Source organism: Telopea speciosissima, chromosome 6, assembly GCF_018873765.1.
Source record: "Telopea speciosissima isolate NSW1024214 ecotype Mountain lineage chromosome 6, Tspe_v1, whole genome shotgun sequence".
NCBI lineage: Eukaryota > Viridiplantae > Streptophyta > Magnoliopsida > Proteales > Proteaceae > Telopea > Telopea speciosissima.
In genome coordinates, this window is record NC_057921.1 from 44,151,539 (window position 1) to 44,208,909 (window position 57,371).

The window sequence follows — 57,371 nt, forward strand, 5'->3', positions numbered from 1 at the left end:
TCAAATTTTTTTTTTATTTTTTATCATAAAGAGTAAATGATCTACACTTCTCAAGAGATTCCCTGAGCTTTTCTAGATCAATAATGTTGGATTTGAAACTAGGAAGCTTGTGCTTGCACTTAGGATCATTAATTAATTTAGTGTTGTCCTTGACCTTTTATTTTTTTTGTTGGAAGTGTTGTCCTTGACTTTTACTATCCTTTGGATCCACCTATCCATTGGGGTGAAGACCTAAGTTCCCATTAAAACAAAGATTAGTTTATGAAAACCGAAGACCCTAAACAAATATTAGTGTGAAAGCAAGAACATAGAGAACACCGAATTAAATGGTGCTCTCAAATCTTTGGATGATCACTTGGTGGTGGTGGTGCCTGAGGACATACTAAATGGGGCTCTCAAATTTAGTTGACGTCATTGCTCATATGTCAAGTTTCAGCTCAAATGGAGTTTGTCATTGGCTTCAAATATCAATTGATACTGTTACTTGACTGATACCGTATAAGCGTAATGGTCCATAATAAAGGCAACACCGTTCAAAAAATGATTTTCTTAAAAATGAAGGTAAACTCATTCGATACAGGCCAATCTATTGACGGAGTCCAATACAGATACCAATATTTAAAACCACACCTGATAAGGTGCATAACAAATTTTAGTTTGAAATCTAACGTGTGATCAATTCAAATCATTCTCTAGATTTAGAATGCTTAACATGACCCTTCCATGTGCAAAAACGAAGATGTGCTTGGAAGACAATTGCTTGGGCAGTAGGTAGCAGGATCTCAAAAGGTCATGGGGGTTGATTCTCCTACTTCACTGGGGAGGGGGTTTAATGTAGGGGTGTTAAAAACTTAACATGCAAGAGGGCCGGTGAAACTGACCCGACCAACCCAAAACTAGCCCGAATTGAACCAAACTTTGGATTGGAGTATTCTGAAATTGAATCCAAATCGAACCAAATATGAAGATCAGATTGAAATCAATCAAATCGATTATAAATTGATAACAGCCCGAAACTCAATAAAAAACTATTTTCTCAATACATATACATCTAAAACTGAATCCAAACCGGATCGAAACTGACCCAATAACAAATCGATAAGATCTTGAAAACCAAATTAAACCGAAACTGACCAAAATTGAACTTATACTTATTGGTTTGGTGTCGATTTCACCATTCCCACATCAAAACTGGACCAAATCGACTGATCGACACCCATTGGTCAATGGGTGAAGATTTAATATAAGGTAAAGGTTGGGCATGTTGGCGCTACGTCCAGCTTAAGTTTCTCTCTCTCTCCCACCCCCTATAGAAATGACCCCAGCCCTCTCCTGCCCTCCCCTTCCCTTCCCTTCCCTTCCCTTCCCTTCCCACAGATCATTATCGGCTCCATTTCCCGGACAGCTCTATTTCCCCAAGTTCCTCAAATAGAGAGGGGGAATGACCACCCTATCCCGCTGACCATACTGTCCGGATGGGGTCCACCCCCTCTATTAGAGGCACTTGGGGAAATGGAGGAGATAATTTTCCCCTTTCCCACCCTCTCCATTGAGCACAATGGCTAGTTTTAGGAAAGTGATACGTACAAGGATTGGTTTTGTTTCCCTATCTTGATTGATAGAGATAAAGTATTAAAAAATGGGAGAAAATGTAGAGAATAATTTTATTTTATATTTAAGACTTGATTTCATGAATTTGAATTGCAGAGATGTGAATTTGAGAGCCAGAACGCCACCCCTATGGCCTTGACAGAAGGATGAGAGTGAGGGTAAGACCACCAATGGCGGAGGATTAAACTAACACCATTATCAGTCCATAAGAGCATTAAATGTTGGTCTCACTGTTCACTCCTACATATCAAAACTAAAACCTTCTTCAAGAGACAGTAGACAAGAACAGAGTTTTAAAAAAAAAAATTCAAACAGATCTGCAACTCGTAATTCAGTGCAATTAAATGATGTTTGAAGTCAAATACCCAAAAAACACTATAAAAACTTCCCACCACTTCCTACTCTCTCTCCCAACTCTCTCTCTCTCTGGGAATCAATTTGATTTCCTTTCATGGCTTCTTCTCTTCAACTCTGTCTCTTCTTCTTTCTCCTCCTCTTACTCAACTCTTCCATTGCCCAGAAAACAAGCTCCACCGCACAACCGCGCACGCTTATCCTTCCGTTGTCTAAAGACAACCAAACCCTCCAATACATAACAACCATCTACCGTGGTACACCTCAAACAGCAGTAAATCTCGCCGTAGACCTTGGTGGCCCCTTCCTCTTCATGTCCTGCAACTACACCTCTTCCACCTTCCACATACCGCACTGCGGCTCTCCGCAGTGTTCCATCGCCAAGGCCTACTGTAATAGCCTCTGTGATTCTTCCTCTCCTCCCGCATTCTGCGGTCCCAACAACACTTGCGATCTCATTCCTCTCAACTCCTTCACCCAAACCAACGACGCAGGGTACGTCGCAGAGGATGCCGTGGCTGTTCGATCCGCAGATGGCCACGCCATCACGGATTCTAATTTCATCTTGTCTTGTGCTTCCAAAGATGTCTTATCCGGTCTAGCCAGTGGCACCCAAGGCATCGCTGGACTCGGTCGGAATCGGATTGCATTGCCGATTCAACTCGCCTCAGCATATAACTTGACTCGGAAATTCGCGGTCTGCTTGCCGGTGGTGACGACAATATCGATTAGTGGATCGTCGGCGGGTGTTATGTTTATTGGCGATGGTCCGTATACGTTCCTTCCAAATGTCGACGTGTCATCGTCTCTGATCTACACGCGGCTTTTGACCAATCAGGTGAGTACAAGTGGCACTCCCTTTAAGAAAGAATCATCGGTGTTGTACTTTGTACCGATGAAGTCTATTAAGATCAACGGTAAGGATTTGTCATTAAATTCATCTTCGTTTATGATCCGTCGAAATGGGTCCGGTGGAGTGAAGATCAGCACAGTGGCAAACTACACTACCATGTCACGCTCCATATATAAGGTCTTTACTAAGGCATTTGTTAAAGAGGCTGAAGCCATGAATATATCCAGAGTAGCAGCAGTGGAGCCTTATAAGGTGTGTTTCAGCTCTAAGAATGTGTTGATTACACGAGTGGGACCGGCTGTACCGACCGTTGATTTGGTATTGGATAATGTGAACTCGACAGGGGTCGTAGATTGGATGATCTTTGGTGCCAATTCAATGGTACAAGTGAATGATAACGTATTGTGTTTGGGTTTCATGAAAGCGAGTGCGGGGTCAACGGTTTCCACAAAACTAAGGGCTGCGATTGTAATCGGAGGGTATCAGTTGGAGAATAATCTATTGGAGTTTGATCTGGCTAAATCAAGGCTAGGGTTTAGCTCTTCGCTCCTGTTCCGCCAAACTACCTGTGCTAACTACAACTTCACATCTACGGCCTAGAGGAGTAGATGACCCTTCAAATTTTGGTGCTTTTGGGAGTATTTGTGTATTTTGAGGACTGAGGTGGTTGCCCAGTGGGCCCACGTATTTTACCATATTTTCTTCAAGTCTTGTATCAGCTCAATTAATCTCTGCCATGTAGCAAATAAATTGCCAAAGTGTCATCACTTTGGCATAGGTTTAGGAATCGGTATCGGCAGGGATTGAGATATTGGAATCGATTTCTGCCAATAACGATCCAGATCGGTCAATTTTACCCCTACATTTATTCAAAATTGAGTTTATTTTTTTACGACAATTTTACTCATGATCCAATACCGATACCCGATCTAGGATCGGCCAGTATCAGCTTCAACTGATCAACAATCCATGGGTATCGGCTCATTCCAAAACCGATATTGACACCGATACGTAGAAGTCATATCGAACATTTTTGCCCTCAAAGATATTAGATATCTACAACAGAGCACATTTTAACCATTTACCATTTGACCCTCTGCATTGTATCACTGATATGGTATCAGCCAGGTATTAGTATCGGTGTTGGCCAATACTGATACTGTTATCGATTCTTAGAACCCTACACTTAGGTTGTGTTTGGTATGCAAAATCGACCTAGAATGCATTCCAAGAATGGATACCCAACACAGTTCCTTTGCAAAACCAGCTGCATGGATAAAATCCATTTGTCAGTAACTAACTGAAACCATTATACTTCAGACTGAACCAAGTCCATCTACTAGGTTTCAGAGAAGAGACAGAAACTATTCTACAATTGCATAAACAGATTACAGCCCTATGTACAGTATAACTATACACGGGTTAAAGTCTGGAAACAGCATCTTTGCGAAAGCAGGGTAGGCTGCGTACATTATGACCCTCCCCAGACCCCGCAATGGCAGGAGCATCGTGCACTGAGTATGCCCTTTTTTGTACAGTATAACTATAAGGCCAGAGGGCAATCTTCTCTCAATCAATAACAGATAAAACATGAGGAAATTCTAGAGGAAATCTGGCTTGTAAAACATATCAGAAGCTCTGGTCACCTGTTGTTGCAGTGCTCTCAGAATCCCCAATAACTAGGTGGTCTTGTTTAGTATGAATTCACATGTTACTGAACCACATGGATTTCAATTTCAAATAACCACATCTGGTTCGGATAAACTGCCTGTAAAATTCACTTTACAGAATTCTGGAAATCTCAACCCAGCCTGCTCACAACCTACCTTTGTAGCATGTGGGCAACACCTCACATCAAGATACTCCAGCATTTTGCAAGACTCTAAAAGTATACCTATCCCCAAAACAGTAATTTTTTGACAGTTACTGATCTTCAAAATCTTCAAAGCTGAGTCCTGGCTGCCACTACGCAACGCCTGAAAAGCAGTATCCGATACCTCCTCGCAGCACCCAATGTCAAGGGCCTCTAGATTTTTACATTTGGATAGTATGCAGCTCAGCGAAGAATCAGAGATATTTAAACACCAATCCATTCGCAAATTCTTTAGACTATTGTGACAGGCAGATGCAAGGCTCTTAATAGACTCATTAGAGATGTTCCTACAGCCCCCAATAACAAGTGTCTCAAGATTCTTGCAGTAGTGAGCCAAGGAAAATATAGAATTATCTCCAACTTTGTAGCAATCCAGTAACTTCAAAGTCCTCAGCGAAGTACAAGCTTTGGATACAGTAGTAACCCCAATATCTCCAATGTTGCTGCATTTATTAACATCTAATACCTTGATACGTTGACAACCATCAGCAAGACTTGTGAGTCCTGAGTCGGTTATGTTGATGCATCCTTCCAGTCCCAACACTTCTAGGTTATGACAATTCTTGGAAAGGACGGTTAATAGTCCATCAGTGATGTATTTACAACCCAAAAGATGCAAGCTTCTCAAGCGGCCACAGTTCTCAGCTATGGCTGTAAGTCCCTTGTCTGTTAACTTTCTGCAGTATGAGACATCCAAGGATTGTAAACAGGTAAGGTCATTTCCAAGTGCTACCATTCCAGCATCTGTAATACCTGTTCAATAGCCAAAAGGAAATAAGCAAACTACAGCAGGGACTGAGAACTTCAATTGAGGTAAAGCATATTGACCATGAAGTTAAGCTCTTGAAAAATGTGTGGGAATAGAGCTAGGTAAAAAGGGTGTATCCAGTGCATGAGGCTCTCGCCACTACAGGGTCTGGGGAGGGTCATAATGTACACAGCCTTACCCCTGCTTCCACAGAGAAGCTGTTTCCAGACTTGAACCCATGACCACTTGGTTACAATGGAGTAATCTTACCGTTGCACCGAGGCCCGCCCTCTTCTCATTGAAAGGAGGAGAAGAAATGAACGAATAAATATGAACAAGAACAAGAACAAGAAAGTGAATGCTTTCTATATCCATACCAAACAGATGGCCGATACAACTCAAAGGTTACTATTCAAATGGTGGACCAATTCTTGGTAAGGTTAATCAGACCATACAAAGACAGTCTAAACAGTTATTCTATTTTATTTATCTAACTTTTTGGCAGAGAGAGAGAGATGGATAACCTCATCCCTGACTGTTAACTAATCTTCAGCTTTAAATCAAACTGTCAAGTTCTGAGTCAAATTTCGTACAATTTTCACCTAGGATGGTTCAAGGCAATTTACCTGGGCATTCGAAGAATAAGTTCTACTTAAGAGTGAAATGTTGTACGTAGAATCATAGATTTGATCTCTGTTCCTAAGCCTCACTGATAGAAAAGACGGAAAATACATGTAAGGATTGATATGTTTCAGGACATCAACCTCAATGCTTCCAGTGGACTTAATGGGATCGACTCATTTCTGTTATCTATAATGACCAATGACAGTAAAAGCACACAAAAAAATTTCAACTAGTATGCTCCCATAATATGCCCTAGTAGCAGGGGAATAAGAATACTTCTTTGTTCCATAAGAAAAAGAAAGGCATAAACACCTACAATCTAGTTCTATAAGGGCCTTCACTACTCAGTGAGAAGTGATGCACCAACAGGAATTTATCAAGTTACACTGAGTGCGATATATTAAAAATTTTCCACCGTTAAATTGGTCTCATATAAATGAATCAACCATAAACCCATTTAGAACTGCTTTTAGTTCACAAAGATCATCAGGGAATTATTAAGCAACAATCATGTCTTCATGGAGGAGAAAAGTACGGTTACAACTTCAGTGAGAAACAGGGGGTTCCATTTTAAACCAAAATAATTACGCAATTTTCCAGCAACCCCATACAGTCAGTAATCAATTCCATTAGAATAAAATTAACAATTCACCAATACAATCCTTAATTCTACCCAACTCGAGCTAAGAAAGCCTTTTATTTTTTAGGTCTAAGTTTAATCAAACTGTCCCCAAAACTATTTCAAACTAGAATTGCCTCTAAATAAGTAGACATAAACAATTGTCAAAAATAATCACTACCATTGCATAATCAAACCAAACAGAATATAATCTTTATCCATATTAAAACTCAAATTTCTCACAGACCCAACCAAAATTTTCACAACATTAACTGAACAAAGACAAAGAAACTACCTTTACAGTTCCGTAGACTGAGAACCTGCAACCAACTAAACCCAGCGGCAATAACGGCAAGATCAATATCGGTGACACCGGGATAGAACGACCGAGAGACAGACTGCGAAAGATCTAACTCGACAAGACGAGTGAATCTCGCCGCCATTTTCTGAAGGATTAAGGGACCCGCCCGAGCACAGAGCTTCCTCCTCTCCGTACTCTGCAAATGAAGCCATCGTTTGCAAACCAATCCAAAACCCTCTTTATCCTTGTTATTCTGTAACTTCAATAAGATTACTCGAAGCTCATCGTCTGTGAGGATTTGGTTTATCCAATCTTTGCTCAATTCATCAGAATTCTCGTGTTTTGCCATTAGAGTTCCGAAACCCAACCTTAATCAGCTCGGTTCGTCTCCCAGTAAGAGAGATTGGAAACACAAAGCTGAGAATGATTAGGGTTCCCCAACTCTAAAACTAATATTTTCGAAGCTCTACACCGTGTGGGTAAGAAGCACAAATCAGAGAGGGAGAGGGAGAGAGAAGTAGAAGTTCGCTTCATTCTCACACCCTGTAACGCAAATATAAATATAAGACGCAGTTGGGGAGAAGGAAGTTAGTTGGGTTGGGTATGAACTTACGTATGTACCACTAAGGTCACTACGTACTCTCTAACGTATTTATAATTCGAAAATTCCAAAATGAATTGCTTACACGTCGGTTTATTTTAACTATGGGGTGAGATGGCTGCCTGGTCCTCTAGAGCCTGCATGTGCATGTGTAACCATTGTTATGGACAGAATTTCTGTTTTCTCATAGGGGTAGCACGGTAATTATTATTGGTGAAGCCTGATTTCGATCTAGAATGTGTGGTTGAGATCTTCGGAGGGCCATTTTGGCCTCGAAACAATCTCGGATTGCCGAAAAATGACATATGTTTTGGGATATATGTCATGCTTTGGTCCAAAATGTGTGGTTGTGTGTTGGGCAAACGGTATATTTTGGGATAAATGTTATGTTTTGGTCTGACCCTATCCGGTTTGACAATTTCTGGGTTCAGGGGTATTTTTGTACTTTCTCAGATTAGGGCTTATCTATATAATGTTCTTATCTCTGAGAGGGCTGTGAAAGAGGATTTGTAACATTTCCAGAGAATAGTGAAATTCGTTCTGTTGCTCGGCTGTGGATGTAGCTTCCATCTTGAGGATGAACCATATAAATACTGTGTGTTTGTTCTTCTTTGTTTTTCGTAACTACTTCTGCAAATCGTCAATTCGGGGCGTTGTTTTCTTAACAGTATTTTCGCACATTTTTATATCTAGGCACATGAGTCACACGGCCAGATAGCAGCATTCTTTTGCGTTGTCGGTCGTGTGGCCCCTAAACCAATGTGGTGCTGTTGCGTCAAGAAATCGTCGGCGGTCTGCGAGTGCCGTCACTGCAAGTGGACCAAAGGGGTCAGCAGAGAGAACAGTGTGGTCCCGACTGAGAGCTCTCCGATGCCAAAGTTAGATCTCTGGTGCAAGCAGGATGAATAGTGATTATTGATTTGAGTTTTGATGTCCCTTGATGGGGTTGCGTACCTTGCCTTTTATAGTAGCATATGGCGGTGTATGGCGTGTGGAGAGTCCCCGTTTGATGGCGATTGTGCCGTTGAGTGGATAGAGGCCCTGGGTACGGGGCTCTATCACGATTAGCCATCTCCGTGGGAGGAGTGTCTGGTGGCATCGGGATCCTTGGTGGATAGATACCGCGTGTGGTGATAACGTCCTTGGTGCTTGAATCCGTCGGATGACGTGACCTCTAGCGGCGGTCTAGAGTCTGGTAGTGACATGAGTCTTAGCGATACGATCGGATCGTTGGTGCCAATGGGATGAGTAATGGTGCCAATGGTGCCAATGAGGATCGTGAGGACCTTGGGTTCAACTTTACATATATAAATGTCCATGCAACATTTTGCCACTTGGCAAATCACTAGATTCTCTTCTATCTAGCAAAATCTCATTTGAGTGCAGTAATCTATTTTCATTTTGCCATGTTGAATGATGATGTGACAATTTTTACCTATATATAGTTAATAGTGTATGGTGGAAACCACGTGTCAAATTTCATAACCTAATTTAATCAAATATTCTCCAACGAATGCATCCCCATATATGTTCACGCACGTTCATGGTGCTCCATGAAGAAAGGTTTATTCCCATCACAGAATAAGAGCCATCATATATTTTTCAATATCTTTCATTGACTTTGATTCCAAAAAAAAATATCATATCTATATAAATAATGATTTATATATATCAAATCCCAACTTGACTTCATGTACCAAATATCTCCATATTGATGCTTCCAATAATTTTTTTTTTTGTTCCGACAATGTGATGGAGATTGGATTGAAACAAGGAACTTTCATTTCCAGACTTTTATTATTTGATATCAATATTGTACTAAAGTTAGGGATAGAGAAAGAAAAAAAAATTAGTAATTTCTTTTTCTGAGTAGAGAAGCTTTCTAGTTTTACAAGTCTAAGGGTTGTCAATTGGTTTGGTTTCAATTAATCAATTAAGTTTTTGGTTATTGAAAAATCAAAATCATAGACATTGAACGAAGCCAATAATATAGATTCTCAAAAAATGGAGGAGCTCAACCTTGGCCAGCCGGCCTGTACTACTAAATTCGTACTTTGCCAACCAAGTTTGTGATAAGGAGGGAAAAGCATCAGCCGGTCAAGAATGAAAATCCTAAGGTACAACCTACAACCTTTATATAAAAAAACAACTCCTCCCCACTTAAGGACAAGTACCTAACAAGTGGTTAACATGAATGAATTTAAAGGTTGTTAGGATGGCATTTAATTCTAATTTTCTGATTGAATTGTTAATTAAATTGTTAGTATTAATGTTGACCCCTAACCAATAGGGTTGTTTTATTGACTTCTAAAAAATTAATCTAATCTGATGTTGCAGCAGTAATGAAACACCCCCCCCCTCCCTTCTTGAATGAAGAATCTTGAACCACAATGATAAGGACTTAGTTCCTTACTTATTCATGAGAATGGAACCAACAACCAGTTGTTACAATCTAACAAATAATTAAGTTTGTTACAATCCATGATCTTTTATCTCATTTGATTACTAATATATTAAGTTGGATCGAGTTTTCCTTCACCGACAGTGAATAGAGAATTTCTTAATCCACGGATTTTGATGATTGGATGGGACTTCTGGGATAGTGTTCGAGCTTGGTACATTAGGGGACAAAGGGCATAATGACGCTTCAATGGCTAGATTCTCTTCACCCATGATAAAGAAAAATCCTCAATTAGGGTCAAATGATAATCTTGTAACTTAAATGTAGGCCCTAAGGAGAGTTGAACTAATTAATGACCTCTAAATTGTATAGTTTTGTTCCTTCACAACTGAGGTAACCCCTTGGGGTCATTGCATCAATGTTAAGTGACTCAAAGCTATTCCATTTTGACAATAAAGAGTAACAACTCTCATGATGGCACTGGTAACTATATCCAACCTCCCTCTTTCCAATGATCTTGGTAAATGGTTGTGTAACCTCTCTGCCTCTGGATGTTTCTCCATTAAACTAGCATCTAAATTCCTTCAAACTAGATGCCTAGTTCTTGAGAATCTACCAACACAATTACCAGCCCAATGGTGGAAATTTCTGTGGAAACTCAAAACTCACCCCAAATTTTCCATGTTTCTATGGAGAATCAGCCATAAAGCCGTCCCAGTCAAACAGCTTTTGGCAAAATGTGGAAGCACAGAACCAATATTCCCTTTATGCAATGCTCAGCAAGAAACTGCTTAGCATGCCTTGTTTGAATGCAGCATCCCTGCAAGGATCTTGGCCACTGGACCAATGAAAATGGTAATGTATTGTCCTTTCTTTATAATGTTAATATCCCTTCCCTAATGCAGCATGTTCTATTTCGTGCAAGACATTGTAATAGGAAATTGAACAAATCAGGATGGGTTTTTGGAGTTTTGATAAATAACGACTTTGCTTTGGTGGATCTAGACAACATCAATACCGCCTAATCACATAGAAACACAAGCTAGGAGACTTTTTGAAGGACTAACATTTACATTCTCTTAGGGATGGACCAACATACAGGTGTGGAACGCATCTCAAGAGTTGCAACATCTGCTCAAGGAATCTTTTCCTTTTCACAAACTCTCATCAGGTGGGTTTCCGTCCCAAATTAGGTAGAAAAAACACTTGTAGAACTACTTCAAAAAAGAAAATTTCATGGTTTTGGTACCAGTTGCAACTATAATAAAAGCTAGACTTGTTGACCCACATCTGAGAAATAAGATCTCATGACCGACTTCTGGAACACTTTCTATATTTTGGAACAATTAAAATCCTTCTCTAAAACAATTGTGTTTTGTAATATTGGGGATATTGGAACAACATCTCTTTTTGATAGGTTTACTATTAAAGCTAACAGCATGTAGGGTAGGATTTCTACTTCGGACTTCCAGTTCTGAAACTGACATATTATCTCTTCTTTAATTGTATTTTTTCCTTTTATTATCAAAAATAAAAAAATTTCTCATGATGGGCACCCTTGTCAAATTAGAACTCATAAAAGCATAAGGTAATATAAAGGAGAAAGTTCTCTGTGCCATAGCGCAGCCTGCGCTCAGGCACATGGGCAGCCTGTGCAGTGGGGCAGGGTGGTCATTGCGTCCACCCCCATGTGCCTGGGCGCAGGCTGCACTGCAGCACAGAGAACAGCGCCCCTATAAAAAAGCTAGGACTCATATCCCCAACATTCAAAGATCTTCAACCTTCTCTTTCTATTCTTAACTTTTAAGCTCTCTTACCTTTGCCTTATGTCTAGGATATGCCTTATAAGACACCACACCATTGGTTACTTCGTGTATAATATGCATATGATGTTACCAATAACCTTGAAATAAAAACAGTATATAAGAATACTAATCTTGATATCTCTTATAAGAAATACATTTTTATCATAGTATGCATGTAGTATATATATAAAAAGGGAAGGGGTTCCTTGAAAAGCAGTAAGGCCCTTGTGCCAGCATGGGGGCCAATGGGAGTGCACGGAAGTATCAATAGGGGTGGAATTTCAACCTTTCATGGGAGCAGACAATCATTTTGCGCCCCTATGTGTCTAGGCACAAGGGCCTCATTGCCTTTTAGGATTTTTTTTTTCCCATATAAATAAACATAAATGGATAAATTTTTTAAGAACACATAGCAAGGCAACCAAAATATCTGTCTTGTTCAGATGGGGGGGGGGGGCAAATTTTGTGAACAATTAATCTTTAAAGGTTCTTTTTGTAAAATTAAAATTTCAACCCAAACAAGTTTGTCGAATGGCAAAATAGAGGTTTGTAAATTCAGGAGCATGGAAGAGTGAACATATGCTCCATTTGCTACAAATCAAAGAAAGTGAAGGGAAGTGAAATAATTTTTGAAAAGAAAAGAAAAGTTTTGTAATCATGATTGTGTAAACATACCTATATCAAATAACAATATTTGGTAAATATACATTTCAATGTAAAATTTATTTTATTTTTCAAATCAAAGGAATTTGATTGCAAAGTTAAGTGAAATTTAATAACCAAATTTAGTATTGTTTTAGATTTAATTACATCATTAGGTGATGTAATGATTACAAAAAAAAATGATTTTATTATTTAGGAAAAAAGAATGCGACCTGGTGGCATGGCCCTGCACCTAGACACAGGTGGGGGCAAAATAACCGTCCTGCCCCCGCGAATGTTTCCAATGAATGCAGCGATAAAAGATCCCCCTTTGACATGGTCGGACATTTCAGCTATTGATCAGGATATCAACACTTTGCGAAGTAAAGTTGTTTGGTTCTTCATCCTTAAGATACTTGATTCAATCAATACTATCCAATTAAGCCTAGCAAGAGCTGCTTGGGTTTTGGAGGAGTTAAATGGGCTTTGTGCTGGTGATTAATTTTGGGTTATGTATTGTATTAGTTTTAATTATAAGCTCATACAGTGGGGTGAGGTCAGTAACGAGAATAGTATCTTAAGCTAAATGTTTGAGTTAAATTAAGATACTGATAACTTTATAAGCTTGATAGAGTTTATTTTGAGTCTTTCTTTTTTATATTATTCGGGGTGTGAGGGTGATTAGAAAATTTTATGAGTCAGTTTAGGAATTTCAAAAGGTCTTTATATTTGTAATACACTCCAACCCCCCCCCCCCCCAACCCCACCCACTCCCGCGCGCATGCACGCATTAGATAAGCATGATTTGAGTTTTTAAAAAAAAATTGACTTTTGGTAGGAGTTTTGGAGCTGTTTGAGCTGTGCATACGGGATTGGCATTCCAAATCTGATCTCCTCCTAGTTCTGTTCATCACTGAGATCAAGTGTGATCTTTCCTTTCTTATTCTCTAATATTTTCATTCATCTCCTCTACTTTTCTTCTACGTTCTTGAGAGTTATATAATTTCTACTACCATTCTTCTATTCTGGTCCTATATTAGTTCTATTGATTCTATATTGATCTTAGACTGTTAACAGTTTTTTGACTCCACATTCTTCCTAGAACCTTGGGTTGCATTATATGATAACAGAGCCAAACTCATACTTCAAAACTTGAAAGTGTGTTTTTCTCAACAAAGGGGAATTGACTGTCCAATTGGGCCTGGGTAGTCCTTATTAAGGGGAATTGACCGTTTCATCTAAAAGCTTAAACTATTAGGGAAGGGCAGCGTAAATGTCAGGAAAATTCTTCTGATGTACTTCTTAGGAGTCGAACACTTGACCTCCCTGCTCGGATGGATACCATGTTTGCAACTGTTTCACCCACAACCTTGAACTATTAGGGAAGGGCAGCGTCAATGTATACATCAATAATGTATTGTATTGAGTTTTAATATAAGCCCATAAAGTGAGGGAAAGGTTAGTGCTGTGTACGAGATTTGCATCTTAAAATAAGTGTTTGATTTAGATTAGGATACTATTGGCCAGATAGAATGGTTTTTTAGTCTTCTTTGTTTTATTCGGTGTGCGAGTGTTAGAAATCCTGTTATGAATAAGTTCAGGAATTTCAAAAAGTCTTTATATATGTAATACACCCCTATCAGTTGAGCATGATTTGAGAGATTTTTTACTTTTCTCAAGAGTTATGGAGTTGGTGAGCTGTGCATACAGGATTCATATTCCAGATCCAATCTCCCTCCTCGTTCTTCTAGTTTTGCTCATCTCTGAGATCGTGTGATTTTTCCTTTCTCTTCTCTATTCTTCTTATTCTCTAACATCTTCTTCTAACTTGTCTAATTTCTTCTCGGATTTCTTCTCAGTCTTCTCTTTGTTCTTGAGAGTTATATAATTTCTCCTACCACTTCTGATCCTATATTAGTTCTACAGATTCTACAAGGATCCTGGACTAACAGTTTTTTGGCTCCATATCCTTCCTAGAACCTTGAACTGCATTAGTATTACAAGTGGACAAAGAACAGGGTAGCATTTGGAGCAAACAGTTCTGTTATTTGCCATGTTTGGTATTCTGATTCTCAAGCCTGCCTTTTAAGACTCCTTGCACAGTACAGATTATAGGACATAGCTTAGCCCGATAGTTCAACAAAGATGTGTTTCAGCTGCATGGCTCAAAGAAGTATGGATTCTTAATCTCTAAATCAGTTCCAAGAGTATTACACAATACAGCTATTTGTTTTGTAGGGGTGAACTTTATAGTTGTGTCTTTTCCCTTTTCAGCTTCAAAAACACAAAATTAGAAGGGAGTTCCAAACAGAAGTCTCCTCTATGCCTCTTCTTCCCACTCCCACATACTCAATCAAGACTCAAAATTTACAATGTTAAAACCAACAAAGTTCTTATTTCTCATTTCTTTCCCTCCACCCCTCTTGATTCAGTGGCACACGATGTTCCATTTTAACTTTTATTGCCTCATCTAACTTTTGGATCCAGATATTAGCTTAATCTAGCCCTGTTATTTTGTAACATGTATTTTGTGCATTTCATAAGTTCTCCTCCTTTTCTTATTCTCCCCCCCCCCCCCCCCAACCCTTGGAGAATTAGAAAGAGCTTGTTTACTTATAACAAATCATGCGTACAGCTATTATGACTCCCTATGATATCTGTACAGAGGCATAACCAGTCAGGGAGCAAAGCAACCCTAAAAAAACATTCTGATCTGAACAAGAAAATCTCCAACATACATGACATGGAACAAGTAATATGTTTTCTTTTAGAATGAGGGAGGGGAGTTCCATCACGCTGGATTCCAGAACTCTTCCTATCACAATCTGAACAGCTGCCAGCAGTTTTTGGGGTCCAAATTTGGTGGAGGTGTCCACATCATCATCATCATAATCCATCAATGGTAAAAAATCGCAGACCCCCAATCTAGTAACATGATGTGTAGTTATAGAGGTTGCAAATATTTTGAAAGTATAAGAACTCAACAAGGACCAATAAAAATTCAAAGGAAAAGAAGGCAATACGTGGGGGAGATTGAGATAAGTCACCAAATTTGACAAGTGGTCTATGAACATGTCCCAGACCTATCCAATGATTATGCCAAATCATTAGTCCATGTGGCTGAAAAGTAAGGGCATGACTGAAAGGGTTCTGGGTCAATGAATGGTGGAAAATTTTTTCCTTTGGAACAAAATTGGTTAACATCGTCACCAAGGAACTTTTTGGTGAGGGCAGTGGCTCAATATATCACTTGTAACATAGAAGATTAATACTGAAAGGGAAACTCTATGAAACTTCAGATTTTTTATGCATTTGAATCATCTAAGGATATTTAAAGCCCCACAAAAAAGCTAATGACCTTTATTTTGGAGGCATCAAACAAATTTGCAGAGACTGGAACTCTATCTAGGGGCAATTTGGCTGAGGGCGTACTTTCTTTGCATTGTTGATCTTTTGGTCCTCCTTGGTCCATTTGTAGCTGTCTGAGTTATTATTGTATACGTTGCAGTGATTGCCCCCCTCATTTTGCTTTCTTTGATAAATTCTCTTGATTATCGCCAAATAAATAAATAAATGTACCAGAAAGAACCATCATCTATTTTTGGCAGAAGATCAAAATAATATAACAAAAGCAAAAAAAAAAAATATGTAAATCATTGTTTCTAAAATTTTCAAAGAAATATGGGGTTCACCCCTGAATATATTACTGCATTGCTCTACAGTTTTGTACAGCAGATATAATGAAAAGCTAGAAACAAGAGTAGAGATCATTCTTCCTTGCATCGGATAACCTCTACAACAAATTTAATGAAGAAATTACAGTTAAGATTGAATGGGTATATCATCTATAGAAAGTATGATCTGGCAGGAAAATGGAAATGCAACTTTTTCTCACTTAAGAAGAATGTTTACAACAAGTGAGCAAACAGTCCTCCAAAAACTTGGTGAGCTGAGACGTATAGAGATTTGGGTCATTTCTGAAATGATCAACATGGGGAGTGGAGACAAAGTTGCAAGCCCTGACCTCACGGCCAGCACTTCGCTGCTCCTCTATGAAGGATTCCACAGATTCAGCTGGAATAACCCTGTCTGCAGAGCTGTAGATATATAACTGTGGACATCTTGGCTGATCTGACGATAACAGACCCAGCACATCAGAAAGCCTCCTGTGTCATTCAATACAGAGTATTAATTAAGGTGAGAAGTTAATGAAGGATTTGAATTCTGGGTTATAGCAAGATAGTTGCACATCATTCAACACAGAGTGTGTTGGTTGAGTTATGATAAATAAGTGAAAACTATCTAAGGATAAAAAGTTTGCCTTATGCACATTCATTCAACACTAAGTGTGTTGGTTGAGTTATGATAGATGAGTGAAAAATGCATGATAAAAGAAAATAAAAACTTTTGTAATCATAATTGTGTACTAAGTTATAATCTTAGTAAGTTGTTTCTTAACTTTTCTATTCAAACCCAAGGAATTTGATTAAAAAGTGAAGCAAAATTTAGTTACAATATCTAGAAAATTTTGAGTTATTTACACAATCATTGTTGGTAACAATTAAAAGAAGTATCCATCTTTTTTTGTTTTAATTTCATTTCCCTTTCCTTCGCTTCACTTCCAACCATACAAAGTCTAAAAAGAGATTTAATGAGGGGGAAATAAGTGGAAAACATAATCAGGAATGGTCAATTTACCTGTTAACTTTAGGAAGATTCAGAACCACCTCAAAGAACTTCTCCAGAACAACCAGCAAAGCTGCTTCGGTTACTGCAGGTTTGGGTTCCTCACTTTTGGCACTACCTCTGACTTCAACACCAGAATCAGCATGAGCCAATCCTTTTGTTGCAATGCTCTGCTTTTTCAAAAATGCAGCTGAAAAACCTGAAGCCCAGACCTGGGAAAATAAAATAAGAAAATATATGCACATTAGCATTATTTAAACAAGCGTTCAAATGAGGAGGGAAGACTTAATGCCCCTCCCTATACTTGTGGTGAAGACACTCAGAGAAAACACGGGCTGCAAAGTCAGTTTTCTCATTTCTGAGAGACTTATAAGTAGAGCAAAGTCAAAAAACTGAATTCCACTTTCCATTTAGCTTGGCAAAGAAATTGGCTAAAGGTCCAAAAAATTAAACATTAGGTGAATGAACCGGCAAAGGGAGCAATACAATCAATAAACTGAATTCCACAAGATTTGATCCATTTCAAATGGTTAATGGAACCACCGTGTAGAGACAGTGCCTCAAAGGAACTGCAATTCGATGTAGATCTACCAGGCAAATAATATACAAGGGGACCATGTAGAGGTGAATGCATGGAATATAATGTAGCCATGGCTTTGAGCATATATAACCAAGGTAGTCTCAGCAAGGACTCAAACTTCCAATGTCCCTTAGAGAACAAATGAAAGAAGCCACAACACCATTTCAACAGGGTAGTGATAAATTTGTTTCACTAATTGTTGAGTATATTCATGCTCACCTACCAACTTGGTAACAAATTTTTTAGAAAGTAAAATCCTTTACCTGTGGGTCTGGAGCTGCAACAGGAGCCGAGTCAACAATGCAACCCCTAATATTACCCATTGAAGTAGGATCCTGGTTCTTAAACTTCTCAAGAATAACACCGTAACTGTTACACAATGTACAATTAAACATACATTTAGAAGGCAGTAATTGAAAGATCAAAGCAGTCACAGAGAGAGAGAGAGACTCACGTCAACCAGCCAGTATTGCTAAAAGTATGAAAAATGAGATTTTTCCCGTGCTCTTCTTCTAACCAACCAGCCAAATGGTTCACAAGCAACTCTATGTCCTCTTCAGCTTTCCCACCAATCTGGTAACTGAGGATCTCAGACATCGGGAAAGTAAAGGTAATGGCATGGAACCCCCTTGATGTATACCAGTCTGCATATCTCTTCAGATGCTTCTGTTTGGCACCCAACCATCCAAGTAAAACCACAACTGTTCTAGACTTTGTAGATGAGCATTCGGAATTATCGGAAGCCCCATAAGCATTTGGGTCAGGTAAATGCCATTTATACAGAACCTCTGAGGATGATGAAGGGGGGCGATTTATGCCCTCAGATGCCTTCGGGGGTTTGGCCAAATCCGCAGACTGATACGACGTTACAAGAACAGGAGGAGAAGCAACAGAAGTCGAAAGCGAATCAAACCATGAACTGGGAACGTTTGAAAAACCAGAATTAGGAACTGGGTATCTAATAGTAGGCACAGGAATCCGAACCCTTGTCGCAAACGACAAGTTTCTGAGATTAGAGACAGAAACTCGAGACACCCATGACCTCGAATCCTCTACCGAACTTTGATGAGAAGAACTCGATGTTTCTGAGGTAATAGACTGTTCAGATGACTTGGTTGTGGGCAATTTATCAGTGAGATTATTAGCAGAGAAAGCAGCTACGGCAACAGCAGCCGCTGCAGTTAGAGGTCTTTGAAGGATTCCAGACATGGAACCCATAGTTGAGAATATTGGATTGTCTCATACCAATATCAAGCAATCTTTATATATGAGTTAACAGGATTTTAATGAACCCAACAACACAGAAGCTTCTTCAATGTGAATCACCTGTATGAACCAAATAAATTTAAAGCGACAGTTAGAGAGGGGAAGGAAAAAAAAAACAGCTTTTTCACATGAACTAAACGCGGCGAAGAAAAGGTCAAAGCCATCAAAAAGTTAAACGGCTCCTGCATAGTTGGACTTGGACTTGGAGGTGAGAACAGAGAATGAGTGTGGGGTGCCTTCTAAGGAAAATGCAAAGGGTATTAATGTCTTTTCAAATTTTGTCTTACCAGTGGATTTTGACTTCTGAGTGCTCTGCTCACGATTGGAAAATGGAAAATTGGGCTGCCAAGATATTCTCCTCTATCCTGACAGCCCTACCCTTTATCTCAATCTATCTTCTTCTCACTGCAAAACCAAAAAATATATATAAGGAGATTGAGAGAAACGAAAGAGGGATCTCAATCTCAAATCCGAAGATACAACACAAAAATCCTTAAACCCTAGAAAACAAAAAGGCTCTTCAAAATCATCATGAGATCGACAATCTTTAAAATCACAAACCGGATATCCACAATCATAGAAGGAGAAAGAAGAAATTATTTCTTTTCCTGTAAATTGTAAAAGAACCTAGAAAGTAGAAAATCATAGTGAAGGAAATCCAGATGAGGAAAGAAGAAGAATGTACATAGAGAAGATATTTGAAAACTCACCTTCAGAGAGTAAAGCAGCAATTAAAAATCTATAAGGATTAAGATTTGAAAGCAGAACGGCCTTTTATGGGTGAGAATGTGAGTGGGGAAGAGATTCTTCCGCAATTCTCTGTGTCTCAACGTTTAAATCTGACCTAACAATATTCATCTTTATTTAATCTGGTTATCCACCCAAAAAAAAAATCTGTTTGTTTCCTATAGTGGCGTGAGTCCATGACCTGCTATTTATTTATGGAAGAGTTCTTCCGTCACCGATAAGGAAGGAGAAACGAGAAACGGAGAATCCCTTTTTCTTCTCTTTTTTTTTTTTTTTTAATTTCCTTTTCCTTCTCTCTTCATGGGCTATTGGTGTTTCCAAGAACAAAGCATATATCCCGCCTTGGAATCAGCAAATTTGTGATGGGCTTCGAATCCGGAAAAGATACATGCAAAAGTCTTCTAATTCTGTTCACATATTTTTGGAGGTAGTGGGTTTGCGTTTGGGTTTTGTTTCAGAATATTCATGATAGAATCATAGAATATCCAAATTATTTAATGGATGTGGTTGGTTGACATGGTATAATTTTATAAAAAAAAAAACAAAGGTTGACATGGTATGAGGAATCGGATCGGTCATATCGGTCGATTCGTATCAATATCGGTGGAGACTGATACTGATTCTTGATCGATCCTATATCGGTGGATCAGTACAAACAGAGGTAAAAATGTAAAAAAAATATATTTTTTTCAAAGGAAATAGGAATATCTATTCGATACGGACCGAGATGGTTTGAGGTATCGATACGGGTGATATGTACCGATTTTGTTTCACCGATACCGTATCAGTAGCATAGTACGAACAAGGGGTAAAAGTATCAAAAAACTCATTTTTAAAGGAGAATCAAAGGCAAAGTTGTCCAATACAGCCGATCTATACCGATACCGTATTGATATCGTATCAATTTTGTAGGTTACCGATACCCGTTCCAATACGGTGCACTAAGACCATGGGACCAATATTGATACCGATTACTAAAACCTTGCTGGTTTATGGAATCTTGTATTTCACCTTCTATATAGTTTCCACGTGCTTCTCAATAAATTTATTTTTATCAAAAAAAATTCATGCACGACTCACTGCATGAAAAAGGGACGAGTGATGAAGTGTCAAATAGGGATGTTTATGTCATTTCAACCCTCTACTGTGAGAAGAGGACAAGACCATGCACGTTGCATGGTTGTGTAGAGAACTTTTTGTCTTATTTTATTTATTTTCTGTAATGTTGGAATTTTTCCAAATAATAGATGTGAGACTTCCCACATCCGTTACGGAAAAATGTTTTCTTTGGTTTATATATGATTGTGAGCTATTATCACATGCTATGTTTGGAAAAGATTGTACGGCACACTTGCAAGCAAGGACGGTGACCGTCCAAGCACGTGCACGTGCGTGAGGCGCAATGTGGCGCTTTGATGGTGCACTATGCACTTCGCTACTATGTCGCCTTAATCTTTTCAAGATCGGCGGTGTCTGATCAAAGGGTGCTTAGGATCCGACCATTGGATAAGTGGTTGATCAAAGGGGGGGTGCAACCCTTGGTTCAACGTTGAGCCCAATGGTTGCAGCTCACACGTACAACCATGAGAGCCCAGCCCAATAGTCATGACCTGTCAGATCAAGCCATATGAGTCAATGGGTGTGACCCATCCGAGCAGGCCTTGTGGGCCTATAAATTGGCCACGAAATCTCTCAATCCAGCACATATACAATTCTCTGATAACTTCAAGTGATTTCTGTCTCTGCAACCAGTAATCAATCCAGCCTGATTTATCTTGGGAGCCAGGTTTGCTGCAACCTTTTGCAGTAATAGGAGAGTGCAAATACTGTCTTAAGGACAGAACGACCTCGTTCAACTCAGGCCATCTTTCTGTCCTCTTCCTTTTGATTCTAGTTAATCTTAACATGCAATTAGTTTATGCTATTTGTCATAAGAACACATTGGGTCATATTATTTCTTCAATATTCCATGCATCTAGTTAAGTTTTAGCATAATTAAACCGGGGAGTGGAGCGTCGTCCAGCGACAGGAGGTGGTTGATGCAGATTGAATGGCCATTAGATCAATCGAGCCAATGGTAACCACGGTGCCATCAGCACCAGAGTCAGCAACACCTGCAAACACACAAATAAAAAGAAAAGAAAAAGCCTCCGGTGGCCCCTCTGTTTTGTCCACATAGATCCCCAATACCGAAACCAGATCTTGGATCACAAAAAAGGGGTTCGTTTGCCTGAAATGGCAAATCCAGACAAAACACAAAGCAGAGAGCTTCATGGGAGGGGAAAACTCAAATAAAAGGAAAATAAAAGATATTACAGGGAGATCGAGAATCCACTATTTTCACAAGGCCATATATCAAATTTCAAACTCAAATTCATATATCCTCTCATGTAATGGCCTGACCTTTCATATATATACTTGCATCCCCTTGTAGTATATTACACCTCTTGGTAGCTATAAATTTTTCAATGATTTATTTTGAACATAATAAATTCTGCGTGGACTGAAAAATGATATATGAGCAAGAGACCTTAGGGTCTATTTATCTATAAATTTTTAGTCTCATCTTATCATGTGGTAAAACTAACTGAGATATTTTCATCTAAAAAACAAAAAACTAGCTGAGATGAATCATAAATTTCACACGAGGTTTCTCTATTTTTTTTAATTGAACCATGAGCCCTTTATTTTTCTTTGAACACCCACTTGCTTCCAATGAAGGATGAAGGTCGTCGGTGGGTGGTTTCAGTTAAGTAGACAGGTAACCCATTAGCAAACTGCCATAATAAAATCCTATCAAAATTTATTATTATATATTGGGAAAGAGATCACTGCGTAGGCATCGATCTATGCAGGATTCCTGTCTTTCCATGGAGAAGCGTAATGCTTTTGTGCGTATTTGTGTCTAGCTGTAGGAGTCCCACGGGTCATTCGACCAGGTAGCGTTTTTTTTCTTTATATATTAGATGTCTAAAAAGTAGGGGTGTCAAACTGTCGATTTGGCCCGATTTCAATCTGGCTGAATTGGTTTTGATCTTAGAATGAGTGAGACCAAAACTAAACCGTTAAAAAACTTTGGTTTTTGGTCTCGATCCGGGTTGTTTTTATGGGGAATTGAACCTCAAAACTTTGGCTTATGTGATCATTGGACTATTAAAGATGGAGGGTTTCACTTCTGTCTCTAGGCGCAGGATCCACATGAACCAAGGTTTGGGTCCTCTGTAGCATGACATAGCGTGTAGCGTACTATCCGACGGTTTGTAGTACATGGGTACGCAGCCCAACACATAGGTGGGTTGTTGGGCTGGGTATCCGTGCCCTACAGACCATCGAATATACGCTACACGCTATATCACACTACAGAAAAGCCCCACGTCATGAACCACGCTACTTGGTAGCGTTCTTTACCTCAAATAATTAATAGACTCTAACAACAAGATAAAGTGGTTGCATCTCATAATTGAATAAAACTTATCTTATTCGAAACTCCAAAGGCTCTCATTCTTCTAAGACCTTCTCTCTTCATTTTCTAGAAAGCATGGCTTTGGGATTTTGGAAGCAAAATCTTTTGTTTTTTTAATTTGATGAAAGAAACCATATAATAAACATTAAAATGAAGAATTTACAAAGTCAATAGACTCAATACAATTCTCATAAACAACTCCTCTAAATTTATCAGATTGAGCTTTTTTTAACTAACCAAACCATAGAAAAAACATATTGTCCACTGTCTCAGATAGGGGTGTCAATACCCAATCCGAATCGATGAAATCGGCCAGAACCACACCGGACTGAACTCTTAATGGTTCAGTTCGGTTTGTGGATCCAGAAAGGCAAACAGTTTGGTTTGATTTGGGCTAGCCTGACAGTGCACCGGTAGCCCGAACCGTTAAGCCCGAATCCAAACCGAACTGACCTAACCCGATAAATGAGTAAATCAGTAAATGCCTAATGCCCCATTGCCCCCTAAATGTGTTGTGATAGTTTCTCACTTTATCTCATATCCTTTGTTAGTGATTATCCAACCAATTGTATCCATAGGCCATAGGACATAGGATACAAAGATGCATTGTATTTGAAATATTTTATGTACTTAAAAGAGAAAGAGAAGAAAAATTAGCACTAACAGGACCTTACTAGTTATATAAAACCGGTACCAAATCGAATCTAAACCGATATCAACCCGTTATCATAAATCGAAACCGACATGAAATCAAATCGCACCAAAATCGAAATTGCACCGAAATCGAATATTTCTTAATGGTTTGGTTTCGATTTCTATAAAAGTCACACCGAAACCGAAAAACCCAAACCAAAACTGGCCCAAACCGACCCGTTGACACCCCTAGTCTCGGACCAAAACACACTCAAGAAATTCTTCAGAAAAATCTTTATATCCAAAAGCATAATGAAATAAATCAACAACCATCGATTGCCTTAAGAGGAAGATGCGAGTTGGATCTCCTAATAATAGATTGAAAGGTATTCTAATAACAGAAGTCATCGCTCACCTGTCACCAAAGCTGACTCTGTCAGCATTGTAACCAACCATTCCCTCTCTCTCTCTCTCTCTTATGTGCATGCTTTCGTTCACTCACCTTCTACAACTCCTGACTCGATTCCCTCCTCTTTCTTTCATTTGTTTTCCCTCCATTAGTCACCTTCTCTCCTCCATTGCTATCCACGCCCACTTATCACCTCCCATTGTTCCTTCACATTTTTTATGCAGAGATGACGCATCACACCTTTCAGTCTCCCTCTCTCTCTTTCTTTGCCCCTATTAATTATGACCTTCCTTGAATTGACTTTCATTATGGCACTCTAAATTTGAGTACACACGTAAAATGAGGTTATTTTATTCTTTATTTCAGAAGAGAGGTGGGTTAGACCTAGTCCCATTATGAAAATCTCATATAACTGAAATTACTTTCCTAACATTCCCTAAGCGGGAAAACAAGATGGTAGCGATTTCTTGAGAGTGTGTAGTTAAGATTAACCAAATTCTTACAAAATGCAAGAAATTCTGAACCATGCATGGTTTTAAAAAAAAATATCGGTCTTGGCAGTACCGATATAGATTGATCCTATCGGGTTGAATCAAACAACTTTGCAATTTTAATAAACAATTATTTTTTAAAAAAAATTATCCCTAAATTAAAACCATTACATCAATATAGGACTGGGCAGGCATTATGCTTCCCATAAGTTAAATACCCATCAATTAATCATATGCAATTAGGCATAACTTTCTGGCCCATACCATAATTACACTATAATAGAGTCTGGTAAACTGTAACAACTCTAACCCAACTACATAAGCACGCACAGGAATGAACAACATGCACAGTTATACATGCTAAAGAAACCTAGAGTGAAGATTCCTTTTTCACGCCTTCTCACAGAATGAGCCATGGATCCACACATACACTTTGTTTTTTTTAGACAAAATGTGGATTTTTACTGGAATGAATCTTCTCCTACCCTCTCATTGGTTCCAACTAACCACTGTTGAGTATTGGGAGTGAGACTTTTGCCCAAAAAGAAAAAAACAAAACCTTTTTACATAAGAAACCAAGGAAACAATGAATAATTCCAACATGTTGCATGTGATACATTAACCTGACCGTATTATATTTAGCATAATGGGAATTTTTGTTGGGACCATGAATTTTGTTCATAAAATTGGTGACGTTATCGACCATCGTCGATATTGATACCAATACCAATACGTATCTATCATATTAGACTGTATTGGACATGTTTCATATTAAAATATTATTTTTTTATTAAATTTTTATTAAAAAATCATACATGTACCATATCAGTATGTTGATCCATATTGATCACAGATCTATCTCGATCACAATCGATACGGTCGATCTGATACCGATTCCTAAAACCGTGGTTTGGGCTAAAACTTGTCACGACTACCTGCATGGATATGTAGTCTTGAAAGATTTGATGCTAAGTGTCATGTGAGAAAAATAATAGGCCCAAATTTCTAACCTATATAAATAGCTCATGGAACGATATCTCTCATACATAACTATGGGAAAATTGTCAAAACACAACCTCACTAAGAGAGGCTTGTCTACATGGTTTGACGTTGTCTCCTTAGCCTCTGCCTAAATTTAGACACTTTAATATAGGGTCGTGAATGTATGGATAACCACCATGCTTGGTTGGGCGAAGTGTTGGCCAGCATTAAAGGCCTCCTTAGCCACTGCCCAAATTTAAACCAGACTCTTAATGCCAATTGTTGAGAACTTCTTCTAATAACAAAAGTCGCCGCCCATCTGTCACAAATGCCGACTCCATCGGGTGTTCACCACCAACAATACTCTCTCTCTCTTTCTCTCTCGCTCTCATATGCAAGCTCTCCTTCATGCACCCTTTTCAACTCCTAACTCATTTCCCTCCTCTTTCTTCCACTTGTTTTCCATTAACTGGTCACATTCTCTCCTTCATCGTTATTCACGTCCATTTATCACCTCTTATTTCTCTTTTACACTTTTGACATAGAGATGCCACATCTCACCTGTCTTTTTAGTGAGACCATGACATATGATTATTAATATATGGATAAGAACCATGCATGGTATGTTATTGGCCAAAATTAAAGATCTCCTAAACCTCTGCCCAAATATAAACACTCTGATATGGGTTTATTAATGTATGGATAGCCACCATGCATGACTGTGCCAAGTGTTGGCCATTCTTAAAGGCCTTCCTTGCCTCTGGTTAAATTTAAACCAGAATTTTGTTGCCGATTGTCGAGAGCTTCCGCTAGGCAAATGGATTTTCTAATAACAAAATTTGCTGCCCTTCTGTCGCAAATGCAGACTCCATCGGGTGTTCGCCACCAACTATTCTTTCTCTCTCTCTCTCTCATATGCATGTTTTACTTCATGCCCTTTCTACAACTCCTAACTCGTTTCCCTCCTCATTCTTCCACTTTTTATCCCTTAATTGGTTACTTTCTCTCCTTCATCGTTATTCTTACCCACTTATCACCTCCCTTTGATCCTTCACACCTTTCATGCAGAGATACTGCATTTCACCTGTCTTTTTCCTGAGAGCATGACATATGGCAATCAATGTATGGATAAGCACCATGCATGGCATGGTATTGGCCATCATTAAAGGTGTCCTTAGCCTCTGCCTAAATTTAAACACTTTGACATAGGGCCACTAATGTATAGATAACCAACATGCATAGTTGGGTTAGGTGTTGAACAGTATTAAAGGCCTCCTTAGCCTCTACTCAAATTTATACCAGACTTTGTTGCCAATTGTCGAGAGCTTCCTCTAGTTAGATGGATTTTTTAATAACAAACGTCTTCGCCCATCTGTCACCAATGCCGACTTCATTAGATGTTCATCGCCAACTATTCTCTCTCTCTCTCTCTCTCTCTCACTCTCTCTCATATGCATGCTTTTCTTCACACACCCTCTACAACTCGTAACTTGTTTACCTCCTCTTTCTTTCACTTGTTTCCCCTTAACTGATCACCTTCTCTCCTCTATCGTTATTCACGCCCACTTATCACCTCTCATTGCTCCTTCACACCTTTTATACAGAGATGTCGCATCTCACTTGTCTTTTTTGTGAGAGCATGATATATTACCATCTATGTATGGATATGCACCATGCATAGTACGGTATTGGCCAGCATTAAAGGTCTCCTTATCCTCTGCCCAAATTTAAATGCTCTGACATAGGGCCATATATGTATGGATAACCACCATGCATGGTTGGGCCAGGTGTTGGCTAGAATTAAAGGCCTCCTTTGCCTTTGCCAAAATTTTAGCCAGATTCTTATCGCCAATTGTCGAGAGCTTCCGCTAGTTAAATTGATTTCCTAAAAAAAAAGTCATCGTTGATCAAGTCATTGATTCTGATTACATTGGGTGTTCGCCACCAGCTATTTTCTCTCTCTCTCTCTCTCTCATATACATACTTTCCTTCATGTACCTCTGCAACTCCTAACTCGTTCCCCTCCTCTTCTTCCACTTGTCTTCCTTTAACTGGTCACCTTCTCTCCTCCATCATTATTCACGCCCACTTTTTCCCTCCCATTGCTCTTTCACACTTTTCATGCAAGATGTCGCATCTCACCTGTCTTTTTCCTGAGAGCATAATATATGGCCATCAATATATTGATAAGCACCATGCATGTAATGATATTGGCCAGTGTAGGTATCGTGGTCCTCAACCTTATGGCGACAAAGATTGACTTCGATGAATAACGGCATATCGTTCGGACATATCATCATGGGGATTGGGATCATACTTCATAAAAAAATGGAGTCGCCACCTAGGATTAGGGCCTAGAACCCAATGGGTGTAGCCCCATCAGGGGTTAGCGGAAAGGGCTACGTGATTTCATATGGTCTGGTCAGAGATTCAGGGTAAGTAGTCAAGTTACGAGAATGGGAAGGTGTTAGGCACCCACCTCGCCCAGATAAATCGATCTTTCTACTAGATGCTTATTTTTGAATATTCTTCCTTAATAATATATCATATACTAACATGCAAGGCTAGGTTATGATGCACTAATTATGACAATGAAGAAATCATTTACTATGTACACTAAAGCGATTTACTTTAATTGTCTACATTATGCCAAAAATAATAAGAAGGAAAGAGACAGATACCTATCAAGAAATACAAGAAATAAATGGAAATACACCAAATATGAAATATGCGATGTCCCACGGCTCAGGTGGAGACGGACGATCGGCTTGCCTCTCTCTTGTCGGACAGAGTAAGGACTATATGAGATGGGTTTTGTCACTCACTTCGGGCAAAGCAACGACTATATAAAGGATTCTCGTTATCTGTATGCAGACAGAATAACAGCTACGAAGGGGATTTTTCGTTATCCGTACACTGACGGGATAACGAAATTGTGGGATAATAACCGCTCTTTACTCGAGTGGGTAATCGAAGGATCTACCCATGCCTTTGGAGTCTTGCTCCAACAGACGCTCAAGAGGGAGAGAATTAGGGGAAAAAAGGATAAAAAATGAGCTGGGAGGGTCTCTCTGCCCAAAAAAACTATGTAAACAAGGGAGGGGGACCCACCTATTTATAGGGGGGAGTGTCCCACAAGCTGGGCCAGATAAGTCCTCCACGGCGCCTTGGAGGACGTCAGCAGGCTGATGTCACACCCCTTTACGACAACGTGGAAAAAGTACAGTGGTGCCGTGGTGGGTCCCCACGGTGCTGTGGGAGTGTCCACGGCGCCGTGGGGGCGCAGTGCCAATTTTCCTTGATTTTGGGCCTTAAATGGGCTCCTCTAGTATTGGGGTTCTGTCTGGGCCTATGGGCTTTCTTTTCCTTTTTGACTATTTAGAAAATTTTCTGTCAGGGGACCCCGCCCTCCTACACCTCCCGCAGGGGGCTGCCTGCTCCCCTAGACCCCCACGGCCCGCTAACCGACTACCGGAACCGCCGTGATTGGGGAAGGTGAGCAGTACCTCCAGCATTTGGTAAAAGGGTCTTATAAGTCATTTTAGGGATGTTAGGGTAATTTGGTTTAGATGTAAGGACAAGAGCCCTTCTTGAGAGAGATACCGATGTCTGTCCGTGTCCTGTTATCATCATCGCCGGGGGGTGACAAAATTCAGTGTTTACAACTAGCATTAAAGGTCTCCTTAGTCTCTGTCCAAATTTAAACACTCTGACATAAGGCCATGAATGTATGAATAACCACCATGCATGGTTGGGGCTGGTGTTGGGTAGCATTAAAGGCTATAATAACAAAAGTCACTGCCTGTCTGTCAGCAATGCTGACTCAGTCGGGTGTTCAACACCAAGTTTTCTCTTCTCTCTCTCTCTCTCTCTCTCTCTCTCTATGGATGCTTCCTTCACTCACCCTCTGCAACTCCTGATTTGTTTCCCTCCTCTTCTTCCACTTGTTTTTCCTTAACTGGTCACCTTCTCTCCTTCATCATTATTCACCCCCACATTCCACCTCCCATTGCTTTTTCACACATTTCATGCAAGATTTTGCATCTCACCTGCCTTTTTCCTGAGAGCATGACATATGGCCATCAATGTATGTATAAGCACTATGCATTGTGTGGTATTGGCCAGCATTAAAGGTCTCCTTAGCCTCTGCCCAAATTTAAACACTCTAACATAGGGCCATGAATGTATGAATAACCACCATGCATGGCTCGGCCAAGTTTTGGCTAGAATTAAAGGCCTTCTTAGCCTCTGTCCAAATTTAAACCAAACTCTGATTGCCAATTGCCGAGAGCTTCCACTAGTTAGATGGGTATTCTAATAACAAAAGTTGTTGCCCATCTCTCATATACATGCTTTCCTTAACACTCCCTCTGCAACTCCTAACTCATTTCCCTCCTCTTCTTCCACTTGTTTTCCCTTAACTGGTCACCTTCTCTTCTCCCTCGTTATTCATGCCCACTTATGACCTCCCATTGCTCCTTCATACCTTTCATGCAGAGATGCAGCATCTCTACTATTTTTTTCCTAAGAGCATGACATATGACCATCAATATATGGATAAGCATCATGCATGGCATGGTATTGGCTACCATTAAAGGTCGACCTCTGTCCTAGGGCCATGTATGTATAGATAACCACCATACATGGCGGGGCCAAGTGTTGGCCAACATTAAAGGCCTCCTTATCCTCTGCCGTAAATTCAACCAGACTCTTATCGCCAATTGTTGAGAGCTTCCTTTAGTCACATGGGTTTTTGACAATAAAAGTCGTCGCAAATCTGTCACCAATGCCGACTCCGTTAGGTATTCGCCAACAACTACTCTCTCTCTCTCTCTCTCTCTCTCACATATGCATGCTTTCATTCATGCACCCTCTAAAACTATTAACTCACCATGTTGCATGTGATAAATTGACCCATCCATATCATGTTTAGCATTACGAATAGTTGTTGAGACCATGGATGTAGTTCATGGTATTGGTGACGGTATCGGTTGTCGTCGATATTGATGCCAGTACGTGTCGACTGTATTATACTATATTGGTCTGATTCTATATCAAAAATTTTATTTTTTATATTAAAAATCATATATGTACCACATTGGTACTTTGATCCATATTGATCATCTGTCTATCTCGATCACCGTCGATTCTGATACAAATAAGCCGATATGACCAATCTGATACCAATTCTTAAAACCGTGGTTTGGGATGAAACTTGTCACGATTGTTGGCATAGATATTAAGTCTCGAAAGATTTGATGTTAACTGAGCATCATGTGAGAAAATAGTAAGTCCAAAGTTCTTGGAGCGATATCTCCCATACATTACAATGGAAAGATTTTCAAAACATAGCCTCACTAAGAGAGTTTTGTCTACATGGTTTGGCCTTTTTTTTAAGCCACGTGGAGGGTTTGTTTGGTCAAATTGACTGTAAGATCGACAAAATACTCCAAGATTAATTACATTTCAAGTTTTGGGTTCTATCCCTATTTTATGGCCTACTATGTTAGGAATTATCCTTTTATTTTCAATAATTGAATTGTCACATGATATACATTAAAATTGTGAAGAGAAGCTTTTCCATGTAGGATTGAGTTTTTTTTTTGTTGTGAAATTCTATTTAATAGTTAGTTTTGTTTGTCCAAAAATACATTTTATTGTTATCTGCCCCATTTCGACGTGTGTTAGTTTTAAATGTTTTTAAAACAAAAGAAGTTTCGAAATACTCCTCTTTAAGTTTTACCTAACTTTGTTTTTCACAAGTGCTGAACTCGAGAATTTCTCTTATCTCTGGGATCTCATTGTGTTATTTTCATATCTGCATGCCATGTCAGGGCACTAATGTGTCTTCTTTTTGTTGGATGTCGGGTGTATCAACTGATTTGATCGGACTTACCAATATCAGATGTGATTTTTTTGACTCATCACCGAGTTGGCAATTGTTTGTTGGATATCGGGCAAAGGGCTTTTGGCATTAGGTTTATCCACATATTTGACAAAATTCTTCTAACATGGAATCCTAACTATCCAACATCTAGACATGATTTTCTAATATCGAATGAGAGTTTTTTTATGCATCACTGATGTTTGCAAAATTGCATTGAACGTTTGACAGATTATGTAGAACGCTCTCTGTCGAATGTCTAGACAGGATTTTTTTACATCAAATGAGAGTTTTTCGACGTGTCACTGACATTCAACGTCAGACAGATTATGTTAGGCGTCGGATGGGTTTGGTCTTTTCAAATAGGTGCATGTGATCAAGAAAAACACAAGAGTTCTTGTTCCTTTTAAGGCTTTGTTTTACCGATTATCCTTTGTAAAAGATTTTGGTTTGAGCACAACTATGAAGTACTTGAAGGGGCACAATAGGCTAGTGCATGATTACTGGTGAATTCAAATTGGTTCTGATCTCAATTGAAGTTAATCCTGAAGTCCTTGCCCCTTGGATCCCCTGCAAAATACCTACTACTATGGCTTCCACCTTGCTTCCTAAAGCACCAAAATTCTTGCCCACAAAAATTATCCGTTTACATTTACAAATAATGGAAGCCATCCCACCACTACATTAGCAATGGTTTATCACAATTATAACAACTTGTTCCCTATCTGAAAACTCAGACATTAGATTAACCAAAGAAAAACTTTTAAAGATGGTAGAAGAAATCGAGGTCGATAAGTCATGGGACTGAGGAGAGATAAGATCATATAGATGCAAATCATTGATCTAGTTAGAAACACTATGAATAATCACCAAAGGATTAAGAGTCATCCCTCGAAAAAAAAAACATGATTTCTGTGGTCCCAAATGAAATAATAGGTAACCAATGCAACACACTAATAAACCATTTGTAGTCCAAATTTGATGAGAAAGTAGCCAAGTGAGAATGAAATAGAGACATAAACAAGGCTACCAACAATTCATTTGACCAATTTTTCGTGCGAACACCTATACCCTTGCAACCCAAATACATTTACTAAAAAGACACGACTAGAATAAATGCCAATCGGATTCAACCTCATTATTGCAAAAAACACACAACGAATCCGGAGACCATTTGAAAAGTTTTACTTCTGGTTGGTGGTTGGTAAACCTTGAAGAAACAACCTCCACCCCAAATTTTAAACGTAGGGGTGAATTCCTAATTTCCAAAAGAAAGACCATCACCTTTGATAATCACAAGAAACCATTCTACTAATAACTTTGATAGCAAAATCCATCTTATTCAAAACTCTAAATACAACCTAACAGTCCTAACCCAACCCGACCCACCCCGGTGCAGTAGAGAACTGTTTTCTATTGGCTTACGTAAGAAGTAACCCAGGTTTTATATTTTGGACCGGGTCCAGTTATGGACCCAACGATTGAACCCGGGAAATTCAACAAGGCTCTTTAGAAAGCACAATTAATTGATGACTAAGCTCATCTAAACAGTTGACACGTGCCCTTCAACAGCTATGATCAACTGAAACATGGTACTACAATTGAATCCAATGAACAAACCCCCATCTGCATGTCTGCCACGTGTATGCCACCAGTAGGGTTATTTTGGTCTAAGAAAATTCCCCTCTCTCTCTCTCTCCCTCCTTCTCTGACATTAGAGGGGAATAGTAGAGATTCAAAAAATTTAAGAGAGAGAATAAATCTAATGGCGCGAGAGAGAAAACGGTCGAAACGTTGCGTATCCCTTCCACCTTCCAAGAGCTCAGAGAGGGACATCCATGTCGATATCTTCTTCTTCTTCTTCTTCTTCTTCTCCTTCTTCTCATCTGCGGTCCTCACAGAACGTTTATAGGATTCTGTCTTCTCTTCAGATTCCTCTCTAAATTTAGCGGAATCACAAACAGCTCTAACTTTAGCAAAATCCACTTTTCTTCTAACTTTAGCAAACTTTCTTTAATGCTATTCATCTTTAGTCTGTCTTTACACACTGTCATACTCGTAACCGTCAGTAACCTCTCTTTCTTCCTCTGTAACTCTTTTTATATCTCTTTCTCTTCAGACTTAGTTTAGGTTGGTTCAGTTTCTGTGAAGCTTCAAGGGTTTCGATGCAGAGTCGTGTTCTGGAAAATGGAACTAGGGCTGCTTCAGCTGGTAATTCTGCCGTTACGTTGGTTTCGGGAAGTTATGAAGATCATTGTGAAGAGAAACCCAAGATTAATGAAGCTGGAAAACGGGTAATTGATGAAGTGATGGATAAGGGAAGCCCTTCAAGATCTTCAATTCCTGTGCCCAGCTTGATTTCTGTTACGGCGTCTACTGTGGAAGCGCTTTCGATGAATTTGGTTCAAGGTTATAGAGTTGGAGGAGCTGGGGAGTTGATCAATGAACAAATCATGAGAGTTAATCAAAATGTCATGGCTCCGGCTGTGGCTTCTGTCCCGGTGTTGCCATCACCAACAGGTTAGTGGGTTTTTTTTTTTTTCCTTCCCCTTGATCTTGGCATGCTTTTCTGGGAATGACTAAGAATTGGTAAGGCTGCGTATGTAACCACGTGAAATGAAATCATCACTTTGACCTTGCATAGCATTTGAAATTACAGGTATATTGAAAGAAAAAATGGTATTTTTTATTTTTATTTTTTTTTATGGTATTGACTGGAATCGTTTTGTTGAACATTGAATCGATGTCATGTCCTATGGAATTATTTTGGGATGTAAACGAATGAACTTATTTCTAAATTTCTCAGCATTCCTGCTATGATTTCATTTTAGATGATGAAGTTATGGGCTTACATAAACACCATGCACGACCCAAATGAAATTACTTCACTTCATGTGGTTTATAAAAACAGCAAGTATTCTCTTTATGAGTGTGGTTGGAAAGATGTTTCTATGAGTGTGACTCAGTGTGGTTAGATTAAGTAGTTCATTTAACATATAAATTCATTTCTTCATGTTGGTTGTACATTTGGCTCTGTGCTTTAATGTATGCATCTCATACATGGATTTGGTCAGTCAAATTGAAAAAGGTTCGGACATAGACATAGGAGATTATAGGGCCACTGCAGAAAAGTTCACTTTAATTGAAAACATTGATGTCCTTAGTAACAGAAAAGCTATTAGCTCTGCCCATGAGTCTCTGTTCTATTAGTCACCATCACTAAAGGAACCTCCTAGATGTCAACAATCTGCCATGCTTTTTATTCCTGAAGCACGAAGGACCATTCTACTTAAAATTTTTTCTTTTCTCTAAAATTCTCAAATCCATCTAGACAAGTAACATGCACCCCCAAGGAAAGCCCCGAAAGCAAGCTCAAGTAGCTTTAGTGAACTTCTCTTGATAAGTAACAGCAAGATTTTAGCAATATATGGAGTAGATAGGCATAAAACTTGAACCCATTGGTCAACAAGAGTACAATAACAAAACTATAAGCAATACCTGTACAAAAAATCTGGTAGGTCTATATGGAGTAGATAGGTATAAAACTTGAATCCATTGGTCAACAAGAGTACAGTAACAAAAACAGCTCCTATAAGCAATGCCTGTACAAAAAATCTGGTAGGTCTCATTTCCAATAAATTCTTTCTCAAGTCGATGCACATTCCCCCAAAGATATCCCAATTGCATATAGTACTAATGAATGACAGTTCTCTCAATGCCTTTGAAATTCTGGGGTTTCATTATGTAGAAAACGAAACCTATAATGATACAGAAAAGAATGGAAATCGCAAACAATAATCACACAAATGTTACTTTTAGTGATATTTGTATTGTGCTGTTAGATGATTCTTGGTTATTGATCATGAAACTGTCATTGATATTGCTACTTACCTTACTGCTGGACTATGGCAATTTTAAAAAATGTACACATGAACATGGCTATCTTGTAATTGTCCCTTTTTAGGTTTTTTGCAACTTGGGACTTCGTTTAGTCATGGAACTTCAGAGGTTAGCTCCATCTTTCCTGGGCTCAATAGTTCATGGTGCTCAGAACCTGTAGGAAATCCATATCATCTGCGCTACTTTCCATACAACAACATGTGTTTCTCAAGTGCTGCAGCACAGAATCTGAAGCGGAAAGTTGAGATTTCTGGGAGCTCTTACAGACCAGCATACATGGAAAGCTTCTTCAGTCATGTGCCAAGTGGTTTTTACATGACGGGTTCTCTGCCCCTGCGGGGATGGAGTGACAGAAGTTTTGAGAATCCAAGAAAAGGTCAAATCTCTTTTCAAGAAAATACTTCTATTTTCCACCCATGGGCTTCCATATACAACAGTGCTGTATGTGTATAGTGATTAGTGAATGTTTACTAATGGGTGTAGTTTGGTGCAATGTGTCACACATCTGGAGTGTGGCTTTGAAGGGTGGTTTCAGCATTACTGGATCTTCTATTCATTTTTAGTTCAGTGTCAGCAAATTTTCTTACTAGATTAACTTATTCTAATCCTATATTATCTAGAATTTCACCAAACTAATTGCTGTGACTTGCAGTCTTTATGCCTGTTCAAGCTGTGTTTCAGAATCGCCTTTCCCCAGCTTCGGTAGGGCACTAACACTGAATAATTCAGTGTCCGCATCCCTCAATCTGAAGCAATTTAAAATCACACACTGAACGTTTTCCAATTTGCAGGGTCCACAGATTTGCAATCCTTCAGGTGGTTGTACCTCGGCTACCATGCACAAGCGGAAGGTAGTTCGTCCAAGTTTCTCTAGCAGCTGGAATATGGCAGCCATTTCAAATGGCACAAAGAAGGATAATTCAGAACCTCCAGATAAACTTAGGCGGACTGTCTGTCGGGAACGTAACTCATTGGGGGTTACTCCAATTGGAAGGGAATCATTTGCTCTTTCTTGTTCTGAGCCTCAGCCTGGATATGTTCCTTTGGCATGTTTGTATAAACCTGAGGATGACAAGGTCTGGACTATCTCCTATTCTATTGAAATTATCCTTAAAAACAAATAGAAGGTCTAGAATATCAATCAAAATGAATTTATCATGGAAAGGTGGCAGAAAATGCACAAATGCAGGTTTCCGTGGCCCTTGTATCTAACATGAGTTATCAGAACCTTTGACATGATTGGAATATGGAAATATCCTGTCCAAGAATAAATTCATGCAATGTTGGTAAACTTGAAAAATGGTTAACAAAATTGACTGAATGTACTTTTTGGCATGGGAGATCTTCTAGGTGGGGGCGGCAATGGGTTGGCTGGCCTGGCATTGGGTGGTCTTCTGCCTGGATTTTGCTACTTGTCACAGCCAGGCCCGGGCTTTATTTAGGTCAACCTGGTGTATATATACAGCATATGACTCTAGTTCAAGATTTTTTTTTCTTGATGAGAAACTCTAGTTCAAGATTATATGTATCCAAAGTTAACTACTGCTTAGCCTAATTACTTAACAGAGTGAGTATAAAAAGAAACATAACACTTAAACATCATATTCTCATTGATATTAAGAACCTGTCAATAGTTATGTCTGAACAGATCATAATGAAATAATAGATTCAAAGCTGTTTTGATGCAGTTAAGGGTGTCCAATCGGGTCAATTGGGCCTTGGAATACTTTATTTTGGCCCATGGTTCGGTTCTATGGGCCTTGAGCTTGTTATTTTTTGGTTTCTTAATTTAATTGGCTTTTTTTATAAGCTCAAAAGTTGGGATTTAAGGGGGTGCACAGGATTAAATATAGGGATGAGGTTTATCCAATACGTGGGGCCCTTTATTTTATTTATTTCGTATTTTTTCTTAACTTTTTTCCTTCCCTCGCTGGGCACTAACATAGAGCTGTTTTGTTATGTCTAATTTATTAATTAGGATGATTCAGTGCTTTGGGATTTCCACCAATATAATGATATCCATTTTCGTTTTTGTTTTACACTTGACATCAGTTGAGGTTTAGTTCTGATTCTGATATTTTCAGGTGATTGAAGGGAAAGGTTGGACAGTACTTGTACAGAAGGAATTACGGAACACTGATGTTGGTAACCTGGGAAGAATCGTGCTTCCAAAAGTATGATGCCCTTAAGTTTGTATTTTATAATCTATGGTTGTTGGAAAAGAACCTAGGGTTTGACTATGGAAATGGGTACTCATATCTTCCTTACAAACACTTCTACACATGCTATACATGCAGGTGGTTTGGACCACATTGACAAGTCCCAGATAGGCAGATATTCTCCAACTTAAACCAGTCCTATCAAATGATGCTAATAATTTTTATCTCCAATAATTGCATTGTATAATATTTTCTCAAACAGAAGGGAAACAGGTGATAATTTGGAAAAATTATTTATTGGAATAGTTAGAGTTTTTTTGTCAGCTGAATTCAACCCTAAAGATCTTCTTGATTTTTTTACCATTTTATCAGCTTGTCTTTTCCTTTTTTTTTTCTGTTGGTATTTGCATGTTAGGGAGATTTGACTGCACATACTTCTGAGAAATCCTCTTGTTTCCTTGATCTGATACAGTGTTGCTTGTGTGGATTAAGTTAGGACCAAAGTTTTTTCTTTTCTTTGCTTTTGTAGAAGGATGCAGAGGCAAATCTTCCTACTCTAACTGTAAAAGATGGATTAGTTCTACAAATGGAAGATATGAACTATTCAGTTATTTGGAAATTCAAGTATAGGTAAGTTGAAATGGTTTTTTATTTTTTATTTTCCGTATCATTTCAGTAGATATTTCAATCTGAAAATATCTCATATGACTATGAAAATATTGCACATTTTTTAAACCTTTGAAAATGTAAAGAAATCATACAGACTATGTTGATATCTTACAAAATGATGAAATAGATTTAGTATCACAATCCAGATATGGTATCAATCCATATGCGCTTCTGCTGGCCAACATATCTTAACCTTCGATGCTATAGCCATTGTCAATTGATTCTTAATAAATAAGTTGAAATAAAAGATTAAGACACTCTTCCTACTGTTTCTGTGCAAAGCCCCCACAAGATAGGTAGTTAGTTTCCTTCATTACATATTGTGTGTTTTAACTTTGGCTCTGTTATGTGACTGAGCAAGAATGCAAGATACTACTAAGTGTAAGGTTAAGACACTCTTCCTACTGTTTCTGTGCAAAGCCCCCACAATATAGGTAGTTAGTTCCCTCAATTACGTATTGTGTGTTTTAACTTTGGCTCTGTTATGTGACTGAGCAAGAATGCAAGATACTACTACGTGTTTGTTGATGTTAGATTACTTATATACTGAGAAATAGAACAAATTTTTTTTAGCATTTTGGTTCCATGTATTATTGAACATACTAACTTATACCTTTTAGTAGCCTTTAACATGTCATAAGTCTAACAAAAAAAATTTTTTACTGATAAAAATTAATGGAGAGGGATAGGCACACCGCCTGTGTGCAGTAAGCTAGCAGGCAGCACCAATGGGGGCATGGGACGGAGCATCATACAGGAGGGGCAAGGGAAGAAGATTTAGAACAATAAAAGCTTTCACCTAGAACCAAGCAACTCCAGAGCACGGTAGCACCAATCCTGAACGGTAAAATATGCTGGGGCCTTGCAATATTTGATTGATCACAATCTTGTATATTCCAACAACAAACTCAGCCTTATCCCAACTTAATGGGGTCGGCTACATGGATCCATTCAAAACAGCGTAGGAAAAACTGAGGTCTAAATAAAAAAGAGGGGAGGGGAAAGAGATGAGAAATACAAAATGGAAATTAAAAATGAAAGAAGGGAAATAAAAAGAAACGGAGAAAAGAAAAAGAAAGATGAAAGATGAAAATAAAAGGAAAGAGGCACAGCCGAGCAAGTCAGGAGAATTTCAGCTAAATGGGGCCTGATACATGGATCCTAGCCCTCCAATAGGCTCTATATGAGGTCATACATGGTACAAGACATAGACTATGCATGTCCTTCCTCACAGCTTCTCCTATGGTTATTTTAGGCCTGCCCCTAGATCTTTTAGCTCCTTCAATCAGGATCATATCGCTCCTCCTTACTAGGGCGTCCCTAGGCCTCCGTTGAACATGACCATACCACCTCAAACGACTCTCTCGGAGCTTATTGCTGGTCAGGGCAACTCCCAAGTCAGCTCTAATATACACAATTCTGTATGTTCCATTTACTATAAATGTTCCAAGGTCATTTGAAAGGAAACACTCCTACCCCAGAAGGGCGCCCTCGCTCTCTTGGCAAAATGCTTCGAAATGAAAGAAGAACGTCTTCGCCAAGGCCACAGCCACCCCCTTTCTTTGCCCGCCGGTTGCCTAGCTCATTCTTCCATTTTGAGATCTGGATAGTCTCGCGTACTATTTAATAATATTTGATAGAGATATGAAATGCATGTAGATCTGTTATAAAATTATGGTCAAACTGTGTGCCTTGGTAGTTGGTACGTCTCTGTAATGCAAGGCCAGATCTACAATAGTTCACTAGACTCAATCTCTCAACAGGATTAAAATATAACAGTCAAATCACTCAAAGTCAACCAAAAGTCAACCTTTTCTGATGAAGGTCAAAATCTTGGATTCAATCACAAACAAGTAGAATAAGTATCCTTCAGAAGATGGGAGAGAATCAGTGGTCAGATTGAGAGTGATCAAAGCAATTCAAATCTGAAATAGAAAACTCAGTAAATAGGAAATCTGAAATTCAACCAAATCCAAGAACTGGATTGAACCCAAACTTGGATCTAGTCTTACTCTAGATAAATTCAAATCTGATGGCTGGATTCAAAATAATTAAACAAACCTCAAATCTGGAATCAAAATTTGCAGAAATCAGGAGATCTTGGTTAGCAACAGATTGGCAAAGCAGATCACGCCAAAACCAAGGTTGAGTTGCCCCCTTGGGTGGCTCTTTAATATCCCAGAGTTTGGTCCTGGTCTGACAAACAGAACAGGTTCAGGTGTCCAAGCAGTTTGGGTTGAAAACTGAGGCAGAACAGAGTAACCACAGGTTGTAACATCAAGTATTTCTGACAGGAATCCAATCAGCACATTTAACCAATGAATAGAAGTTGATTAAAGAGGTTGAAACCTCTTGGTTTAGAGAAGCAAATAGAACACATCAGTAATAATCGACAGAGAATCTCAGAACAGTAACAATTGCAGGAAAACAGAACATAAGGGAAGAAGATAAGTAACCTATCTCAGGTCCTGGGTATCTCACCCACACTGTTTCTCACAGATCTTAGGCCAAAGGGAACTCAGCTTCAGCCTTCATGCGTTAATCAAATCTTGTGGCATTGAGTCTTACAATGTATTTATAGCAACTAAAACAAAGTCCTACTGTGAATAGGAGTCTTCCTTAGCTAAGTAGCTATTACAACGTAAACTAAAATAACAATAAGACTTAAATAGACTTTCCAAATTGAATTAGGAATAAAATAAAGCAATTAAATTAAACTATTAAGCTCCCATGAGCTGGCTGGCTCAATACTCCATTAGCCTGGCCCACTTTCAGACCTCGGTTCTTGCTGCTTATGAAGGGACACCGAGTGGACCAGCCTTGATCCTTCTTTGAAGCCCATTCAAGTGTCCCAGTCGGCATCACTTTGGAGTGTCATAGGTCTATCAGGGAAGGGGGGGGGGTTGGTTGGGCACTATGGTTTTATTGTGGTGGTTTGTAGCACTTAGTATGCTCTCCTTTCTCCTTTACTTTTTGTCACCTTGTTTCTTTCTGTCATTGTGTATGCTGTATTAATCAATTTTTCTAAAAACGAACTGGGAGTCAAACTGTTCTGGCCTATCGGTTGGCGGTGTAAATCTCCGTCTCAAAAAACCGATTTAATGAGAGGATGGTGTTCACAGGTATATTAGGAAAGAGATGTCTCACTCACAATCGATGTGAAATTAACACTCCCCCTCATGTGTTGGGGGGTTGGAACCACCGTACATGTGGACTGAAACAGGAAAGGGAGGATGGAACTAGACGGAATAGTAAGGGAGGCAAGATGTAACGCACTCTGATACCATGTAAATCTCCATCTCAAAAAACTAATCTAATGAGAAGAGGGCTTTAACAGTAATACTGGTAAAGGGATTTCTCACTCACAATTGAAGTGGGATTAACAAGCGGTACGGCGGTTCGACAGTCTGAACAATCTGACAATAAAAATAAATAATGTAATAAGTTGAAGTATGTAATAGAAATGTAAGACTTAAGTGCGACTAGCATGCCTGGAGTGGTTTTATTCTCCCCGAATTCATGAATTTGCTCTTACATTTTTTAAGTAGATACATGCATGCGGTTTGGAGTTCAGACTGTTCGGTTTGAAATCTGGTTGATCTGACTGTGCAGTCTGTTGACTTTTCAACGGTTTTCAAAGGACAAGCAGTCAGCACCCTGGGACGGATCGCCACACCGAAAAGGTCGATCCAGATGGTCTGACTGCCTGGTCCGACGGACCATGAAAACCCTGGTCTTTTCAGTTAATAAAATTTAACAAATGTTTTCTTACATTGCCATGCAAAATGAGCAATTTACATGGTCACCTTGTTCTGCCACACAGAAGACTGATGTTGCAGACCCAACTGTTGGATATCTAGGGACTTGTCTGGGACCCTGGGTTTTCTAAGTGTCAAATTTCAGCCTCAAATTCAACCATTTACCCTCCCATGCAATGACATACTCTTCCCTGTATATATACTCCTGAAGTCCTATTTACCTTCTTCGTAGTCTGAGATTTTTAAATGGTTTGTTTTGTCATGTGGCCAACTCTGATTGGGTTCAAACTTGACATGTGAGCATTGGACCTTGCGGCCCACCTGCCTACAAAATTTCAATCCAATCTGAGCTGCATGTGGCAGAACCATGTGCTCGTGCAAAGATTGCTTATTCTTGTGCCACCATGCAGGAAATCTCTTTCCATAGAATTGATTTACTGATCATTGAAAACTTTAAATATATAATTTGAGGTCTTTGCTGCACTACCTACAATCCTACATTTCCCAGTCTTAGAGTGTATGGTTCAACTATTCTTTCTTAGCTTTTTTGTTTCTATTTTACCTCTATTTGTGAATATGCCCCTTTAGATTATCGAAGCTTTTATGTTGATTGTCTTCTGCCATGGGACTAGCTATTGATGGGTGAACCACACTGAATACATGTCTTTGTAGTTCGCACTTTCTTGGCTTTTTAATATTTCGCTCTCATGTCTTGCCATTGTTCATTATGCTAGTACCCAATGGTAAGCATTTTACTTTTCTTTTTTCCTCTTTTTTTTTTGGCTCCATTATCAAATTTCTCTTTGGACAAGCTTTAATTGATGTATGAAATGTTCTGACATGCAACTGTAGCTTCTAAGATTTCTTTGATATTACTATGTAGAACATGGGCATCTGAAGGCTTCATTTACTAGGATTCACCAGTTTTGTTGTGGAAATTATCTGAACTTTTGCTTTCAACTATCTGTTCAGGTATTGGCCAAACAACAGAAGTAGGATGTATGTCATGGAAAATACAGGCATGTCAAAATTTACAATGTGACTACGCAATTTTTTTTCTTCTAATTGTTGTTTTCAATATATCTGTGGATTCCTTTACTATCTTTTCTGCCATACTTCTTTTTTCTATCAGGAGATTTTGTAAGAATGCACAACCTTCAAACTGGCGATTTCTTCATAATCTATAAAGAAGAGTGCTCTGGACAATATGTAAGTAGCAGTCTTCCTAGTTCATCATTTGAAGCCTTGTATGGCCATTTCCTCCCTGTAGCTCAATTGTAAATTGTTAAATCTTTTCTAATGAGAAATACTCAGGGTGTGAGGATAGGAAGAAGCTGCACCCCCACTACCAGCTTCTGAATCTATGATGAGGCTGTTTAGGCTAGGGTTGCTTATTCACTTCAAGGGGTGGGGGGAGGAGAGGGAGGGTTACAAGCAGGGTATTAGAGTGCTTCCATTAAATTGTCTGGTGGAACAATCAGGGGATACAAAGCATTTTGACCTATGTAAATTCTATCTGAGTCAAGGACTCGGGGTGAAAGTGGTGAATTATCGGAAAAGAACATTTTGGAAGATTGTTACATTTGTCTAGTTTCATTGAAGTTTGTCTTAGAAACTCTTGTTGGAATTTTTCACACAAATATACTTGACAGGCAAAGCAGAGGGTGGCTTTTTTCCTTTCCACCTTCCCTGACAAGGTATTCCTTTTCTAGAAGAAGTTGAATGGCTAAGGTCCTACCTATTTTTCTTTTTAAGATTGCTCGTGGTAAGAAGAGAATGAGATCATGGTATGCTGATATAGAGGAACCAGGAGACCATGGCAGGATGGAGGATCGGGACGCAAGGACCAACAGCCATGCAGGCTTAGAACATGGAACCTCCTCAGTACCAAGTGGTGGTTATGAGGTCACAAGGGCTGAAACTTTCATGGCAGGCAAGTCATTTGATTCTAACAGAGATACTGATGGGCCATCTCCAACTGCATTCACTTAGTTACCAGATCTTGATTCCGATGACATTCCTTAATAATCTCTTAGCAATTATTGTTTCCCCATTACTGAGAGTTCTCTGTTTAGGTTTTTGTAATGTCTATGGGTTTCATAGTTTAGTGAAAGCATGGAAAATGACCTGAGGCCGTTGAAATTTTAAAATGTCACTGTGGTCAATTTTCCTGATGAAAGTATTCCTGATTTTTTATTTATCGCTGTATAACCATTTTTCTGGTACCCAGTGGATCTTGTCCTTGTTACTACAACATGCATAGACAAGGGAATGTTTCATTCGAATGATTTAGGTTATACCTGCATCTGGAACAGTCTTAAACAATCGAGGAGACTGCGTGAATGCATGCAGTGTAGCAGATGCTAGATGGAGTATTGATTGTTAATAATATCTTGATGCCCCATTGATTGGTTTGTACTTTGGAGTAATGTGCTAAATTAATTTCAGCTTTAACTTGGACTGGGAAAGGAATATAGAGAACAGTTGCCTTTGTAAATCTTTTCAGCTGGCTTATTTTATGAATTTCCGCTTAATTTTTCAACTGCTATTTGTTACTGTATTCATTAATTCCCTGGATTATTTACTTGCATTTTCTAGATTGTTTGGATCTGAACCTCTTTGATCCAGTAGAGGTAATATCTTTGCCCTACTTGGCGTAGTCGGACTACAGCTGAAATGTTGTGTGGCCAGCATCATTTGGAAGCAAATACCTTAGCTTATTTGTTGTATGACATTTTAAACTTGCTGATGCAACATGTCTGTCTGGGTTGGATTTTATCGCTTGCTAGCAGAATTATTTGGTCACCTAATTGAAGTGCCGCATACTCCGTCCCAAACTCTGTCCCACCGCTGACGCGATATTGTCCGTTTTGATAGGTGGGTCTCACAGCTTTAAAACAAATCATACCAAGTAAAAGAGGTCATAGCATATATGCGTATTCCATGACACATCTCCAGGCGATGTGGGATTTTCTGTGGTTCAACACTTTAGAGTTTGAAGTTCTCCAGGGTTCCTCCACTGCTTATACTACTATACAAAAAATTTCTTTTTAGACTCTATACTATCATTTAGAGAAATAAGATTGGTTAAAAAATGGAACATGTTTAGATAATGGTGTGGGCAATATGTCTATTAAATCTGGGTTCCACCTGACCTTGCCATGTGGTAATAGACGATTTAATTGGAAAGCTTGATGTATGTGCTTCAAAACCATTTTCATTTGATAGAAAAGAAAAAGGAAATCTCCATTTGAAATTTCAAGAGCAATGAATATTTTTCCCATAATTTCTGTTGTTGATATTGGAAGCCAATGGTAACAATATATCATTTTCTCTTTTCATTTGGTAGGAAGTCTCAAGTGATCTTAAGGTACAATCAACTACTGCCAAAACCATTCTTATTGTCACTGAAACAAATGCAAAGAAAATCAGAGTGATATTATTGACTTTGGTTTTCATGCATGTTTTAACATAGGAAGGATTTCCCATATGGCCCTTGCCATGACACATTGGATAGAGGCCCATTTTTTTTTTTTCTTTTGGGTGGGAGGTGGGGAAGTTTCCAAGGTCTCCTACTAACATATCAAGTTTTAGCCCAAATAGAGTTGTCCGTGTTTTTTTCGAAAGAAAAAATACAAGTTTTCTTAATCCCCCTAAATGTTAGAGTTACTAGTAGTTATGTTCTAAGGGTAGTTTGGGAACTAGCCTGTTAACTAGTTGCCCTGTTTTGTAATTTCTATCTTTTTCCCTTTTTTACTGTTTACCTCCTTAGGGAGGTGTATGTAATTCCTTTACTTCTACTAATGAATCAATATAGCTGTGGAGAGATATCTCTCACACACACAAGTTACAACCGAAATATTATTCCTCCATTCTCTTGTTCTCTTATTCTTCTTCATCTTCTTCTCCTTCACTTACCTATATTCCCAACCTAGAAACCAACTTGGTATCAGAGCCAAAAGGTTTGAGAGTCGTATCACCACTCTTTTTCACATTTTTTCCCTCTCTTTGAAATCCTTTGAGTTCTAGGGTTCTAGGATTTCAAAGAAGAGGTTCATATGTAAATCCTTTGCTGAAGTAATATGACATAGGTTTTCTACAACCTATTTGGTGATTGAAGATGGTCCTTGAGATAGTGTGGAGCTCCTTTGAAGTTATTTTCAAGTAAACCAATCAGCAGCCTAGGGTTCCGCCAGTTCAAGGTTGCAGACCATCTCAGTCCTTCTTTCGATATCTTTTTGGAGCTTGGAATAGCTCAATAGAATCGTACAAGGGTCCCTTCTATGCTCCAAGTGTGCCTCCTTGATGAATGAAGGTATTGTTCAAGCATAGCTCAGTTCCGTTGGAACTGTTCTGCTGCCCAGATTTCCGCCAGTTCAAGGTTGAATCAATGGCTCAGCTTCATTTCAGCATGGGTTTGACTGTTGGACCAGCCCATTAGGATCGTGCAGGGGTCCTATTTATTGTGCTTGTGGTCCTCTTTGATGGATGAGAGCATCTTTTGAGTCCACCTCAGTTTCGTGGTGACAGATTTTCTGCCCAGGTAAGCCCGATAATGCTGTATTGTCCTTGTTCTTGCATTTAGGGTATGTTGGGTTTCTTGTCTGGTTGAGAAGTGATTATGAATATCTGTAAGTGAGTATTGGAGCTTGTTTAAGCTGCTTTTTCTTATTGGGGAGTGTGGGAGTGAAGCTTTTTTCTTGCTGGAATCTCTGTTTTGTGTGTTGGGATAATTTCTGTGGGTTGAGTGTGCACTCCCCCTTGCTGGCTGTTATTTGTTTATGGTCAAGTGCTATTTCCCATACACTATGGTTGATACACCTACATCTGAACTTGGTTCGGCTACCTCACAGCCTCTCCCCATAGCTCCTCCCATTGTCTATGAGAATGTGCCTACACAGATTTCCTTTGTGAAACTTGATGGCACTAACTATTTGGATTGGTCACACTCCGTAAGGCTTTCACTAAGAAGCAAACGGAAACTTGGCTATATTACCGGTACCATTACCGCTCCTGAGCCTACCTCACCTACTTATGAACAATGGGAAGCCGACAATTCTACAGTCATGACATGGCTGATTTTCTCTATGACCCCTGAGATTGGACGGAGGTTTATAAGAAAGGAGACTGCCAAGGCCATCTGGGACAGCGTTTCACAAACTTATGATCGGGTGGGTGACTCTGCCAAGGTCTACCAGCTTCACCAAAAGATCAACTCCATGCGACAAGGTGATAGGACCATTTCTGAGTACTATAATGCCTTTCTTGGCCTCTTGGAGGAATATGATCATTATAGAGATCTTCACTTGAAGGACCCAGAGGACGAGGCTAAGGTCTATCGGACTCTTGAAAAAGAGCGTGTCTTTACCTTACTTGGTGGTCTGAATCCTGACTATGAGCCTATCAGACTTCAGATCTTAGGCCGGTCTCCCTTCCCATCTCTTAGTGAGGTCTGTAGTTACTTACAGAGTGAGGAGACTAGACGTGTTGCAATGGAGCCAGCTTCTGTATCTTCTCTTGAGAGGTCAGCCCTCAACTCCAGTTCTTCCCGCGACACCCGTGGAGGTGGTCGTGGCCCGGGGCCTGGCCGAGAGGTAGCTAACACAGTAGAGACAGTGGGTGCCAATAGTGTTGGTAGGGACCGTTTTAAATGTGACCATTGTGGGAGAACTGGACACACCAAGGATCGGTGTTGGTCTCTTCATGGTCGTCCTCCTAGCACACGTAGTCGTGGTGGCCGTAGAGGGGGAGCCCGAGCTCACTCTGTGATGACTGAGGCAGATACTATACCGGATGACCCCACCTTTATGGAGACAGTGGTTCGACGGGTCATGTCACGCCTTAGCACATCTTCTACACCTTCGTAGCCAGCTCCTCATCATCCTCGGCCTTACAGGTCTCTACTTCACCTCTCTCGCAGCCCAGTCTTGGGTCATTGACTGGTGCTATCGACCATATAACTGTACGTCCCATAATTATGATTCCTATACCATTTGCTCTGGTAAGGATAAGGTTAGAATAGCTGATGGCTCCCTATCCTCCATCTCTGGTAAGGTTAGTATTCCTGTAACCTCGTCTATTTCTCTTTCTTCTGTTCTTCATGTTCCTAACCTTACAGTTAATCTCTTATCTGTGAGTCACTTGACAAAATCTTTGAATTGCTCCATCACATTTTTCCCTTCTCACTGTCTTTTTCAGGATTTGGTGACGAAGAGGATTATTGGTAGTGGACGTGAAGAGCAAGGCCTTTATTTTTTTGACCCTTTTCTGCCCACAGCTCAGTCTTATGTGTGTGGTCATACTGAGAGTAGTTCTGTGGAGTCTGTTATGTTATGGCATAGGCGTCTTGGCCATCCATCTTTTGTTGTAATGAGGAAACAATTGCCTCACTTATTTTCTTCTGTTGTTTCTTCTCATGTTTTTCAATGTGAACCATGCATGTTTGCCAAACATTGTCGTTCCTCTTATCCATATCATGGTAATAGAACTGTTGCTCCTTTTCATCTTGTGCACACTGATGTTTGGGGACCTTCTCCTACTACCTCTTTATTTGGTTATCGTTATTTTGTGTCCTTTATTGATGATTTCTCTCGTGCTACTTGGACTATTTTGATGAAACATAAAAGTGATGTTTGTGATGCGTTTAAAACCTTCTATCAGATGATTCTTACTCAGTTTGACACCCGAATCAAAGTTGTTCGATCTGATAAAGGGGGGGAATACATGTTTAGTGGTCTCCAAAACTTCTTTACTGATAATGGCATTCTCCATCAGCTAGCGTGTGTTGACACTCCCCAACAAAATGGGGTTGCTGAGAGGAAGAATCGCCATTTATTGGAGGTCACCCGTAGTCTCTTGTTTGGTATGCATGTCCCCAAAACCTTTTGGTCCGCTGCTCTTCTCACTGCTTCTTTCCTCATCAATCGCATGCCTACCAAACTTCTTGACTACAAATCTCCCTTGGACATTTTATCTCCCAAAGTTTCAGCTTTCTCTCTTCCCCCCAAGGTCTTTGGTTGTGTTTGTTATGTGCATGTAAACAAATCTGCCCGCACTAAACTTGATCCCAAAGCTCTCAAGTGTCTCTTCCTTGGGTACTCTTCTACTACCAAGGGCTACAAGTGCTATCACCCTTCTTCTCGCCGGTGTCTTATCTCAAAGGATGTCACCTTTCTTGAATCCCTTCCTTTCTTTGCCCCTTCTCAGCATCCTCTTCAGGGGGAGAAGTGTGGAAGTGAACAGGCTGCTGATTTTCTTCATTCTCCTCTTCCTATCTCTCCTTTTATGTTTGACATTGGTACACACAGGACTGTGGATGTGGTTAATACTAGTGATCAATCTCAATCAGATGTGAACACAGAATTGGTGGTTGAAAGTGGTCCTAGTAAGGAGAAGGATTACCACATTACATACAGAAAGGGTGAAGGCGTACATAATCAAAGAAAGCAAACCTACCAAGAGTCCTCTTTGGATCCAGATCCACATTTTGAGCTTCATCACTCTCAGTCAGGTGACATCCCTTCTCCTCCTTGTGATTTAGACCTTCCTATTGCTGTTAGAAAAGGGAAAAGAGCTTGTACTAATCCTATAGCCCAGTTTATTTCCTATGATGCTCTTTCTCCCACAAGTATGGCCTTTATTACTGCTCTTTCTACAGCTTCTATTCCCAGGAATGTCATCGATGCTATGTCTGACCCAAAGTGGAGACAAGCTATGTCTGAGGAAATGATGGCCCTTGAGAAGAATGATACTTGGCAATTGGTGGACCTTCCTAAGGGACGTGTCCCAGTTGGCTGCAGATGGGTCTATACAATCAAATATAAATCTGATGGCAGTGTCGAAAGATACAAAGCAAGGTTGGTTGCCAAGGGATACAGTCAAGTCTATGGGATCGACTATCAGGAGACGTTTGCTCCTGTGGCCAAGCACAATTCTATAAGAGTCCTCTTATCCTTGGCTGCCAATAATGATTGGCCTTTATACCAGTTAGATGTGAAGAATGCTTTCCTTCACGGTGACTTGGAAGAAGAGGTGTACATGCAAACCCCTCCTGGCTTCAAAATGCCTTCAGCTGAAGGGAAAGTGTGCCTTCTCAAGAAAGCACTATATGGTCTCAAACAATCTCCCAAGGCATGGTTTGAGCGCTTCCGACAGGCTATTCTGAGAAATGGGTATTCCCAGAGTCAAGCTGATCACACTCTCTTTACCAAGCAGGGCAATGGAACTATCACAACCCTCATTGTTTATGTTGACGATATTGTGGTCACAGGGGATGATATAACTGAAATAAGTAAACTGAAAGACTACCTGGCACAGCAGTTTGAAATCAAAGATCTGGGTCCCTTGCGGTACTTCTTAGGGATTGAAGTATCAAGAACCAAGAAAGGAATCAACATATGTCAACGGAAGTTTGTCCTTGATTTGTTGACAGAGACAGGGATGTCAGGCTGTAAACCAGCAAATTCTCCCATTGAGCAGAATCATAAACTGGGAGAAGATTGTGGTTCTCCTTTGGTTGATGCGGGAAAGTACCAACGGCTAGTGGGGAAGCTTATCTATCTTGCTATGACTCGCCCAGATATCTCCTATGCAGTGGGAGTGGTGAGCCAATTCATGCATGCTCCCAAGAGTGGCCACTTAGATGTTGTGTACCGCATTATTAGGTATTTGAAGTCTTCTCCAGGGAAAGGACTATTATATGCCAAACACAATCACTTGAGAGTGGAAGGCTTCACGATCTTGATTGGGCTGGCTCCATTACGAGGAAGATCTACCTCGGCTATTGTACCTTTGTGGGAGGTAATTTGGTTACTTGGAGAAGCAAAAAACAGCATGTTGTAGCCAGATCTAGTCAGCGAAGCAGAATTTGAGCCATGGCTCATGGTGTTTGTGAACTCATATGGTTGAAAAGGCTTGTTCGAGCGGGATTTGCTATCGAAGGCCCTATGAGACTCTCTTGTGACAACAAGGCTGCCATCGTATTGCCCATAATCCGGTTCAACATGACCGAACCAAGCACATTGAGGTTGATAGGCACTTCATCAAGGAGAAGATTGATTCTGCCACATTTGTACTCCGTTTGTGCAGGTGGTGATCGGTGCGGACATCTTCACTAAAGCTCTTGGTTTTCCTCGTTTAGTACACTCTTAAGCAAGTCGGAATGCATGATATATATTCTCCAACTTGAGGGGGAGTGTTAGAGTTACTAGTAGTTATGTTCTAAGGGTAGTTTGGGAACTAGCCTATTAACTAGTTGCCCTGTTTTGTAATTTCTATCTTTTTCCCTTTTTTACTGTTTACCTCCTTAGGGAGGTGTATGTAATTCCTTTACTTCTACTAATGAATCAATATAGCTGTGGAAAGATATCTCTCACACACACAAGTTACAACCGAAATATTATTCCTCCATTCTCTTGTTCTCTTCTTCTTCTTCATCTTCTTCTCCTTCACTTACCTATATTCCCAACCTAGAAACCAACTCTAAAACCCTGAGTCCCCATATGGAGCCACCGTCACAGTTAAGCATGACATGCTAAAGTTTTTTTCCATCCGTCTCTGTAGGAAAAAAAAATCAGACCCTTGTAGAATCGGCTCCCTAACCCCGTAGGCTAGGACACGCCATCCGACTTACAGGCATCGATGGCTGTCATCTGGTACTAATGCGTTAGTATCTGACGCAAACGCGAAGATTTGAACAACTCTTTTAAAAGGAGATGGGTACTATAAAAGCTCTAAAATCCATTAAGAAAATGATGTTTTTTTTTAAGAAGTTGGATGAAAACAAATGGATGGCTAAACATACAAGGGACTACGACAATAAATGTGGGGAAATGATTAACCTTATTTCTAAAATTTTGAAACATGATAAATCTAGTCCATGGCTTATCTAGTTGGGATAAGGCTGAGTTGAGTTGTATATTGAAAAGGAGTAATTTTCCTTCACTTTATTTCTTTTGACTCAATATTTGTGCACATGTCTATGTCATCTTGTTAGTTTCAGCCCTAAAGGTCTACACCATGTAGTAACAAGCAAAAAAGCTAGTGTAGGTAAAGATCTAGAAGACTAGGGAAGGACCAATACACATTGGGCAGTATGGTTTGAGTTCGGCTTTGAAATTCAACAAATGGCCAATGTAAATGGTCGCCTATCTATCCAATAGTAGTAGGAATTACCACATAATCTTTTCAATGATTTGACATTTTGACTATTGAAATAAGGTAGAGAAGTTCCATTCTATCAATCCAACATTTGATCAGCCCTTCTCATGGTAACACTTTCACTTGATTTCCACATTAATTTCTATCCTATAATTAATGTTGAAGATTCATATTATAACCAATTTTTTGTAAATTAAAAACAATTTCAATTTGAATGTGTTTTTAAGACAATAAACTGCACATTCTACTCCTATAAAGAGAGGTGTTAAGACTTCAAACATGATATAAGGTAGAAAATAAATGATTTTGCAGAGCTAAATTACAACCTTTCACTGTAAATAATTTTGTTTGAACAGAAATTTTGGGTGGGCTTCCTTTTGTCCCTGGATGGAACAGATCCTGTGTTTGGAGCTTTGACATCAGAGCTTCCCCATACAAAAACTACTACATCAACAGAAATTTTAGGTGGGCTTCCTTTTGTCCCTGGATGGAACAGATCCTGTGTTCGGAGCTTTGACATCAGAGCTTCACACGCCATACAAAAACTACTACATCATAGTCTCTTCTCTTTTCTTTGGAGTAGAAATAAGTATCTTACTGCATTGTAATCATGTGTCTACTGTTCCAAACATTTCAACTTCTATAAAGCCTCCTCTAAACCTTATTTTTCTCCAATGAGTCTTCTTTAAGGCCTAGGTTCATTTTGCTCAAAACAGAAGCCACTCTAATCACAAAAAGGTGAGTAGCCATACCACCTTCCTCTTGAAGGGGAAGCAGCATTCAATTGAACCAAGTAGCCCTCCATATCATATCAAATGTTAAGGCAGTCTGAGCCCGCGTGTTCATTTACTTCCTGTACTGAATCCATTGCCGGATGGGGAATGTCCTTAGAGATCTTTCTTAGTTTTTCATCCATCATACTCATAACAGTAGCGGCTAGACCCCAGTTTCATTTGCTCTGCGATACCTTCTAAAACTAAGTAAATGTCTGTTTGAAGGCAATGCATCTTTGCTCCAGCAACAAATTCATGAACAACACCATTAACCTCAATCCAGCTACACCCAGGTTTCTTCTTAACATTCTGATCTTTCATCATCTTCCTTGTCTTCAACGCTTCTTCCCGCCTGTTAGCAGAACAATACATGTTCCAAAGAAGTACATATACCCCATCATCTTCTGATTCTAATTCTATGACCTTCTTTCCAGCCATTTGAGCTAATTTAATATTCCCATGAACAAAGCAAGCACTTAATAATGATCTCCAAATCACAGCATCTGGATCAGTTTGCATCTCTCCAATCAACTTTTCTGCTTCTTCAACCAAGCCAGCACGGGCAAGAAGATCTACCATACATCCATAATGCTCAATCTTGGGTTCAAGACCATAGACATGGCTCATTCTGTGGAACCATCTTTGACCCTCATTAACCAGTCCTGCATGGCTACAAGCAGATAAAAGAGCAACAAATGTCACCTCATTTGGGCTCATCCCAGTTCTTAACATTTCACAGAAGACCTGAATAGCACTGTTTCCGTCCCCATGAAAAGCAAATCCTGAAATCATAGTTGTCCAAGAAAATAAGTCCTTCATGGGCATCTCATGAAATATCTTAGCAGCCCTATCGAGGCTCCCGCTCTTTGAGTACATATCCAGTAGAGCATTGCACAAGGTAACGTCCTTTGAATTTAGATTAGTTTTGCTAATATGACTGTGGATCGATCTGCCAAGATCCAGAGCTCCAATATCTGCACAAGCAGAAAGAACAGCTACAATTGCGGTCGCATTAGGAGGCTCATCTCCCTCTGATTTCATTTTCTGAAAAAGTTCTAATGCTTGAATTGGTTTCCCTGCCCGGATGTAACCACTGATCATTGCAGTCCAAGAGATTGAGTTCCTTTGCGGCATTTTATCGAAAACCAAGCGAGCAGATTCTAAGTCATTGCACTTAACAAACCCATGAAGCATACTAGTCCATGAAGAAACATCTTTTATTTTCATCTCCAAAAAAACCAACTGGGCTGCTTCAATTCTTGCATTTCTGCTATACATATCGATCAGAGCATTACCAACTATCGGGTCAGAATCCAAATCATACCTGAAGATCATCCCATGAACCATCTTTCCATGACTCAGATCTTGTTTTCTCCCACAAGCCGAGAGAGCTCCTACAATTGAAAAGGTATCAGGTCTTTGACCCGTGCAGATTAATTCCGAAAAGAATGCAAGTGCTTTGCACGGTTGATCAATTTGCAAGTATAGAGAGATGAGACAAGTCCAAGATATTATATCTGGGTTCTGAATCTGATTGAAGACCTTGTGAGCTTCTACTGATTTGTTGAATTTGGTGTACTTGTTTAGGATTTTACAAGCAAGATGTTGAAGATGGTGAAGCCTTTGTGTTATCAATTGGGCATGGATCTGCTTGAGCTGCTCTAAGTTTCCACACTTTTGCAGTAGAGAATGGCAGTTGGTTCGGTTCATTTATACAAAGCCGTTTGAAACTTTTCGTTGTTGTTCACAACGAAGACACAAGAAGGATTACATAGCCTTTTGGTTCCAAAACGGAGGTAAATGTCCAATTTACCCTCTTTCCATTGGTCAAAGTTCCAACTTCCAAGTCCTCAGTCTTCAGCGACCCTTGCCCAGTATTTATAGTTGTTTGGATTCATAACTCTGATTCCTCCCTCCACACAACACAGCCCTAAACCCTCCTCTGCCCCCTCCGTCACTCCGGCGACAAGCATCTCAACTGTAAGTCTCTCTCTCTCTCTCCTGAGCAAAGTTGTATATAGAAAAGGAAGAAAAGCTCTGATTTTAAGAATTATACTTGGGTTTGCTTGCATGAGGGCTTGTAATCTTGTTTTAGAAGTCACTGATGACCGTCTGTTTCTAAGGTTCTTCACTTTTTTTTCTTGGGTTTTCCCTGAAAATTCCTAATTCTTTCCTTTTTTTTTAATGTGTTTTATTTTAATTCAGAAAACCCTAGTTTCTGAGTGCCCAATGGATCCACAACCCGAACCAGTGAGCTACATCTGTGGAGGTAATCCTTTGGAAGAGAGAAACCTTTGATTTCTTATGTTAAATTTGGGAATATGATGTGAACTTTTGTTTTGCTTAGATTGTGGGATGGAGAACACCCTCAAGCCTGGTGATGTTATTCAGTGCCGAGAATGCGGTTACCGCATCCTCTACAAGAAGCGAACTCGCAGAAGTAAGCCAACTTAACATCTCCTTAATCTCTGTTTCATTCACTTTCTATGCAATTCCTTGTTTTTGCTTTGGCATGAAACTGTCATCTGGAGGTCCACATATGTAGCTCCTTGCATTTAAGCTCAGAACTACACTGTTCAAACAGGCTATTTGTTTCTACAGCCTTAGTGACCTAGTTCAATTGATATGACTAGTTATTATTGATTCTGCACCAAGCCTCAGTGGAGCTAATTTTCCATCTGTGAACCCTTTTCCTTGCATCCTTGTTTGGATAATTATTTAAATGATTAAATGGGGGAAGAAAAAACGAGAATAATAGAAACTACAGATGGAGAGAGAGAGGATTTTTTTTTTTTTTTTGATAGTTGGGCCCTCATGGCCTTTTCTTTGCTAGGTGTTGGTCTTTGCTAACTGAGCAACCCCCTTGGGGTTGAGAGAGATGATTTGGTTAAAGATACCATCAGAGCCCAAGAAAGAACCCGAAGCCCTACCCCAACGAAATATTAGGTGCAGACTGAGGCATCAATTGGATCAACATAGTGTATCAACTGAGCAACCCCCTTGGGGTTGAGAGAGAAGATTTGGTTAAAGATACCATTAGAGCCCAAGAAAGAACCCGAATCCCTACCCCAACGAAAGATTAGGTGCAGACTATGAGGCATCAATTGGATCAACATAGTGTATCTATATGGTTTGATGTAATAAAGCCTGCTATAACTACTGATTGTGTACCAAACATAGGGTGACCAGTGGAGCTAGTTTTCCATCTGTAGCCCCTTTTCCTGTCATCTTTGATTTACTTATTAAATGGGAGAAGAAAGAAACTATAAATGGGGACAGAGGATTTCGTAAAAGATACCACCAGAGCCTGAGAAAGAACCCATCCTCTATTATTCTCTCAATAAAATCATTATTCATAAAAAAAAAATGCTGGAATTTTGTTTCTAACACATTTATAGTTTGTGGATGAACATAATGAAAGGAATAGTTGAAGATACTCTATGATTTCAAACTGTTTGGAGTATGTATGACTAAATTTAGATTTAACATTTTGCCAAACTAAGATTAGTGGCAGATTTGATGTTTTACTTGATGCACATATCTCATTTTACTTCACTGTCTCCTTCATAACTATTATGGTGATCATTTCCGTTCTGTTTGTACCAGTTGTTCAATATGAGGCACGTTGAAGACGAGCACGGGAAAGGATGGGATGACACAATTGCTTAACATTGAGTAAAACAGTCTGTAATTAGTAGTCCGTCTATTATGAAAGGTGAAAACTTGAATTGTCTGCTCGTGGGAGGGTCATCTTTGCTGTATCAGTTATGAATAGGTGAATGAGTGAATCCCAGTCTTGAAGAGTCCAGGGTGTTTGTTTGTTGAGTTGATATTTCAACTGATGTGGGTTATATACTCTTATCCAAAAATTTAATGAGATTCTAGTATGGATTATCTGTGTTATAATCTTTGGTACGTGTTGCTGCTGTCCCATTTCCATCACAATGTCACAAATTTCCAATTGATGCTGGCTTTGGCTAAAGACCAATTCCATTGGGGAGTTTCTATTGCACATGAAAATTCATATCTACTTATTATGTAAATGGGGAAGGGATAGGCACACTGCCCGTGTACGGTAGCTAGCGGGTGGCAGCAGTTTGGGGCACGAGACAGGGCAGCTGGGTCACTTGACTCACTTCAGAGAGGTGAAGAGAGAGATAGACACGGCAGGCGCTGGTTTGCAGTACACAAGCAGTGTGTCGAACCTTTTACCTTGGTAAATTGTTTACTGTATAAGGAATCCAACTCTATATTTTGGTGATCAAGTTCAGTTTAATTTTTCTTTGTGACATTCAAGCTGCTCCTGGTACATTTTAGATTAAACTGGGTCACCAAATTCCTTGAGTCCAAGTAGGTCTGTACTTCAGGTTTAGGGTTAAAAG

The 57,371-nt window shown here is 39.5% G+C and overlaps 6 protein-coding genes across 14 annotated transcripts; 3 read left to right on the top strand and 3 right to left on the bottom strand.

Annotated features, from left to right (window-relative positions):
• The first annotated feature begins 2,075 nt into the window (after positions 1-2,075).
• On the top strand, positions 2,076-3,418 carry LOC122665352 (probable aspartic proteinase GIP2). Its single transcript, XM_043861478.1, has one exon. It carries the CDS (start codon positions 2,279-2,281, stop codon positions 3,416-3,418), a length of 1,140 nt encoding a protein of 379 aa, XP_043717413.1. The 5' UTR covers positions 2,076-2,278.
• Positions 3,419-4,345: 927 nt separating this feature from the next.
• On the bottom strand, positions 4,346-7,398 carry LOC122663784 (F-box/LRR-repeat protein 20-like). The gene is made up of 2 exons (XM_043859429.1): positions 6,978-7,398; positions 4,346-5,444 (listed from the first exon to the last, which is right to left on the bottom strand). The coding sequence occupies exons 1-2, from the start codon at positions 7,330-7,332 to the stop codon at positions 4,555-4,557; spliced, it is 1,245 nt and encodes a 414-aa protein (XP_043715364.1). The 5' UTR covers positions 7,333-7,398; the 3' UTR covers positions 4,346-4,554.
• An 8,671-nt stretch (positions 7,399-16,069) lies between these two features.
• LOC122663682 (transmembrane protein 53-like) lies at positions 16,070-19,003 on the bottom strand. The gene is made up of 4 exons (XM_043859302.1): positions 18,153-19,003; positions 17,962-18,067; positions 17,131-17,330; positions 16,070-16,598 (listed from the first exon to the last, which is right to left on the bottom strand). The coding sequence occupies exons 1-4, from the start codon at positions 18,914-18,916 to the stop codon at positions 16,328-16,330; spliced, it is 1,341 nt and encodes a 446-aa protein (XP_043715237.1). The 5' UTR covers positions 18,917-19,003; the 3' UTR covers positions 16,070-16,327.
• Positions 19,004-33,351: 14,348 nt separating this feature from the next.
• Positions 33,352-44,254, top strand: LOC122666266 (B3 domain-containing protein IDEF1-like). Of its 7 annotated transcripts, XM_043862436.1 has the most exons (12): positions 33,352-33,594; positions 33,632-34,022; positions 34,068-34,092; positions 35,537-35,848; positions 36,125-36,174; positions 36,264-36,548; positions 37,557-37,646; positions 38,161-38,261; positions 43,031-43,077; positions 43,191-43,267; positions 43,373-43,394; positions 43,490-43,807. In XM_043862436.1, exons 2-12 carry the CDS (start codon positions 33,738-33,740, stop codon positions 43,516-43,518), a joined length of 1,323 nt encoding a protein of 440 aa, XP_043718371.1. In that variant the 5' UTR covers positions 33,352-33,594; positions 33,632-33,737; the 3' UTR covers positions 43,519-43,807. The 7 variants fall into 7 exon arrangements, with proteins under 7 accessions (XP_043718371.1, XP_043718372.1, XP_043718366.1 ...); XM_043862437.1 differs by lacking the exon at positions 43,490-43,807 and having other exon boundaries at positions 43,373-43,432; XM_043862431.1 differs by lacking the exons at positions 43,373-43,394; positions 43,490-43,807 and adding an exon at positions 43,814-44,254 and having other exon boundaries at positions 33,353-33,594; positions 38,164-38,261.
• An 8,436-nt stretch (positions 44,255-52,690) lies between these two features.
• Positions 52,691-54,761, bottom strand: LOC122663857 (pentatricopeptide repeat-containing protein At2g20540-like). The gene has a single exon (XM_043859511.1). It carries the CDS (start codon positions 54,697-54,699, stop codon positions 53,125-53,127), a length of 1,575 nt encoding a protein of 524 aa, XP_043715446.1. The 5' UTR covers positions 54,700-54,761; the 3' UTR covers positions 52,691-53,124.
• Positions 54,762-54,933: 172 nt separating this feature from the next.
• On the top strand, positions 54,934-56,821 carry LOC122664937 (DNA-directed RNA polymerases II, IV and V subunit 12). Of its 3 annotated transcripts, none has more exons than XM_043860979.1 (4): positions 54,934-54,969; positions 55,195-55,258; positions 55,337-55,429; positions 56,596-56,819. In XM_043860979.1, exons 2-4 carry the CDS (start codon positions 55,219-55,221, stop codon positions 56,616-56,618), a joined length of 156 nt encoding a protein of 51 aa, XP_043716914.1. In that variant the 5' UTR covers positions 54,934-54,969; positions 55,195-55,218; the 3' UTR covers positions 56,619-56,819. The 3 variants fall into 3 exon arrangements, with proteins under 3 accessions (XP_043716914.1, XP_043716915.1, XP_043716912.1); XM_043860980.1 differs by having other exon boundaries at positions 54,943-54,981; positions 56,596-56,821; XM_043860977.1 differs by lacking the exon at positions 54,934-54,969 and adding an exon at positions 55,030-55,112 and having other exon boundaries at positions 56,596-56,821.
• The last annotated feature ends 550 nt before the right edge of the window (positions 56,822-57,371 follow it).

Coding starts and splice junctions, on each gene's coding strand:
- LOC122665352 (XM_043861478.1), top strand. CDS start 2,279: ATGTCCTGCAACTACACCTCTTCCACCTTCCACATACCGCACTGCGGC.
- LOC122663784 (XM_043859429.1), bottom strand. CDS start 7,332: ATGGCAAAACACGAGAATTCTGATGAATTGAGCAAAGATTGGATAAAC. Junction 5,445..6,977: donor CAGTCTACGGAACTGTAAAG/GTAGTTTCTTTG, acceptor GCTATTGAACAG/GTATTACAGATGCTGGAATG.
- LOC122663682 (XM_043859302.1), bottom strand. CDS start 18,916: ATGGGTTCCATGTCTGGAATCCTTCAAAGACCTCTAACTGCAGCGGCT. Junction 18,068..18,152: donor AGCAATACTGGCTGGTTGAC/GTGAGTCTCTCT, acceptor ATTGTGTAACAG/TTACGGTGTTATTCTTGAGA. Junction 16,599..17,130: donor AATCTTCCTAAAGTTAACAG/GTAAATTGACCA, acceptor TGAATGACACAG/GAGGCTTTCTGATGTGCTGG.
- LOC122666266 (XM_043862430.1), top strand. CDS start 33,738: ATGCAGAGTCGTGTTCTGGAAAATGGAACTAGGGCTGCTTCAGCTGGT. Junction 34,093..35,536: donor GGTGTTGCCATCACCAACAG/GTTAGTGGGTTT, acceptor GTCCCTTTTTAG/GTTTTTTGCAACTTGGGACT. Junction 37,647..38,160: donor GAAGAATCGTGCTTCCAAAA/GTATGATGCCCT, acceptor TTGCTTTTGTAG/AAGGATGCAGAGGCAAATCT.
- LOC122663857 (XM_043859511.1), bottom strand. CDS start 54,699: ATGAACCGAACCAACTGCCATTCTCTACTGCAAAAGTGTGGAAACTTA.
- LOC122664937 (XM_043860979.1), top strand. CDS start 55,219: ATGGATCCACAACCCGAACCAGTGAGCTACATCTGTGGAG. Junction 55,259..55,336: donor AGTGAGCTACATCTGTGGAG/GTAATCCTTTGG, acceptor TGTTTTGCTTAG/ATTGTGGGATGGAGAACACC. Junction 55,430..56,595: donor CAAGAAGCGAACTCGCAGAA/GTAAGCCAACTT, acceptor TGTTTGTACCAG/TTGTTCAATATGAGGCACGT.